We start from the raw sequence: 61,637 nt of genomic DNA, 5'->3' as shown, positions 1-61,637 counted from the left end.
GAGCACTATAGCGAACAGGATCGTCACATTCTGACACGTTTGTATATATATACATAATTTATTTAATTTTAATAAACAATTAAGTTATTTTTTTTTCAGTGTAAAAGCAGCAGGTAAGAGTTCATAAGTAGTCATATAATTTAATTTTAACATAATGAAATTATGTGAACATATATATGAGTCATCTGCTTCTTTACTCGTAATTAAACTTCTGATTGGTTCACCATTAATGTCACCGTAAAACTGTTAGTGTTTTGAACTTTTCAATTGAAATTTTCCTGTTATATCTATTTTTGCTAATAACAGTGTATTTCCAAGCATGGCTAATGAAAAGGGGCAATCCAAAATGTTATATGATCCAATGAGAATACTAAATACATTTTTTCAGTTTCTTATATATAAATGTATAAAAATATAAACTATAGACATTTTATTTCGTGTATCATAACGGATTGAACATTTGTTTGGTTTATATATAGAATATATATAAATGTATGTGTATTTATATATAGAATGCCCTAAAGGGATATGTAGAATGAAATGCCCAAACGGGTTTCAAAAAGATTCCAATGGTTGCGAAATTTGTAAGTGCAAATTTAGATGTCCTCTAGCTGGGTGTTTAATCTTTTGTGAACATGGAAAAAAGACAGACGCTAATGGATGCGAAAAATGTGAATGTAACGCAGCACCAAAACGAGGTAAATGCTTTCATCATTTCTTATATACAATGAAGTCACACTATTGAGAATTCCCAATCAGAGGCAGACATACGTTTTCTCCCCTACCAACAGCTGTAGTTATTGATGTTGTTTGACAATCAGTGGCGTTTTTCACCAAAAAATGTTAAAATTAGTAGTACTTAAGACATCAAAGTAAATTGCATGACTTCATAACTTATGACTTTTTTTAACAAAGAGCTGTAGCTTGAACTTTTCCGGAATTTCTGAGAGATGACAGAATGCGGCGTCAAGAGTGAGTTGTGAACGCCCGACGCTGTTCAGAGTTTGCAACATGAAAGGAAATAATTAAACAAAAAATGCTTGTTCCAATGTGGTTACAAAATGTGCAATACAGATCCTTTTTCGTATTACAATAACTATTGATGTAATTGACAGAATCGCAATGATACATACAATACAAAACAGACATTATTTCAATTAACATTTTTTTTTGTAAAAAATTTATTATTAAGTTATTGCAAAATTGTTATTTAATGTCGCAATAAATTATCATATTAACATGTTTAAATCATTATTAAGGAATGTAATATGTTTTTTAAGCTATTTGTAAAGAATGCAGAATGGCATGTCCACCAGGACAGGATTTTCCAAGAGACAACGATGGATGTCCAACATCTTGTGAATGCGCCTAAAATGAAGTCTGAATTAACCTTAATAAATCAATTAAACAAATCAAGTGATGTTTAGTTCATAGTATTTTTACTTGCTAAACTAAAACACATGGGATATAATACAAGTTACTCGATTATTGAAGTCTTCTTTGATGGATTGATTTTTTAATAACACATAGCCTACTGCAAGTATATAGTAATGTCATGAAAAACAAAATATATATAGAAAGGTCTGAAAAATTCCCAACGATGTTAGAACTGTCAAATTTGACAGTTCTAACATCGTTGGGAATTTTTCAGACCTTTCTATACGTTTATATATCTTCCCTGTATCAATTTGATCCGATGATCCGATATATATATTTGATCCGATATATATATATGTAACAGTCACCGCAGACGAAATGTCTCTTTTAATTTTTTCTGCCACCTCTCGGTTCAGAAATAGGGGAAACAAAGTTGTTTTCTCGCTTGGAATTATCTTTTCAGATTATTTACCCTTTTATTTAAATCATGGTACTATGTCCAGTGTCTCCCGAATACTAAAATCATCGTAGTATGGTTCAACCATCCGTAGTTTTCTCACTTTCATTTTTGTCTGTGTGTAATTTAGCTATTGTGGCGCCGCCTTTTGTTTTGACGGCGTAAACATTATGAATATTTATGAGATAATGAGTGATCTTGACTTTGTTGTAGTCAAATATAGATAAAAATAGAGAACGCTCGTATGAATGACATACTAATTTTACAGATAGATTTTCTCTTTATTATTGTATTAAAATATCAGATATTATTATTTCACGGCACTTCTAAGATATTTTAGAGTTCCGTGAACATATATTTGTGAAGTTTTTACCGATAATTTATGGCTATCGGGGATTATTTTTCCACTTAATAGGGTTTCCCCGATAGGCCTATCGGAAATCGGTAGTTGTCCCGATATCATAGTATATAACTGAACGCAGACTTAATTCCGGGTTCCTTTTCATTTGAGTGTGGAAGTTCCTGGTTAGATGTGCTGAAGTTAATATTTTCGGTTAGTTTAAACTTGCCTTTTGAAATGATTTTCCATACATTATGGAAACTATAGTTAGATATTTTGGCTATTAATTTATATTCGATTTATTTAATTACGCTTGCTTTTGCATTGTTTTCTATTCAATAGACACAGTTGTCTACTAGATATTTTCCAAATTAATTGCAAAGTTTAAAATTGTGATGTTTCTTGACTATACTTGTAGTAAAGAACATAAATAAAATATTTCTGGTGATTCTGAGACACGTAGACTCAAACCTTGTTTAGCTAATGCTATTACATTGGATTTCCATGTTGTAGAATGCTTAAATTGCTAATACCCATTCTCTTGAAATAAATTACAATTATGCCTGACCTTACTCCGTCCAGTCCTAGTAAGGGTTGTTCAACTGTGTGACCTTGGATGATATTTGTCTTTTGACAGTATTAAAGGTGCATTTAAATAAGGAATCCCAACTCCGGTATATTAGGGATAAATTAATCATATCCTAAATAAGGAAAACTTGTATTTCCTAAGATAATCTAGGAAGTACTGATTTCATCACCATTTATTCTTTATTATAATTAATTAAGAGTAACACAATATTAAATGTTTAGATAATCATTATAAGGAGGTTTTACAGTTAAGTTGGCTGGTTGAACACATGGCACTATGATACATATATTTTGACCATAGATTGTGTTGTTATCATTTGTATATTGGAGACATAGTAGAAAAAATGTATTGTCCTGTTACTAAATATTGATCTCAAATTAATAGATATATTCTGCTCCATAATTGTGTAGATTTTATATTATCCTATATAGTTGTGTGGTTGGTCTGGCTTTGTCGTTCCATGGTAGTTAATCCTAGGAATTGTCACATGGGAGAATAGCATCCCAAATCGAACACAGAAATCTATTTAATTGTCTGACAATAACATTCATTTGCTGGTAAGATGGATCCTAATACATATTTAGCTTCCGCGTGAATGTAGTACATCACAAAACACACGTATATACCGGTGAATTGACACTTACACGAAAGTCTTACTAGTAAAGAGATCCAAACCGCAAGCAAATCGCCTTTACGCTCTTTTGTAGTTAAATAGAGTATCACTCATCAAATAATACAATCATTTCCCTATTAAATTACACATTAAAAACTGAACAGATTCACTCTGTTACAAATCTGAGAAATCGTGATCGTTTCTTCTGTGAGTTCTAGCTTATTAGCTTACTATGATGTCCCTGTGTAACGTTTGTAATCAGCATTTTACATCAATCTTATGTAAGCATCTAATTAACTTGGATTCATTTTATTCTGCTTCAAACGGGAGCTTGGGAGGCTTTGGTGAAATTGAATATGATATAAACATATCACTGATTTCACGAGTTATGTCCCTTACTCTACGTCCACCTCCTTAAATTACTTTATTATACATTTCAGGGATATTAGATAAATATTCCACTTTTAAAGACTACTAATACGTCTTTATTTTTTAAAAGTTTTGTTTTATTTTTATAAGTTATCAGTTTTATATGTTATGCAAACAGTAAATATTTTATGACCTCTCAGTCATTTAGAACCAGAGTGATTTGTCACAAAGTTTAGAGCAAGAAAAATGTGGACAAAATTAAAAATTAATGCTTATAATTTATATTCCAATCAATACCAATCCAAATCAAGATTTCATTTTTAATCAAAATGCTATTTAAACGTTTATTTTTATTTTATTTTTTTTTTTGGGGGGGGGTAATTGCGGACTGAATACTTGTACCAGTAGACGTTCGTGGCAACACAGTAAAACGTTTGTACAAAATAAAATGTTGCCCAAGGATAACTTACCAATCCAAATCCTGTTTAAATTTATTGAACAGAATTGAACTATTAATACATGTACTCATTTACTTCATTTTCTTGCTTTAACGTATAATAATGATCAAATTCAGAACTGTTATACTATGAGTGTTTGGTATCTGTTGTTTATAATTCTTTATATTGTTACAGTTTGTGAATGCATTGCTTTCTTTCAAAGCTTCAAATGATGTTTGAAATGTTTTATTGTTATCAGGTACGCCTGGAATGTGATCATATATAATATTTGAGACTATACATGTCAACATTGACGATAAGTTATTTTGTTGTTTTTTTTTATTTTTTGTTTGTTTGTTTGGTTTAATTTTTTTTTAATTTTTTTTTTTTTTTTTTTTTTTTTTTTTTTTTTTTTTTTTTGTTGTTTTTTTTGTTTTGTTTTGTTTTTTTTGTTTTTTTAATGTTTGTTTTATTCCACACTTGGGTATACATTATGATAATTAAGAATATATATATATATATATATATATATATATTTTTTTTTACTCATTTTCTATTCAAAACCGCAATAACAATACTTGTCGCGTTAGCAATAAACATCACATTTTTGTATATATATATATTTTTTGTTGTTGCTGAGGAACGTATGCCATTTATTTTTTGTTTTTTGGTATTTGATATACCTTACTATAAATGTATAGATCAGAATTTATCGGTAAGGGTAAGAAGAGCAAGTTGTATTGGAATTAAGCACTTCTCTGACTAGGATTCGGGCAAAGTGTGTGTTAGGTGTGGTACATGATATAAAAAATGTAGAGATTTTACTTCATTAAACAAATATTTATACTTCATTTACTCAGGCAATAACCATCGACGTGTTTGTAAGGATATTGTCTTAATATATTGATAAGTCGAATTTAGTTGAAATGCACAATGGGAAAATGGCGTTGAATATTTCCGCACTTTTTATCTATATAAGCACTAAAAAATATCTACGTCACAGATGCTTCGGGGTAAATTTAATTAACTTTTGTTTTTAGAAGTAATGAATTTATTCGAGGCGAAAAAGACTAATTAGAGAAAAACGATGTTCCACCCATACCTTACACAGAATGATATTGAATGTTTGTATGTCCATATCTTGTATATTGCTCGGATTGATAGGATTTATAAAGACATTGTCAGATATTCAAACCAATTCACTCTGACAACATATGTTGAAATAATATCAGTAGTAAAATTATTACAACAGGCTTTCTGCGTATCATGTTTGAATGGCAAAAACACGGTTGTTAGTTAATGATATTCAGATATAAACACTAATAATAAATAGATGTGATCATGTAATTCTACACGAGGATTTAAGTTTCAGTCCGAATAAAATTCAGACACTGTCCATATTAAAGTGATTTATGATGAAGAAAAACCCATTGAACGGATGATTCTTTTTTCAATCTGCACATGCTATATTTAATGTTACAGTTGTCCTTTCCATACTCATATCTGTACTTTTGAGAAAATCATACATTTATCCCAAACTAAAATCAAGCTAATCGAACAAAATCAAGAACAATACCCTTCCAAAGTTCTTATTTCATGTACAATCTGTACAAGTTTTATATAAACACCTTAATGAAAAACTATGACTGGTTAGATGTATGTGGTCTGTAACTTATTCTGAATAAGAAATAAAAGTAAATTTGGTGGGACTTTGACATGCACGAATCCCCTCCTATCTGATTTTTTTAAAGACTCAAATCATCGTTACTGTCTTTTGACCTACTTAATTCAGCTTTATATACAACATGAACTTACCGAATATTACTTTCTCTGCACTAAAGTTTCACATAAGGTATTGATAAGTATCAAAATAAAATTATTAGACTCTATTTCAGACTCCAGTGTTTCTTTTTAGTTTTGTTTTTTTTTGTTTTTTTTTTTTTTTGTTTTGTTTTTTGTTTTTTGTTTTTTGATTTTGCGTTGTTTGTTATCGTGTGTATATTTAAAGTTAGTTAAGATAAAAATGTTAAGGTAACTGGTTGGTTTGTTCTCCCTTTTGATCATTTGTTACGAATTTAGTGTTGGTTCTTTGTTGTCTGTTTGTCGTGTTTTCCGCTATATCGAGAGTATTGTTTAATGATGTCGAAGTGTTTCTGTTTCCTGTTTTCAGTTTTGACCATGTGTTTGAAGTTTGATGTCATTTATATATTGTAGGCCAAAAGTTTACATCAATGACATGTAGAAAACCATTAAACATTAATATGATATTGATTAAAACCAATTTACTCACATTTGTGACTGCTAAAACCAATTTTTTATTCTTTCATAGAATGTTTTAACAAACCAAATAAACTTTGAATTTCGAATGCTTAAATCAAAACAGTAAAGATAGGAAATTGATAAAGCAAATAATCTTATTGATTTTACTACAAACCCTTTGGACCTACTCTAAAACTCATTCAAACCAACAATACATTTTAAGTATCAAGAGAAATATACGACTGAAGGTTATATTAGATAGATAGATATTGGTAATATAAAATGTAGTAAATTACTGTTCTTGTTAACCATTTTAAAATTTAATTACTTTTTTCCCGTGATTTCAGTAGTGTAAGAAAGGTTGGGTTCGGTAACCAAGGTTATAGCGAAAAGAATGCAATCCGGGGACAAAGACCAGACATGCAAAACAAACATACACAACAAAGAACACAAAGTAACTAAAATTATACGCATAAAGCAACAAAAGAAAATGAGCAACTCGGACTCCACTAAAAAAACTGAAAGCATGAACCATTACAATCTGTTTAAAAAAAACTTATTTTCCCCGAAAATGCAATTTGTGAAAAATCAGATAGAGGAAAAGTACAAACAATATCAACAAAAATCATTGAAAATGCATATGCCACATTATTGCCCTTAATGGGAATTTCAAAAGAAGCACCGTTGCAACCATTTCAAGGTATGGTGTTGTCCGTTCCGCGATATAAGAAAAATACATTTTTAAAAGCGCAAGAAGGTTGACGATGTACTATTAGGTGAAAAATTCTTGGTAAAAAAACGCAGTAATAGTTAATCTTATATAGCTTATTATGGCCCTTTTGGTGTGTTGTGTACGTAGCCCAAATAACTTTACAGCCGTACACTGCATTCATTGTTAACGCAAAGATTACTGGGTGGAGCCTGACCTTGACATAAAGTATGTCATTTCTTCATACTGTTTTTAAGTTCATATTAAAATACCTGCTATATCCCTATCAGCCAAATAAAATCAATTCGTGGCTTACATAAATTGCCTAAATGTTGATTTTGTTGGTGGGTAATTTCCATAATACCGGGAAAAATGGTTCAAGCCTTTCAGTTAGATGTACACGATGCTTCAAGGAGTTAACAAAATTAGCATCGTTAACAACAAGGAAAATGAAGATTCGAAATTATGTTTACAAATAAATCGAAATAGTAAGCTAAATTATGTACTGATGATTTCTATCCGGGGTGTGTGAGTGGAACTACATTATTGACAGCATAAAAGAGCTAAATAAAATAGACATGTAGTAATCAAGGCTTTTATACCAATTTCGCATTAAAGATTTTATCTATGGTAAAAATGGGTTGAATACATTCGAAACCTATACCAATTTATGTTTTGCAAAGGTAGTAACAATGTTCCATTTCATGTTTTCCTCAATATACCATCATCTTCCAAATATACCGAAGAAGATGTTTTCACAATGCTGGATTTTTTTTAATCGATAACATATTTGTCCGGTTTGGTGGACGCGTTTTTCAACAAACGGTCTGTATTCCAATGGGAACACATTGTTCTCCTGTTGCTTGTTGGCCTATTCCTTAACTCTTATGGGGCTGACTTTATAGCTGATCTGATCCAAAGGGAGATCCTTTCATCTTAATTTCCGCTATATAATAGTAGATGACATATTATCGTTAAACAGGCCTAGATTCGTGGATTTGATACATCGCATCTACCCCAAACAAACTTGAGATAAAGGTTACTACAGACACTGTGTATTTTGACCTACACTTAGAGATCGATGGTAAAGGAAAACTATTGACCGAACTATACGACAAAAGCGATGACTTTTCTTTCCGTATTGTCAACTTTCCTTGCCTCTGTGGCAACATCCCTTCAGCACTTGCGTATGGCGTTTTCATATCACAACTCATAGTTATTCCAGAGCTTGCTGTAACTACGCAGACTTTTTGTATCGTGCTTAGCCTTCTTACAATGAGTTTTCTGGAACAGGGTTATGTTGCTACAAGATTAAAGTCATCACTTGACTTGACTTATGAGAAACTCGGCGGGTGTTTCTAGAAAAACAGAGGACCTACCTGTACACCTGGTCCATGCTCCGGTCTTCTCGTTTACTTTTGTTTGCATACACATGTTATTTTGGTTGTATTTCATATGTTGTTGTGTGTTCCTATTTGCATTGCTTAGTCGTTATATCTGGATTATGTTCTTTTTAATTACTGTTCGAATACTGGTTTCATGACATTATTTTATAGTGTAACATCTGCCCGACATGAGAATTGTTTTATTTGGTTTCTTAATTTGTCATTTTTTTTACATTTGAATATTTATTTAAGCTTCAACTTTCATATTATGCTGTTGGTTATGGTATTTTAAAATCAAAACAATCATTGATCAAGTATAGTTTCATCTCACGCAGACTTTTGTTTGCTTCAAGCTTGAAAGCATTAGACAAATTGATTTGTTTCCTTCATATAAAATCAAAGCCTCAATACTTAAATTGAATGGTAAATATATGTTATTTGATTGTATGCCAAACAATAGTTTGGTCAGTTTTGGAATAATTGTACATTGATAAAAAAAAAAAAAAGTAAGTATTATTTCCTTTTTTATCATTCAGTTGTGGAACTCACGACTGTGAATGCAAAAAAGTTGATCAATTATATTTTGTATAAAAGATTTGACCTCGTATTTTATTGCAGTAGATAAAACAATATAAAATAACCATCTTTTAAAAAGTAAAAAGTTTTATACCGTGTTTGACATGTAATATGCCACATATCGAGTCGAGATATATCTCATAGGAAAAACAAATGGTATATCATCAAACGGTAAATGGCATGTTTTTTTTTCAACTGGTACATGCAAAATGAACCATGAATCACTTTGACATATTCTACTTTAATTTCATTTTTGTATTAACTCACTTCATTTAATTCACATTTAACTATTTTCAGGTACATTTTAAATGTTCCGATACGGTGCATCTGTACTGACACTCAATATAGTACTGATTTTTTGTGTGGTCGAAGGTAAGTGAAAGTAATCGGCATATATTATTATAAATTATAAGTTATTATTCTAGATTGATTATGATAAAAGAATAAAGTTTAGAAGAAAATTCCCTCGAAATACAAGTAAAAGTATAAGATGGCATGGGAAAAGTAGTGTCTAAAACAGTTTTTAGAGAAAAGAAATAGTTAAAATTACCTTACAAGAAATTTAAATAAGAAGAAAAGTATTCAAGCAAACCGCTTAGTAAATAACGCTTAAAATCTTCATTTTTATTCGCGTTTCTTATCGCTAAAACATGATTCAATTATATTCCAACAAGTGCCACCGATTATGCAGAGATCAGCTTGACATCTCTACCGAAAATTTCGATATTGGCCTTGTTGTTTGTATGAGACATACTGTCATGACCTTACTGTAACATATTGCTTATGCAGGAGGCAAAAGAATGAGAATTTAAGCATGTTGTACATCGTTGTTCGTCATTTTATGTTGTGGATGATAGATAATTCGTGAAATATTTTACTCTGAATGTAAAGAACCAATAGTAATCAATTCTGCACAGTGTTTAAATAATTTACTTTTATTTATAGTATGCTGAACTTGACACTTTATGTTGTACACGTACAGTACCTGTGCAATCTATAACTCAAACAATATCTAAAAAGTATTATTCAAACTTATGTATTGTGATTACATTAATATTGAAGATGTGCGCCCTCTGTTATTGAAAAAAATGACAAATATTTAGCTTTTTTTTTTTTTTGGCATGCTGAACTTGCCCATTTTTGTCATTTTTTGTCATTTTTTATGTTGTAGACGGCACCTACTTTGAGTGATCTATAACTCATTGTTATTCAAATTTGCATGGTGTTCAAATTCATATTAAAAATGTGCAAGCACCTCCTTTTATTGACAAATTTAAGAAATAGTAAATATAATATTTGAACTTTTGAACCTTGCCATTTTTCAAACGAGGACATGAACTGTAAAACTGCAAATTTAATTTATTGCATAAAATGTAACAAATGTGAAGAAATATATATTTGTCAAACAGGCGGCAGGGTCGTTGATCGAACGAGAGTCAATCGACAACAGGTCCGTGATCCAAATTACAGATTTTGTTCCGTCAGTGAGCATTTAGATAAATGCAGCGATGGACGATTTAAAATTGTCCCATTTTACAAACTGAGAGATAATGATAAAGATTTACGTGAAGCCAAAGAAATGATGTTTATTCGTAAATTTAAATCGAAATTGAATGGACGTTAACATTTTTATTGTCATCTTATTTCTTTCTTTTATTTTAACATTTTTGACGTTAATATTTAACTCCCCTTATACTATTATAACGTCACTATATGTATGACGTTACCATTAACTACGTTGTCGTTATGTAATGTCACCTGAAGATTGGCAGCAGCTATGAAAGCGCTGGTGATGTGAATACATAAATATATACCGTATTAAAGACCGTTTAATGTATACTTCCCTGCAATAGACTCATAGCTCTACTATTCTTCAATTATTGCGTTCTCTTTTTTATCCTTGTAACTCTAAGAGTCCCATTTTTCCTTTAGATAAACTTAGTAGAAGATTACACTAATGCAATATTAAAATTACGAGTGATGTGTTTATAATAATAAAATTTCAGTCGAACCTTGTTTCAAACATCTCAGTTAAAATTTCATCACAGGTGTATACTATTATAGTAAGGATGATAAAGAACCATGGGAATCTGCAAGACAGAAATGTCGGGATAAAGATATGATGCTTGCTAAACTCGATTCTATAGATGCCGTGTCCTCGGCAGTAACTTACATACAAAGCGTGTAAGTATATATCTGCGATAACAACTAGTATCGTTAATAGTATAATGAAAATTAATAAGTCACGTGTCGTATCAAATTCAGGAAGAAACACATTTAATATAAAACCAGAACACAGAAAATTTCCAAATTACTTTTATGTGTTTTAAAATATATATAAATATTCTTAAGGATCGATACGGAAATATATATGCATATGGACACGAAATCATCCGAAAACCATATTATTTTCAAATCTAAAGTCCAATGAAAACTTATAATTCACTGTTTTTCGAGTATTAAACCAATGACGCAATTTTTTCTGTTTAACACTAGCATAGGTTCTGGATCGGTTATATTGGTATAATTGAATTTCAGAAGTAACACGCTTTCTGATTGGACAAAAAAAATACGAAGGTTGTTTAGTATGCACAACGTGATAGAGGTTATTTTTTCATAGACCAAAAAAAATATAATAGTCATTACTGAAATTTATGTATGGAAGTTTGTTGAAATATAAAATATTGCATCTAACGCGCTTCCAATTAAAGATAACATCTTGCAAGATACATTTGAAGGAATGTTTTTGAACACGTCATACGACGATGCAAATTTGACAGTTCTAACATCGTTGGGAATTTTTCAGACCTTTCTATACGTTTTTATATCTTCCCAGTATCAATTTGATCCGATGGAGCAGTGTAGCAAATAGAGTCGTCACATTCTGAGACGTTGTATAATATTGATTTGTTGTGACATGCATCATTAATTTGATCCTCTATCCTACATATTAACATCTAAATGAACTGTCCCGTACCACCTTACAGCGTGTACTAAGTTACAGTCCTAGATTAATCCTACGAGAAGGAATGACCCGGCCAGCGAAAGCTATATTTTTATATAGCCTAGCTGGCCGAGTGGTCTAGGGCGCTGGACTTCGAGTCCCGCGGAGGGAACGACCAAAAATTTGCATCGCAAATTTGACAGTTCTAACATCGTGGGGAATTTTTCAGACCTTTATATATATATATATATATATTCTTTTTATTCCCAGAGAATTGCCTTACAGCCTTTGTAATTTATCGCAACAGTCTTCCCTTTCCTCAAAAAATCATTGAGATCATTTTCAAAAAATGATTGCAGTATACGCAAAATTATTTAATTTCAGAAGTTACAAACTTTCTGACTGGTTACAAAATTTTGCCATCATCTCATGGACCAAATTGTGTAGTATTTTGTACTATAACTGTGGCGTCATCAACTTATTTTTTGATGATATACTCCTTAATTTAATACTGAAATTAAATTAGAAGGAATGGCTGATATATTTTCATTGTTTTTTTTTATTCTGAAATAACCTAAGTGTCCGTAGTGCATACTAGAAAAAAAAACCTCCTACGCGAGTATTTACTGTGTACCACGAGTTGAGATTATTTCTTTATAGACCGAATAAATAAAACAGTCATTCCTTAAATTACTACTTAAATTTCTCCTAAAAACAGCTGATTTAACAATTGACCGATGGCTAGATTGCTAATAATGAGTTATCGGAATGTACGAAGAATAGAAGAAATTACCATTATAAAGTTTAAATGTACCGTATAGCGGGTAATTTTCGCGAAGTGCTAATCTTGGCTTGTTTGAGCGGTCGATCGGTCGGTAAAAAGACCAAAATAGCTTACCAAAACATTTACAAATACTTAGTGCAACACTTAACAACCGCCAAATTTTGAAACGCAGAAATATATCGTTTACCTTTTTGACCCAAAATTACCAAATTTTATACTTTCAAAAATACGGTTTTAGCTTGTTTTTTTTAAACACTTGAATGTTTCAGGAAATCAAACATTGACAAGGATATCTGGATAGGAATGTTTTACGACGCTGTGTCAAACGTATATAGGTGGAGAGATGAAGAAAATGCTACTTACTTCCAATGGGCAGCCAATGAGCCAAACAACAAAGCCTTACATCCTTGTATTGAATTGGATTCAAAAGGAAATTTTAAATCGCGCACGGAAAGCTGTTCTGAAAAAAACGAATTTCTTTGTACCGGTATAACATAAAATATAGACAGCTCTTGATTTGTTTGTAACAGTTGGAGTTTTGCTCAAATTGTCGGAAAAGTAACAAACTTGATGTTGACACCCATTGTAGATCCGTTCGCGATCATTTCTCTCACTTGACAGAGTGACGGGTGCTATTGCAGTAGTGTTTCAATAAAATTTTGAATCTGACAATTCAAACTTTTTCTATAACTACTATCATCAGATTCAAAATTGAAATAAAACAAAAGCTTTCTTGGTACTAATTGTTAATATATTTGTTTCTTGTAAGAAAATGATTGTTTTTTTTTTCTTTACTACTTTAATGCAATGTTCACAAATGCGCACATTTGTTATTATCTACATTTGTTTGTATATTATTTTCATTTCAAACCTGAATATCCTAACATTATAACATCCTCATATATTATTATAATCATAGATATGTATTTTAAAGAAGACTTCATAGTTATGCCATTACTTTGGGCTCATCCAATAAAGTAAAAGTAACTTTAAATCAAATTAATAAACTGTTCTTCACTTAGCGTTTAGGTTAGTCGGATTTCACTCAAACAATTATTTTCAATGTAATGATGATTATCACCAAACTATTAAATAATTGAAGCTAGCTAGCATTCGAGATTTTTCAAAAGTCATATTTTCTAGTAGTGTATTTTTTTCAAAATTTTATTATTTGTAGATGCAGCAGTTCCACAAGTGACTGCAGACAGCGTTTTTGAGACGACGATGTATTATGGAACAATCACCTTGAATTGTCCCTTCTTCTCCGTGATTGACATCATTGATGTATGGTGGAGTTTTACTAATGAAATATATAATGTAACTATTACTAGTACAACAGATACCACTAAATATAGGGGAGCAGATGTATCCAACCCTGCCATCAGGATTTACAACATTGACGAGACCAATGTCGGTTTTTACTCGTGTCATGTGACTAACTCGCAGGGGGAAGGCATCGGCCCTCCAATCGAAGTATTAATTGTGGGTGCGTTCCTTGTAATTCTTAAATACGTATTTTTTTCAATTCATTGGTTAAGACGGTTTAAGGCGAGTGTCTAAAGAAATGTTTTGCTATCTGCAAGTTTCTACTTTTCATGTCACCAAATATCACATTAAAATTGGCAATAATGTTTCATTTTACCTTTTCAGCAGACCATTGAAATTTAAAAATTATGTAATAGATTTTTGTTAAAGACATAAGGTTCTTCCAAAGTCATAACCTCAGACGTACACTTACATACAAAAGAATGTCAAACTGTTTATTACATGCTGAAACGTTGTAGAAAGTTTTCATACTTTATAATGTATTCATTTATTTTCTGAAAGAAATATGTGAAAACGTGATTTTTATGCACATACATGTTTTAATGTACACGCAAGGGAATGGTTTTATGGGAAAATACGTTCAAAGAGAAATATATGAAGTGTATTTTTGATGTCCCCAAAACAATATTTTTACTTTTTCGAGTGAAATGAAGAAAGATAATTTGATGTGTGTGTTGTATACAACTGGTTCAATGACCTTACTTCAGTAAAAATCCTGACAATTTCATTTAATGTGTAAATGTGTGCGTCTGAGATTTTGACTTTGGAAGAAACTTAGTGTGGGTAACACGGGCGATGTCTCGTTAAATTACTTAGTCTGCTTAAGAAATACATTTCTACTTATTATTCAAGATTTTCCGAGGTTGTCAATACCACAAGAAGAATATACGGCCATTTATGGAGATAATTTGACAATACAGTGTAGTTACTACGGAATGCCGGAGGTGACATTAATAAAATGGCTCATATATTACCCTGACAACACAATGGATACCTACAGCGGAGAAAATTTTACTGTTTTCGCAGGATCAACTTTAGATTTCCCAAGTCTTGTCATAAAAAAAGTAACATTTCTTAATGAAGCACAATATGTTTGTGAAGCAACAAACTCCGTAGGGAGTACCACTGGTTCCAGAATAGACCTTACGGTATATGGAGGTTAGAACTTTAAAACTATTTGACTAATTACTGCAGTGTCTGTTTTCTCCGCCACTTAAAATACTATATTACATGTATGTTCATGAGACACCATTCTCTTGCTTAAATTTCAAGACACCTAGGAATAGTTTTCTTCTTCCTGTATTCCTATTTCTGTACCTCACATATGTGCTTAAGGAGGTAGAGCTAGGGTAAGGGACACAACTCTTAGAAATAATTAGAACGTTTGTATTCATTATTTTACATCAATCTCATGTAAGCATCGAAGTGACTTGGACTGATTTCATTCTGTTTCAGGGAAAAGCTTGAAAGGTTTTGGTGAAATTGAATATGATACAAACATATCACTGATTTCATGAGTTATGTCCCTTACCCTAGGTCTACCTCCTTAAATTCCTTTTGTTTCCGCAAAGTTGATGTCTGGTGTTTTGGGCTTTTTTTATCATTTTACGGAATTTGGAAAATTTCGGTTCCTTTGAACGATATAGGTTTAAGTCTGGTACAATTCACGATGAACAGGTGTCGTACGGTCGTATTTATATTCCCATAGCCGGCAATACTAACCTTTTCAAGATTTTCAGTAATTTCTAATTTAATCTAGGACTCAAAAAACATTTTTGTTGTAGTCCTGTCATCCAGAGACCGAAAAGTCATAATGGCAATAGGCTTTGACGATCTTTTTTCAACCACAATCAAAAATTTGAAGGTACGGGAAGCTTTGCTGTTTTTTTTTTTTTTTTTTTTTTTTTTTTTTTTTTTTTTTTTTTCATAACTATATCCAAGGATAAAAAAAAATAAATTATTTTTTAAACTTTATTACTCTAAAAGTCTGGCAGAAAAAAGTCATCATTACAAACTTTGTCAGTATACAAATCTGTCTTTTGTACTTCCTTTCATCTGAATAGGATACACGATTGAAATTTCAAAAGTTTCTGGTTTTCGAACTTCTAATATACAATTACTTTTGGATTGAGTTCTTCCTATGTATTTGAATCTTATGCTTCTGATGAGCGGTTGCTCTTTAAACATGTGTACAGCATATCGAAATTTGCAATATATATGATTTATATTTTGGTATTTAATAACCACTGGGTCGATGCCTTTGATGATGGAACTAAGGTTTCCGATGGTATACAACAATCCAGTAATCAGACTTGTCTGACCCCGAATTATATCACATCAATATCAATATGATTGGTAATTTTGTATTTCAACAATACGACCAATGTGGTTGATTACTAATTTTAGTTCAGCTCCTAAATACATTTACCGGTATTATTATCATGATTTCTGTTTATGCAATGTTACCAATCCTATAACATTGCAATTTTTTGTATGCTGTTCACATGTTTCATATCGAAATATGAAACTAAATCTAACATCGATGAGTTCTATCAATATACCTGTACAATATTGTAACCCCGTGTTTAATACCAGGAATGAATTAATCCTCAGTGCCTTTTATAACTTTGTATACTGTTGAATCGTGATTCGCCGATTTTATTCTAGTCCGTTTGAATTATATAAATGTTAATTAAAAATCAATCGGTCAAAACTATTTGACTGCATACCCTTTGCTGTAGAACTTTTGGGATTTTATCTCAACACACAAAAATATTACTATCATATTTCATAATGTAATTTTAATTTTATATAATTACTTTTTTGGATGCGTTTTGAATATTCAGGAACATAACAACGTCATCTGATATCAACTCATTTGAATATCTATGTAAATTAACCATCACAAATCATTTCTAATTCTGTATTGAAACCTTTAGATATTCAAAACTTGAAGTGACCTAGCATTAGTATGTCTTACCACATGGATATGTGTTCATATTAACATCAAATATCATAAAACCTGTTCAAACATTCAAACAGACAAAACAAGTACTATCTTTAAATCGAAGACTGATGTCATCGAAGTCGCTAATCGTCAAATATTCAATATCACTGACTTGGGTTTGTTTTCAACATCATAAATTGCATGCTTGTGATATGCTCTAAAATCAAGTGACTTCCGCTAGAATCGTGGCTCCCTTAATATGATTACTATTTCGTAACCTTGATAACCCGAATGTTTCTCAATAAAAAAACAACTGGTTTCCAGGAAGTGCTGATAATGTTTTCGTTCCACAAGTTTATCTCAAATTTTTAGCTATCTTTGGATCGCTTGTGATATTTACCAGGGAACCAGATTAGTAACCAGAGTAAACAATTGGCAATAGGTCTCAGTATCGTATTAATTTTCCCATAGACTTCTATAGTGAAGTGCATATTTTCAGGATTTGGTTTAAAAATATGTAAATTGATTCAATAAAACTTTCACTTATGTAGCATTTCTAAGGACATGTGAAAAAATAATATCCCGCAAAGAAAATAGGGTGAGTCCACGAAGATCGGACAGAAAAGTAGTCTTGAATTATAAATAGCCATTTTCCCTACTTTCGCTTTCGTTTTGCACTCACCAAACCAACCTTTTCAGTGCAACATTTTTATGATATTATGTTAGATTTTCTTTTAAAAAAGTTCTTCATCTTACAGTGTTTGCTCTATTCTATAAGTCACTGTTCATATCTTTTGACAAAACATTAGTTTGTAGAGAGGCAAAAAGAAAGTGCACTATATTTTTATAACATCCATGTATCCCGCTCAGGGATATGCAATACGATACTGGTACCAATAACTATATATATACGGGCCCTGATAATGTTTATGACCTATATAGTCAATTGTAATGAGCCCCTGTGTGTGATTCGGAGACTGAGAAATATTACATTAAGTTCAATGCTAACCGATCAGTTCATCTTTTAATATAAACTTCTCGTTCTCATAGAAGCAAAAAAACAGACGTAGAACACATGTGTATTATATTTAAGAGGTACATTTATAATTGTAAGAAGCTAGAAATCACGGTGTTACGGCACCGATCAGCAGCATAAGGTGATGTAGTAATATATAGTTACGAAAATCAAATGTAAAGTACTACAATTACGAGTGCAAGAAGTCGTTAACAATATTAGCGACTTAAAAAGACAGTCGACGCTTAATACCTAATCCGAATTAACATTCATTTTGGTAAACTGTGCGATCACTGTACTGTTTTTCGTATTATAATTATTTTATAGGTTCAACAAGTTAACGTTTTCCAATTATTCAATTTATAAAAGATTGTTCAATATATAAAATGATTGAAAATATTCCGGACATCCCAAATGGAGCATTAAATTACACGGTTGTTATCATATTTGTCCAATGAAATGCGAGGTTGTAAGCTACTTCGGTTAGGTTGACATGGTTAATTATCATGGGTGTCACGTGATGTCAGAGCGACCTCAATACCGACTGCGTCGGAATAAAATATTTCATTTGCTTTTCGGAAGCACCATATATAGAAAAGCAAATGAAGGTTAAAAAAATAAAAATACATTTTCATTGTTTTTCGAAGATTTATAAAACTGAAACGGACTATACTTTTTTATTCACATAGACACATATAAGAAGGGGATAGTATAAAAAGAAACTCATTACTAGTAGTTACCAATTTTGCTTTGGATTATCTGGTTTTATCATCTTTACATGTATTTAAAAAGTGAACGAAATAATTTTATAGAAATGACGTTTCCTAAATATATTTGTAGTTATCACCGAAATTGCTCAGGAGGAATACACCGAGGTGTACGGATCTACGGTGACTATTGGATGCACAGTTCTGAACTCTGTCCCAACTTTAACCCATATTGAATGGACATGGGAATCAAATGGAACAATCACAACAATTGATAAATATAACACCAATAAGTATTCGGGGGCTAGTATCACAGAGCCCTCCCTTACCATAATGGATGTGTTGTTTACTGATAGAGGAAAGTATTACTGCAGTGGATCTAATTCGGAAACCTATGGCATCAGTAAAGGTGCATTGTTAATGGTAACTGGGGGTAGGTATACAGAATTGATATTGAATATGACAAAATAATCAGTCTTATCAGTTAAGTTTTCGCTTGATAAAGAAATGATATTTTTTGTTAGATTTTTACGGAAATTGATATCCTTTGTATGCCCTTTTTACTTTTAGTTCGGCTTTAATATTCATTGGACAAACTTGGGAGTCATTAATTTCTAAACCAAAAAAATAATGATGCTACAAAATTGTTAAAATTGGTAATGGGGCAACAGTACGCGGGTTATCAGTTGAGAAATAGTGTATATAAATTGCATCAAGGAAATCATCTTACAAGACTTTTTAAAAACATTTCAGACATACCAAAAGTCTCAACCAGGCAGACGACCGTTCGCGTCCAACAATCACAGAGTATTACCATTTTCTGTGAAACCAGTGGAGAACCCCATGTTACGTCTGTCTTTTGGACGAAGAACGGGGCGCCGCTAGTGACGAATGCGACAGTTGCTACACCGTCCCTGACGATGAGATCTGTATCACCAGACGACAATGGTCTCTACATCTGTAATGCCCAGAATGCAGTTGGAACAACAGCTAGTGTGGGTGTTAAGGTAGAGGTCTCCACAGGTAGTTTAACGTCATTTAATTAATTATCTTACTAGCATTTAAGCTTTCATATCTGTAATCCCAGTCAGGCAAAAAAAACGATAAAAATAGCACCAAAACTACCCAAATAGTACTGATTTCATAGTGAACTTCGATTGAAATGGTTCAGTTGTGTCTATCAGCATTTTCACGTTGACGGCAGTGTTTTTTTAAACAGAATCCATTTTTGTCAATGTTCCGACCGTAGAGCTATCTGATTAAATGATGATATATACATGGCTCTTGATTGCAGTAACACAGTATTAGGCAAAAATTATATGAATTGTTAAATATGTGTTGAAAAAATCATGTAAGCGTCGTTTAGCTTAAATTTAAGTGAATTATGGTCTACAGGCGTTGATATCAATTTACCTGTGACTAAAACAAAACAATGAAAACGTCTGGTTGTATATTACAATTCTGTTCGAAACTGATTTAACTCTGGATGTCTCTTCTGATTGGTTGACATTTTATCATTTATCATCTCAAAGACGTAATTTGATCATGTGATGTTGACGTCATGTAACGTTGTCTGTTGATTTACTTGTAAAAAAATTGAGTCGAAAATATTAACTCATAACAAATGATTGTAATATTATGTCGGTCTGTTTTGAATAACCACACCATTGGGGTTACATTTTCATCGACCAAAAAATTATTAAAATCGTTCTGTAAATGTTTGCTCCAGGAATTCATTTTTAAAAGTTTTGACAAATGATTATCTTCAACATTAGGTTTGGTGTGTTTTAGATGACCTGTGCACATGTTCCTGTGAGTATCGGAGTAAGTTGGATTACTGGGCCACTCAAAATGTCACGAATATGACCTTGGACGAGTTGCGTGAAGTTTTAGCTCCAATCCTTAAAGAAATACGAGCGAACTTAACAGTCGATGTGAAAGAACTAACAATGACCAAACTGAAATTTACTAGCGCCCATGATAATAGACAATCGGCTGGACAAATAGGCCTAGTTGGAATTGTCTTCCTTGTTTTGTCTTTTGGGTCATTGGTTTTCATTGACATTTTGAACTTTTATGAGTTTGCTAAGAACAGATTAAGACGCTTGATCTAATGATTTAATAATATAATCGTCTTCATATGTTGCATTGAAATGGTTGTATGAAATGAAGGTGATTGAAAATAAGTGTTTTGAATTATGACACCTGATTTATAAAAAAAACGATTAGAAACAGTCGGGGGATTGGTTTTTTTTGTTTTTTGTTTTTTGTTTTTTGTTTTGTTTTATTTTTGTTTTGCTTTGCTTTGTTTTGTGTTTTATTTTTTGTTTTTTGTTTGTTTGGTTTTTTTTTTTTTTTTGGAGGGGGTTGGGTTTTTTTTCTTGTGGTCTGTTTTGTTTCAAATATTTTGTTGTTTTTTATTTTATTTATTTGATTGGTTGGTTAGTTTTATTCATTTGGTATTTAATTTTTCGTTTTTCTATTAATCTATCAGGGAATCTAAAAATTGGGGAATGATAATTGAAGGGATATTGGTGGTCAAATCAAATAACACAATTCGCCGTTGAACAGTCACCTAAACGTCAAATGAAGAATAAGTCATAAATAACAAGAACTAATTTAGGACACAGAAATAAACAGCACGAAAAACGGTATAAAATTATACAATAAAATTATAACGTACAAGTCAGAATCCACATGAATCCACATATCTTAAAGTAGCTTAAATACATGAGAAATATACAGCTGGACTATTAAAACCAACATTTCTACCACTGTTGTTGACATGCATGAAACTTCACCCATCTTTATCGTCTTTAGAATCTTATTCCGGTCGTCTTATGTGCCATGGTATTGACAGGATGGTGGATTTCTGATGAGCAGACTATAGCTCTAGTCTGAGTGTTGTTAGTACAATGAACGGGAATACAATCTACTTTTACCTTTTGCTGACGCTTTCAATCTCACTGCATCGAGTAAGCATTGCATCAGCATGCGAAATTGGTTCGTGTCCCATAGTTCTCATCAAGCGTCTTCTCTATTGTCATGGCAAGTAGCTCCAACCTGGTCCAGACTCATAGTTGTCCAATGTGTTTCATGAAATTTGTAAATATAACCAATATCTGGTACTTCAAAACACGGATGGCTCTGTTGGACCTCAACGGCTTGTTTCGCGCCTATTAATCATTCTATCTAGGGATTTGCTTAATATTGCCAACAATCAGCCACTTTTAAAGTCGTCTATCGTAGTTTTCCAAAGATGGCACGAGACCGCAATTAATTTTCAAGTGCATTTCAATATACACATTTGAGCAGATTAAAAAAATTCCACCGGCGCAAACTGAATAAAACTTCTCTGGCCTAAAGATATGTACAAACAGGATTTTATATATAAATTGTAGAAAATTTTACCATCATTTTCTGAAATTAATACATATAATTCGGAGATGGGGTAAACATGACAAATGAACTGAGTTAAAAGTCCTAAATTTTAACCTTCTTCCACTGAACCAAATCACAACTTTTAGTCAGATTTGATTAATGAAAAAAAATCCCATGTAATTTTAACCTATTTTCTACCAATTAGAGGCAAAACTTCAGCAAATAAGTTTCCAGTAACAATATGAAAAAATGTGGAAGGTACCAACTACCAAAGTTGGAACTATATACAACGAAAACCAAGGGGAATTAATTGTGTTCTCATACCTGATGATACAGCAATGCGCATTCGTGACATCGATTTACCATAAATTTTAAGTAGGTTAATCTGCGCTAGTCAAACCAAGCTAAATCCGATGTCTTAAAATACTTTCCCATTGGTTGATCAGATCATACGTATCTAGCTTGAAGATACGAGTGTTGTTATTTAACAGGGAAGATACTTGTAAAATTTAGTAATGTTAGATTTTTTTTTATTTCCTATATTGTGTTTTATTACTAGTTACTGGAGTTATATTACTAGTCCTTTTGATGCCATTACTGATAATGATGATTTTAAAGATGGGTCGTTTCCTTATCATGTTAGTCAGCTAGTTACTCCTAAAATCTCAGGTCAACCTATCGACAATTTAACTTTGATGATATTTAGTATGTTTTAATGATGACATATTACACTACTGGTCCAGTTTCATGTTCACCTGGTATCTTTTTGAATTTAGGTTTACCGGGTTAAAGAGTAATCGAGGGAACCCAGAGACAAAGACCAGACTTGGAAAATAGACATACACAACAAAGACATATAAAGTAACTAAAATAATACATACAAAGTAAAAAAAGTAAATGAGTAACTCGGACTCCACCAAAAACTGGGAGAATGGACTAGGTGCACCGGTAGGGTAAGCGTCCACTGCTTTTCTGGAAATACCTGCCGAGATGCTCAGAAAAAAGTCAAGTCCGGGGTAGACGAAAGAGGAAAGGAAAACTATGACACGTTGAAAAAAATCAGTTTTCATGTGCATATGGAGGCACTGTAACGACCATAAAACTTCTGTAGTGATGACTTCAAATTTGGAGCAACATAATCCTGTTCCAGAATCCTATTTGTAAGAAGTCTAGCGCGATATGAAAAGTCTGTGTAGTTACGGCAAGCTCTGGCATAACGTATGAGTTGTGATATGAAACTCCATACGCCGGTGCTGAAGGGATGTTGCCACAGATGAAAGGAAAGTTGACAATTCTAAATGAAAAGTCATCACGTTTGTCGTAAAGTTTGGACAATAGTTTTCATACTGTGGTTTTACTTTCCTACTCGGCTACTTTGGTCTTGGTCTAGACTTCACTGGGCTAAGGTATATCCTTATATAGGCTTTCCTGATCAGGCGTTTCCAGGTTTCTGATCTTTTGGTAGTAACTTTGGACCTGTTGGTCCCGCCACCCACTCCTATTATGTCAGTCCATGCTGCATGTGTAGCAGTGTCAACTACTTATAGTGTTTCTGTACTTGTCCCCGTCCTATCTCTTCTGTTAGATCTCAGGCTAATAAGGTTGCTATATCTGGTCTCTCATAGATGGGTTTAAGAATATTTAGATGACTTTTGTCCGTCTATATCTTTGTTTCATTCCCCAAGTGCCTTACTGCTTAAAGAAAAATGCCAATAAAGTTATACCAAGCCGTTCGGTTATTCCATTTCTAGTTCACTCTTTGAACAGTAAACATGAGTAGAATGATGAGTAGGAACGTCTTTCATTAGCAAAGAAAATAATTTTGAAAATGAGGTTAGTGTCCAGGTTTCTCAGGATGTTTCTCTACTTTCTGTTACGGATTCAGTTTTTTTCTTTGTAAAGTTGATTTTCTTAGGCCATTGAGGCTGAGGATATGCCTTTCTCTTTGAATGACCTCATAGTTCTGTTTACTTCATTATAAGAGATGTAAAAAAATGTCTTTTCAGTTACTCCCTAAACCTAAGAGACTAACCACTTTTACCTTCTCGGTAAATAATGGCACTATCGAACGCTGAGAATATGAGTTTGATTTTATCTTCTTAGAAACCCCACTCTTTTAAACCAGGTCTCGATTTCACAAAAAGTCGTAAGTGTAAAGTTAGTCGTAAGTTATGACCGACACAATACGTTGATTTACTATGACGTCATAAATTACGATTAATTTTACACTTATGATTTTTTGTGAAAAGGACCACCGCTGGGGAAGTCGATGTCAAGTATCTTTCATAAAAGTACTGTTTTTTTTTGGCTTTAGCTTCCGGTAGAAGACATGAAATTCGTGTTTGTTCCTTTTTAACATGTTTGACTCACCTCCTCGTTTCAATAAAATATGTCTTCTGTTACACTCTTAACAGATCCAGACTTTAAAGCAAAAATCAGAGTCCTATTCGGCTTAGATTTCTGACTAGTTTGAAAATTAAAGCCTACGGTATTAGAGCTATATCTACATCTTGGTCAAGAATGATTCTTTCGAAAAAGAAGATTTGTGCAGACGGAAAATTCCTGCATTTCTCATTGCTTTAAATCATTATCTTCTTAAGCTTAGGACTTCTTTGGAACCTTTATTTTGTAAATTTACTCAGAATTCATGATGGTAACGTATTTATAGTAATAGAAGTATACAGTTTAAAGTAAATTGAGATTGATTAAAATTAAGGATATATGTTCCATCATAAATTAACGTCCCTATCACCCTCCCCTTCACCACTTGCATTGTTACTATATCGTCTTGCTTGTGTTTGGAAATAAAAAGGACGAGCAATCAAGACAGAGGCTTATGGTCAGGTCATTCAATTCAATATTTTGGAGGTAGGAGATTCCGCCTGGTCTGGCTTGCGCCGATGGACCTACCTAGTATTTAATTTACAAGATATTTTTAAAAAGTTTAAATCTTCATCTCATCCGCTCGAGGTAGTTTGTATTAACAACTGTTCTAGGGAGTCCTAACATCATTTTGGTCAATTAACCAAACACGAGTTCCTGAAATTTGGCGACTCAATAGGTTGGGATCGCCTAAAGAGCAATAGTTTTCATACGTTATACCAGAGCTTGTCGTAATTACGAGAACTTTTATATCGTACTAGACTTCTTTCAATTAGGCTTCTGGAATAGGGTTATGTTGTTACAAGTTTGAAGTCATCACTATAGAAATCGTGAACTCGTGGATCGTTATTGTGCATCCATCCGCACAATGAGAGTCGATTTGTTTACAGTACACAGGTCATAGTTCTCCTTTCCACTTACGTCTACCTTTATGAGCAACTCGGTGAATATTCATAGACAAGCAAAGGAGGCTTACCCTACCGGTGCACCTGGTACATCCTCCTAGTTTTTAGTGGAGTCCTCATGAAATCAATTACTCCAACTACACAAATTACAGGAATATAACAACTATACATTTATGTACACAGGAAACCTATTTCATAAATTACTAAACCTTCAAAAGCAATTCATCATGTCTACAAAACACCAAAATAATGTAATTCCATAAACAGAACAAAAACATAAACAATTTTTTCATCTAGAACAGTAAACAGCAGACAGTAGATTCTACACAGTCAAGCTCAATTTGATAACAGCAACTCTATCCTCTGAACATTACCTTCGTATGCGCTGTAACATGAATGTTTAATTTGTCTTACTAGGAGTTAAATATTAATAGGATAATCAGTTGGAAAGAGTGAATAACCAAAATATTATCACGAGTGCCAAAGAACGCCTAGAAATCCACAAGCGTTCATTGCACGAGTGATCATATTTTGGTTATTAACAATAACCAATTGATTATCCTATTTCTTATATGGATCATTGTCTTCCTATATTTATCGATTCTTTCAACATGAATTTTAAATACTGTGATTGGCGGATTGATATCAAATTTGTGACGTTTTGACGGGAGAAAGTCCTAGAGTGAAATTACCGAATTTATTTCACCGTGCAAATTATTGAAATTTATTTCACTGGGAACATTCATTAAAACACTGCCATCTATATAATAACAGTACTAGTGCCTATTATTGTTGATTTTTTTTTAATTATTATTATCTATATAACAATGAATTTTGTTCAGCCAGTAACGGTTTGCTGTGACTCAAAAATCAATTTTCATGAAAATAAGAGGCAAATTTCACCTTTAAATGTACCTCATCTTTTCTGTCTTTACATTCCTAAGAGTTTAAAATTCCTTCCATGCAGAACACTTAAATGGTACTTTACAACAGGTGTGATATTTGTAAAGTGTAAACTGGTTCAACAAAACAATTTTCAAGTGTAAACAATTGTAACTTCTTGTAATAATTCAAGGGAGACAATACAAAAAAAGGGACACAGAAACAAATGAATGCATACAGAAAACAAAAAAAAATGAAATTTGAATAAGAAATCTAGTCTTTACCAACTGGCAATGCCAAGTGCATTTGTAGAGTATGTGTCTTTTCTAAATACATAAAAGGAGTAAAATCATGAAAAAAAAATGTGTAATGGCGTGTTCATGACCAGTATAACATGAAAAAAGAAAATTATGCTGAGTAAAATAGATCAGTTTCAAAAGTGACAATAGCCACACATATTTGGTGGGCAAGTCCATGGTGGTGATTGTTGAACAGGAGTAGAAGGAATTTTCAACAAAGATCAAGGGAAATATTTATAGAGTGAAAAGTCATCACCTTTGTGGCAGAGCTTGGATTCGACTTTCCTTAAATGTCTACGGACAACAAAAATGCATGTATGAGACAGTGTGTGGTTATTAACGTCTTACATTTAAAAATATAGATCACATTATTACATAATTTAAACAATTTATTGCATTGCATATTTACATGAAAATCCAGCATGAGTTAGTGTAATTATAAAATGAACATATTGTAATAAGTAATTAGCTATACACATTTTCTATCTGTCAATACTCTCATAATTGTGCCTAGTCCCCCTGCAGCAAATACCTGAAATTAAAAAGAGGAATAATTTTTATTCTCAAATTAGATTGTGTTTTCACAGGCCGAATCCAGAGGGAGAAATTGGCAAAAACTTCTCCTTGTTTGTGCTCACTTCTCCCATTTGTTTTTCACGAAGTTTTTTAAAATAAATTACATAACATGTCAATAATGAATTTTTTAAACAAAATTTACTAAAAATTCTTGTCATGGATGTCTAGATTAGGCCCTGCATTATTGTTTTGTTTTTCTTTAGTTCTTTTATTCTTAATATGGCAATTGGGATATTTTTTTGTTTGTAAGTTCCCAAAACAAACTGAACAACAACAGATCTTGCCCATCCTTTATTTTAACTTTGCAAGTTTTATTAAAATCCATTGGGCAGTTTAGAAAGAGTTGTAGCCTATTAAACTCTTGCAGTCGGATAATTTCCCTTTGCAAGCATCTGGCAAAAGCATGTCTGCATACAATGTCAACTTCTGTACTGTTTCATTAAAATGTATCATGTAGAAAAGGTTACTTGTATTGTAATTGAGACCAGTCTTCAAAATTAACCACCAGCCCAACAGCCATGGCTGGTGAAAATGCTGGTGGTCCTGCAGAATTTAGCTAACATGCCAATGATTACTATATAAGTCCATTAAAATTTTTGAGCTGGACTGGAGACAAAAGACCAGAAAATGACCTGACTATTTTTTTTAAATTACACATATTCTGAGATTAAAATCTAAAAAAACTTTTTTTAAACAGCATAAAGAAATCATCAAGGTACATGTATACAAACCTTCTCGTGCCATGTCAATAAAGCAGCACTGCTACCATCTGCTGGATTCTCAAATCCTTTATAGATGTATTTCATAAGTAAATCCATTGTTACAGAGTCTAATGACTTCAAACATGAGTCTATCTCATTTGATTTGAATGATGCGAGAACTCTAACCACCAACTGTACTGCTTTACTCTGAAAAAATAAATTATTAATCAATATGTTAGCTTTCAGAAGTTCAAAATTACAATTCAAATATAACTAGTGATTTAGCTAGAGCACTTTAGTCACTGACTAATCAAATAGTCAAGTGACTAATCAATTTGGCCAAAAAAGATACAAAATTAGTCACTTTTCATATGATTTTTATCAAATTTAGCAAAAGTGACTAATGGTTTCAAAGTCCTGGCTAAACCACTGATATACATTTTTTTGTAACTGATTCAATAAATTCAGGTCAATAAATTTTAACTCCACAAATAACTGAAAAAAATAACAAAAGCTTCTTTCATGATACAACCAATAATATACAAATTTGCAAATACAAGAGGCACTTTCTACTACTTAAATGAGTCAGTCCTAATAAATCTGAGGCTCTCACATATGTTCGATTGGAAAAAAGTATTGGAAAACATTATTATGGTAAAGACAGTAGGATACATGTATTGAAACAGCAGTTAAACTAGATTTTCAATTAAAGTAAAATTTAATAGGCCTTTCTCAATCTGCCATAAAAAGAGGGTTACTAACTTTTATTTTTGGATCTTTATTTCCAACTGGTGCATTTTTCAGAGCAGATTTTAAAGCATCACTATTTTTTCCTGTACAAAGAGTTAAGGATTCTTTCTTCATAACACATACATCAAAGCACACATGAATATATTTTTTATTACATGTACATGTACAAATAAAAATTGGAGATGCAGTATAATTGCCAATGAGATAGTCATCCACCAAATGTATGTACATGCACTGTACCTTAAAATACATCAGATGATCTTATGTTTATATCAATAAACAAAATTTCCATTTGCCTTTAGTTCATTTCGTCTCGGGTTGTTTTGTTTACAAAGGTCAGTTCCTTTGCCTCAAAATGAAATATGTACATTTTCATCCTGTTGGGGCTCTTGCCTCTTCACCATATCCATTCTCGTTATATTGTATTATCAAACAAAAAAGAAACTACACATTTAGTTTTGTATGGGTGAACATCGTTATAAAATACAATATACATGAATAAAAAAATGAACTTCAGGGTTGATGAAGGATAAAAACTGATATTAAATGGCATCATACAATAATATCCAATCTGGAATATTGATTTTTTTTTGGTTAAAGTAAATAAAAAAATATGAAGAAAACAGTTACATGTACATGTGTGTGTATTTAAAAAAAAATTACTAAGGATTACAATACTCACAGAATCAAATATGAAAGTACCCAATTTGGTTTTTCACACATTCACATATGTACATGTATATTATGCGTTACTTGTGGTAAAATTCATGCGAAATCCATTCAACATACATTGTAATTTCTGAGTTAATATATCCACTTTCCAGATCACTTTTCCAATTAGATGCAAAACAAACATCAATCTAATTGTACATGATGTAGCTGAACGAAAGAAATGTAGGTGACAAAACCCAAGGCAAAGTGTTATAAGCAAAAGAACAGGAATGTAGGTGAAATGACTCGGTAGGCAAACAGGTTTCTTGGCAAATGACCTATATTCACTTTTCACTTTCTTCTGGTGGATCTTCAATTAAGGCTGAAAAAAAGCCTTAGACCTTTTACTCTTGAACATAATGGGAAATAACCTAAAAACAGTGTATTATACATCTTTGTACAAGTACCTGTATCAGGAAACTATCCCTCATAGAGAAATAAATTCATAGCTTTAAATGTATCATGAGGTTTAACAGGTGAATTTTTTAGTATGATTTTATGGATGTCAAAGAAGGGTGTAACATGCAGTTTGTAATATGGCGTTCAGAAGTAAGAGTTTGTTTTGAAGGAACAGAATTCCAATCTCTTACGTTGTAAGACTCATAAGTATAATCATAAAGGATAATGATGCGTTTAATCAGAATGTTTCTTCCAGCTATGGTTAGTTAGTTAGTAAAGTTAGTTAACACACTGATTGATTTGTAAACAAGGATATTGAGCTAAGAGTCCAGTCACTTCAGATTCATTTGGTCCTGATACTTGATCGTTGTCATCATCCTGTTCCTCGTACTTGTCTTCATCAAACTGGTCAACATCTACCTTTCTAAATGCTCTGGATTGGCCTGCTTTCGACATTTCCTCCTACCTTTCACTCGCGATAATAAGCAGTCGAAACGAGGAAGTAAACACCCCGGAAATAAAGTTCATTTCCGGTCTTAACAAAGCATGGGACGAAGAGTCTCCCAAATTGTGGCTTTTCTGAAGACTTTCCTGCACATTCGGTCTGTAAAATCTTTATTTTTTTTCGTTTGATTTTTTCTCAATTTTAATTGATATGAAAAAAAATATTACGAATAACTCTTTCCAGCCACACTGACTAAATGGGTCGAATCTTGTAAAGGACCGAAAGCGTCAATTCTCGCTATTACTCGCTTCTAATACTATTTTGGTCTCTTTTAACTTCAACTTCCTGTCATCATGGTACGAAATATTAATTGCGAGAAAATCTATGTCCATCGCCCTATTAAAATGACTTTCCTGCCATTTTTTTTGTAGGAGCACGTCATCTTATACATTAAACTTTGTATTGTAGTAAATATTTTGTCAAATGAAATCGTAATATTCATTGAAAATCGAAGTTTATTTTGCTATTTGCCACCGCTTACACATTAACATCACTATTAGCAATAAACATGAAGAAAGTATCCAGATATTATGCCAGTAGTATTATACTATAGAATATTATAAGTTTATCAAGAAACGCCTGTATTTAAAATTCTAATTCGAATATTATTTTCTACGAATAATTGTTCTAACCAGTTGTAAATGTACAAAATGTATTAACATGCTCCTCAGATTATGATGTTATGAGCATTTTTATCAGTAAAACATTTATTTCAGGCAAAAGTAAAGGCCAAGGATCTTCGTGGGAAGAAGAAGGACGATCTTGTGAAGCAGCTTGATGAACTCAAAAATGTAAGAAAAGCTTTTAACATCCGGTAGCTAGAACAACAAAAGACACCTCAATTTTTTTTTTAGCTCACCTGGCTGAAGGCCATGTGAGCATATGCCATCACTTGGCGTCCGTCGTCATCGCATGGAAAAATTTTTAAAAAGTCTTCTCTGAAACTATTGGACTGACAGGTTTTAAACTTGGCATGATTGTTCCTTAGGGTGTTCTGCACAAAAGGATCATTGGGATTTTTGATCTATGAAAAAATATGGCCACTGTTACTAAAAATAGAACATAGGGGTCAGATTGCAATTTTTTGCAAATAACTCAAAAACTATTGCCTTTAGCAAATTTCTGGCATGGGTAATATTGTTCAGCATCATGAGATGGAACTATGTTTAAATTTTCAAAATGATTGGTCAACTGATGTAGGAGTTACGGCCCCTGAAACAGTTTTTTTTTGCATATTTCACATGTGCAACTTTGAAGATCTTCTCAAAATCCATTGCACAGAATTCAGTGAAAGTTGGCATATATGTTTCTTAGGGTATCCCACACAAAATGACCGTTGAGATTGTTAATTCATGAATAAAACATGGCGGTCATTACTGTTAATTCATGAAAAAACATGGCCATCATTACTTAAAATAGAACACAGGGTTCAGATGGCAGTTTTTGCAAATAACTCAAAAACTGTTGCCTTTTCTGGCATGGATAAGATTGTTAAGCATCATGAGAAGGACCTATGCTGAAATTTTCAAAACCATTCATTGACTAATGTAGGAGTTACGACCCCTGAAACAGTTTTGTTGTTTTTTTTTTTTTTCACATGTACTACTTTGAAAATCTTCTGTAAAACCATTTCAGATCATTGAATGAAAATAAGCATAATAGTTCTTTCGTGTATTGTGCTCAAAATGACTGCTGTGATTTTTAATCCGTGAATAGATATGGCTGCCTATACTAAAAATGGAACTTAGGGGTCATAAGACAGGTTTTTGAAAAAAAAACCAGAAATTGTTGCCTATAGCAAAATTCTGGTTCAGGTCCTGAAAATGCTATGAAAAGCATTTCCTGCATTTGACAGTTTAGTTGATTATAACTTAGCCGGTCTCATTCCTCAGGTTTTTCAAGTAAGCAAATGGTTAACCAGGCGAGCAATTCGGGCTCTCTTGAGCCTCTAGTTTATAATGCATATTATTAACAAAAAAGCCCATCCTCACAATGTTCATTGCCGTGACGTGGCTTGAGGGCTCAACTTCTGTGGTTTAAGAAAAAACACATTGGGGGTTATGTGTTATGTGATAATTATTTTTCATATTAGTTCAAATAATGTAGTATAAGAACGTGTGTGTAATCCTTTAAGTTTGTCAAATTAATGTAGCATTCCACCAGAGTTCATCATGCATAATTTTCCTACCTACTCGATTCAAAAAGCTGTTTATTTACAAAATATTCAAAGAATTTTATTTCGAATGTAATATAAGGTCAAAAATATGGTGCCTATAAAAATGTATATGTGTTTACAGTAACCTGCTCAAAAAATAAATAGCTGGTAGGTCTAGAACAATGTCAGACTGCCAGAAAAAAAAAAAGATTCTGTTTGTCCAACCGCATTATTGTCTGTTTTGTCCAACAAACTTTGTGAAGACTTGTCAAACACTGGAGCCTGAAATATCATATGTCCAGGAATGCAATTCATCATTCATATGTTCTAATTCAGGACCTTTTAGGCTCCCCCAAAAATATGTGTGTATACTGTCAACAGCTGAAAAAAAATTATGGTCAGTTGGATTTTTTCTCTTTTGCTTCATTCATCTAACCTGATGGTATTAATTTTGTTTTTAGGAGTTGGCCACACTCAGAGTAGCTAAAGTTACTGGTGGAGCTGCTTCAAAGCTGTCCAAGATGTAAGTTTGTTTAAACAGGCATATCATGGTATACTGGTGTACATCTTCTCTTTCACACATTCAACTGCTGCCACCAGTTTTGTTCTTTTTTTGTGTGTTTGTTTCTTTAATGCATAACTTGTACTTCCTTTGATTTGCAGTGTCAAAGGAGTGATGTAATTGATCTTGGAAAATCAGTGAATGATGAAACTATGAGTCAGAAGTAAAAATAATGTTGAATTTGTTACTTTGGATCGATAGGACTGACATTGGTTTATCCAAATAGTTACAATTGCATGTAACTTCTAGCCAATTTTAACATTCTGTGATCAAAGATCACTAACAGTGGCAGAAAATTGACACTCTAATTCTTGGTCTTGAACTGGTTTCAGACGCTGTTGTAGACAAATGTTATGAAAAATTAGGTGCTTAGGACTGTGTCTATTGAGCAGGGGTTCAAAATTAGTGGTAGTCTGAGATCCAGGACCCTCATTTTGACATAGGACTTTTAAAATTTCATTTGCATTTTATTGAGGACTTTTGCTTTTTTTCAAGAGAACCATTGATTTCAAACAACTGAAAATTAATTATCATGTGTTAATTGTGAATTTTGAGACTTGAATCCATAGCTACTGAAAAAACATCAGGATTTATGAAAATTCATGCATCAAAAGAACTGAAATCATGCTTGAAGTTCACCAAAATTTAGAAATTATGTTCATTGTTTACTTTTTGGTCACTTACCAGTCACATTTCTGGCAAAGTGTCCACACCAAAGAAACAACTTCATATTTAGTAAAAACAATATTGCATACAATATTTCATTTATGAATTATCATGTGTGAAAATATAAGTTCATTAGGTGTGTTCATAGTTTTCTGAATGTTCGAAAAACAAAACTTGACGTTCTTGGCAGATTTTCAGGGATAAAAATTAGCAGTAGCCTTAGATTTTGAGCTGGTCTACCAAACTTCAGGGTGAAATTTAGTTGAAGTTATAGAAAATATTTAACCAAAAAAAAAAGGTCTGGGCTACTATCTCGTATTTCCTAATTTTTATCCCTGAATTTTGTTAAATGACATATATGTATACTTGTGACACCATTGTGATTTCATAACAATGAACTAGGCCCACAAAACATTTGTATATACATATTACTGATAGGATAATTAATTGGAAAGAGTGGACAGCCAAAAGATGATTACGGGTGCCGAAGAACACCTAGATTAAATGAGTGTGCGGAACTTGATCCCAGTCTATATGAAACTCGTCGGACCTTTGGTCAAATCCGATAAAGTTGCTGCCGGTTCGATAAAGATCGCTCCGATATCCAAACCAAAAGTCTGACATCGTTTTTGAGTTTTATTGTACATCCATCATTGAGTTGTTTCCCCTGAAAAAAACAAATGGCCGGTCGAGTACGAAACTGTTGAAAAATGTCCTTTTTAAGGTATACGGAGGGTGTAGTACCCAGCAAAGCAGTTAAGATTAAAAGAAAATTGACTGACAAGCAGAAACAGTATGAGGAAAAACGTGTTCGGACGTTCGACAAAAAATATATGAGCACATTTCAAAGTTATTTTAGATAAAACAATCAATGTGTAAGAATCAGAAAAAAAACAACAATTAAGTGAAAATTTATTTTGCTTAAAGACTGGAATATGTGCCTTCTCTCATACCCATGAATCATTGCATATAGACTGGAACAGTTCAGCTTAAAACTTCCTGTGGAACTTCATCTCATGATCAGACATCACAGACACTACTAGTACAAAAAATGTACATGTCAAAGGCTTAAAAATAAAACACACATATTGGAATATATCTTTTCAATTTTTTACTAATCACCACAAAAGCTTAAACAAAACCTTAAACACTATTAAAGGAGAATATTCAGTAACCATGAAGTAACCAATTTCTTATCACTTAAATGAATGAAAAAAAATTTTTGGACTAGAAAAACTTCATGTGGTCCAGTAAAACAGTAAGCTTTACAGGTCCAAATGACCAGTAAAAAAAAAAAAGTTTCGCGTAGACTGTTGTTCCGCACACGAGTCAGATCTTAATGCGTTCTTGGCATGAGTGATCATATTTTGGTTTTTCACGATAACCAATTTATTATATAGATTTCCTCCATTATTCATTGTTATTTTCAACACAAATTTAAAATTTTGTGAACGGCGGATTGATATTTGTGGTGTGACGTTTAGTTGGGAAAAAACGTGAGAGTGAAATTGCCGAATTTATTTCACAGTCAGTGTGAATTATCAAAAAAAATTACACTGGGAACAATCTGTAAATCCCTGCTATATATATCTATATAATAAGGAATTACATTTTGAACATTTGCTTGTTATTACTAGAACTGATATTTTTGGCCCACAATCATGACAGGTAGGCCCCTGTTGGGTACATTTAGACAATTTGTTGGGGGGGGGAACTATTTTGATGTGCAATCAGATTAATATCTTCTTCTAGGCAGAGTAAAAACACAATATTTCTGTTCTTTAAATTTGCTGAATAGAATTTCATAACATGGCAGTATTATTATGAAAAAGATTTAGCAGCTACTTACTCCATATCTTTGTTCATCTAAATACTTAATCACTAAATGTAAATCTAGTATACTATTTTTGTGTATAATAAGTTTCAGTCGTACACTCTTTTTGCTTTCTTTACTTCTCCTTTAAACAACTTGAAAATAATGAATGTGAATTGGATTGTAAATGATGATACCCTATGTCACAGAAATATGATGTTGATTTGACAATTTATGGATCGATAGGACTGATACAATTCAATTCAATTTCTTGATCATGATAATTATGTTTAATTATCTTAAAGCCATGTTCAACAAACATTTGAAACTTAACTGGGCTTTGGGCTTCTGTATGGGGCTTTTTTTATGACAAAAACCTTTGAAAATTCAGTAGAATCACTGCATTGTTGTGTTAGCTGGAAACAGACACTCTTATCATATGTCATGATGAAAAGAACCAACCAAAGACCTGATAGATATGTCACAATGAGCATCAATCAAATAACCTAATAGTATGCTGAGAATGTAGTACGTCTGATCACAAGGAAACATCCAGTCAGATTTCTGAGTTCAACACATCTTCAGTTCAATGAATGAATGAGATATTATTGTAAACAAATGACCAAGGTTAATGTATATACATGTATTTTCGATCTTTGGTTGTCACCATTCATCATGAGGTACGATGTCTTTTTACAGGTTGTATTCAGGTGCTGAGCTACATGAACTATACAACATAATCTATATGTATTATGATGAAGATGAAAACTTTTAATGCTTCTGAAGAAACTTTAATTAAAAACAACTTTGAATATTTTTGTCAGCTCTGATTTGATATATTATACTTATAACCTTCAAGTATGGTAAATTTTGTAATGATATATATTTATCCTAAAGCATTATACTAATTGTCATGGTCTGATATGTATTTTGGCCGAAATATCTGGCTTTCATAAGGAATTTTGCTTGTCATGATCCGATATGTCTTTGGGTCGAATTGTCCGGTACTGGTTAACATTATGGTTCTTATAATTTGCGAAACGTGGTAAATGATATTGTTTATTGTATTTAGTTTCACTTCATTCTGTTTCATTTTGTATAGTTTAATTATGTTTTTATTATGATTTTGATTCATTGTATCGAATTGGTTCGTGTCATTTCTTTCTTTTATCAATCATTTTCGTTTCATTTTGCCAGCACTCCACAGTTTAGTTTAGTTTCGCACTTTTGGCTAGAGATGAAAAATGACATTAATGGAAACCCTTGGTTGCTATAGTGATTAAAAATGAATCTATTGTTGATAAAACATTTTCTGAAAAAGGGGACTTTTCAAAGTATTTTGCAATGTTCTATATATCTTCAGTGTTGAAGGGGCTTTTTTTCAATGACAATTTGACTTCACTGTGGAAGTGAAAGTAAGTCAATTTTTTACCATGCTAAATTTAATAAGTGGATTACAAAGTGAAATAGCTCAAAATCTATCCGGGGATGTCCATATGAGGAAGGAGTTTTCGAAGGAAAAAGTTTTGACAGTTTCAGGGCATGAAATAAAAATTTAAGATATTTTGCGGGAAATTTGATATTTTTTAACCTGATTTTATTAACTTTTTTGCAGATTTTCACATATTTTTGCATGGTTTTTATGATAACCCTATTTGCTATGGGTAATTTTTTTCCAGAAAATTTTTACTGCATCCTGAAAGCCTTGGCTTGAGCTATTTCTAGATATATAGATTTACAGATGCTTGACAATTTTTTAAAGTGATAAATATCACAAAGCATCAGATTACAAGACCAAAATTAGGCAGTTCGACAATACTGTGGAGTGCTGGCTTTGGTTCATTTTCATTTCACAATTTTTATGACCTGAGAATTATGGGTAATATTAATTACGTAATTTACTTAAACATCTGAGTGCCATACTGCAGACTATAAGGCCAACCCTATCTTGGAAAAGCTGTGATTCGATTTGTATTTAATTATCAAAACTAGCAAATATTTTCTGAGGCTGGTTTGCCTCTCAATCACACATGTACAAGTATTTGCAAATGAAGCTGCCATTAAGCTATTCTTCAGCTCCTGAAAATGCAGGTACAAACCGGGTATTCATGCTTTTTCTTGCTATAAGTATACAGAACCAAGTTGATAATACAACCATAAACGCTTCCTGTGGGAATGTATAACCTTGACAAGATTTCTTGTTCATGTTTTACGTCTTATTCTTACCATTACTTACATCACAAGGTAGTTTTTGCGTTCTCTGTAACATTTTCATACTAAATTCTGGTATGTATTTTAATGATAATATATATTTTTTTCTGAATTTTTAGCCGGGTAGTAAGAAAGTCTATCGCCCGTGTGTTGACAGTAATGCACCAAACCCAAAAAGAAAATTTGAGAAAGTTCTACAAGGCCAAAAGATACAAGCCTAAGGATCTAAGACCTAAGAAGACCAGAGCTATGAGAAGGGCTCTCAATAAATATGAACTGAACATAAAAACAGCTAAACAACAGAGGAAAGAACGTCTGTACCCAGCCAGAAAGTTTGCTGTTAAAGAATAAATTATTACACTGGCATTTCTGTTCAATTATGTTTTCCCTTACCTAAAAAAGATGTATCTTTTTGTCTAGTCTGTCCATTTAATACAGAAGTTGTGTTTCAAATACCATCAAGTTGACTATATATATATATATATATATACCATCACTGAAAAAAAGGAGATATTCATTGTTCATTTTAGTCCAGTTTCATAATGACCCCAATAAATTTGTGGTCGTATAATGATGTGGCGCTGTCGTCCTTCATCATTGTCATCCCTAGACACTTTGTTTTTGTGCAATAACTTGAATATGAGTTGGTCGATCTTAATAAAATTTTATAACAAGGTTCTAAATCACAAGAGGAAGGCCTGACTGTATATACTTGCCTTTAACTCAAGTTTTTTTTTTTTTGGAGCAAATTTTTAACTGCTGGGTAGGGCTCCAACTAATGGACAAGATCTAGCTTATGAACAAAAATTTTAAGCTTGATAATTGACTTGTGCATGACACCAACATTCAACAGCCAGACCTGTGCCATATACCCCAATGTTTAAATTGTAAACATTGATTTTAAGAAGACTTGTACTTGAGTATATACTGTAGGTTTGTATTATTTTTGGGAGTTATGTCTTATGGCCCAAAGTGTTTAAGAATTAAGGGTCAAATACTGGAATTACATACAATATAATTCCAGTAAAAGCATAGGAATGTTTATGATACTGTATTACAATGGTCAGACTTGTTTGCATTTTGGATTTGAAGACATTTGAGAAATTGAGGGCCAGAAACAAGCATTTTCCTTATGTCCAGACATTAGCAACTGTTTAAAAACTGAATGAAACTCTGAAATTGTGATTGAGTTGTGAGACTTTATTTGTACGAAAAAGTGGAGATGTGCAGCAGTGTCAATGAAACTTGGGTATTTTTTTTTTATTTATAAGCTGCCTTAATTTTTTGGTAAAACTATTTTGAGTTATGGCATTGGATTACTAAAAAAAGGGGGATTTCGGTTTAAGGACCTTTAACTTGGTAGTGGTTGCAATCCATTTTCATAAAACTTTGGGAAATAGCTTATTACATGTGATTTTGTATACAACTTGGAAGAAAATTTTAGTCGTATATTGGTATCAAATGGTCATTGTTGGCATCCAATAACTATTTACTGTATGTAACTTGATTCAAACTTGAGGAATCTTTTTGAAATCTTAAAACGTTGTTCCCAAGGACATGGCAAGGGTTCTAACAGTTGCGGATCCAGAGTTATAGGTAAGGGAACCCCCGCCCAAAAAAAATCTTGACAGGATCACTAAGTGATCCAAAGTTGCTGGGGAGTTTGTGGAAATAACTCGAAACCAGTGAGTTTTGCTTAATTCTGACGGAAGATAAATTGAGCAACATGGTGAGACTGACCTACGCCGAAATTTCCATAAAGATCTGTTGACCTATGTTGGAATAGTTGCACTTGAAGGGCCAAAAATGACTACAAAAGATTTGTTTTATGTAATTCGAAAAAAATTGAATTTCTATTGGTTAAATGATTCTTATAAAAGTAGTACATAATGTTCAAGAGTCTGATTCTGAGTTATTGCTTGAGAAGGCTAACCATTTTCGACCAGGTGAACGATTTAGAGCCTCTACTTTGTTTTAAAAAAGAGAATGGTTGCAGGATCACAGTAAATTCGGACTAAGACACATTAATGAACAACACCGCCTGACTGGCCAGGCGCAGTGAAATCTGCGGTTGGTTTAAGCAGTTTTATAAGGCTTTAACCACCCCCTTTAATGCAAGGTCAAAATATTAGCTGAAACAACAAATTAACACCATATAATTCATTCAATATGATACATACAACATATATTGACAAATTGAGATACCCACTTAAAGAACGCTCGCAGATACTGAGAGCTAGCTCGGAACATATAAAAGCATAATACCACCAAATCTATCAGCAGTAGAAATTATCAGTCACTGCAATTCAAATGGACTGGATTTGGAGTAGTAACGTCAAATACTAAAAAAGCAAGATTCGATGTAGGAATGGGAAATTAACAATAGGAAAATGAAAAATCGCCTCTTTGTCGTAAACTTTAGAGTGACGATTTCCATAGTGTAATATCAAAGGCAAGAAAAGGTTTACGAGTAATGCAATACTAAAGGAATGACTTAGTTTCTTTCACTCTTTACGTAGAGGTGCAAAGAGTGGTCAAATATCTCTCTTTTTAAAACAAAATTCAAAGAGTAGACAATACTTTGGAGAAATCCTATCCTTTACCAATAAATCTATTAAGGTCGTAGATAAACCCATCGGATTTTCTTTGGAAGAATGTGCTTTATAAACTAAATTTCTTAAAAAAAACTTGATGAACAATACCGTTTTTCAGCAAGTACTATTACATATTTGTATTTAAGTTTTGTAACCGTGAAAAAAGTTCAACAAATGTTTTTAGAAGACTGTGATATCGATATCCTTGGGTAATTTATTGCGTCCATTAAAATCTGACACGTTATTACAAATACGAGCCAAACGGGCCAGTTGTGAAATCTAAATGCCATAGGAAGGATATAGAAGCATCTAGGAATGGGAAATGAACAATAGGAAAATAGAAATATCCTCTTTGTCATAAATTTAAATATGAAGATTGCCATAGTGCAACAACGAAGTCAAGGATAGGGTGTACGGGTACTATTAGTGTTGGACTTTGGGTATATATCTTAAACATAGTAACTTTACGAAGTTAGTTTATTTACGGCAAAAAAAATTATCAGGCTGTCTAGTATTATTGAATTCATGCAACAGATCATGTTTTGAAGATTCTTTAAAGAGTTTAGCCATGAATTTCGATTCATAATAGTAGAGAAACAAATCGGCTGTAAGATGAACACAATTAATCTTCATACCAACAACCTGTCCGTATACAGTATTTCAAAATCGAATAAAAATATTGTCAATTCAAAAAAAATCAAAGCGCTTTTTATCATATCTAAATACGTCAAATTGATGTATTTATCTCGTCTTCAATCACCAAAAAATGAATTACAAGAAGTATTTACAAGGAATGAATTGAAAGACAGATTTATCAAAGGACCATTTAATTAAATATGACATTTTTTGTTTAATAAATATATGTGGAAGCGTTTGTATATAAGACAGAAAATTCGTAACGGTCAATTGAATTATCTTGAAAGTTATGAAGTGATCTAATACCTCAAATGAATTTTAAACACTCAAAAAATATAGTTACACCATTATTTTCATTACAATTGCTGCAATAATTAATAACAAAAAATTTTGTTACTATGGTGTTTAAAGTAGAGGTTAATAATTAGAATTATTATATAGATATCAGTGATTTACCGAATGTTCCCAGTGTAAAACAAAAAAACTCTTACCAAGAACGCATAAAGATTTACATGTAACTCGTGCGCGGAACGTTCCGCGCACACTCGTTAAATCTAGACGTTCTTCCTCACTCGTGATCATACTTTGGTTATTCACTCTTTCCAATTAATTATCCTATTAACATTAGTAGTAGAACAATTGCTGGAAGATAAAATAAAACGTGATTTAAACGGCTTTTTGTGAAGTTTTAGTCGGAACGGTCATGTGGTCTGTGCATGTTAGAACGCACCAAAGCAGCTGATTTATGATTACCTCACTCTCTGTAGAATTTATGAAGAGGAAAGTCATTTCGTTACGAAGTATTCATATGTGTAGACATGCAAAATAAAAATGCTTCACTATTTATCAGTAAAGTTATGCACCTTGTCGTTTAAAGTGCGTTTCAAGAGTTGAAAAGTTATAAATCAATAGTCTGTTATATTTTGTTAAATAACACTATAACAATGAAGTTGAAAACGATAGCACTTTCCGTATTTCCGTTGCACTCTTAATTTCGTGCATTATAAAGCTAAGACATCGTTGCTTCTAGCAGATGATTCTACTGTTTTGTGGATATAAACCACTAAAATCCCCCAAAATCTTTAACACAGTGTAAGCCAATCATTTGAACGGTATCAGTGACGCTGACAATCAGCTGACTGTTCCTATACTTGGTTTCAATTTTCGTTTTCGTGCTAACATATATACTCAACACTGTTAATTAAACCCGGTTTGCACTCATATGTGGTATTTGTAATATATGAAGGACAAAGAGTGTTCTTAATATTTAGGAAAAAAATATTGGTAATGATTACGATAAACATTTAAACCTAATATTGTTGTTTTGTGAAAACTGGAAGGGCTGTTGATTTTCTATATAAAAAGGCAGCATGACGTTCAACCATTATTGCATTTATAGGGGCGTAACGACATACATTCAGGGACGAATCGACTCGGGGATAAATAGGTAATCGGAGCGAAACGACTCAATACCTGTTTTCACTACATACTGTTTTGTGAAATTCTGTTTTGTAGTTTGAGGTTATGATGACAAGATTATTCAGTAGTGTACATCAGGAAACTTAAGTTGAAAGGCCGTAACTCCTACAATTTTTAATTGTAAAAAATTCCTAATAAATTGTACAACTATACATACATTGAGCCCAGACTTTGTGAAACTGTCATGAAGTTCGAGAAGAGTAAAATCAAAATGCTGTTAGCATTGGAGTTTTTTTTTTATTCTACTGAAAATTGTAGCATGAAAAAAGCTTCAAAGATTGCATGATATGTGGTAAAATAGAGCTGTAATTATACTTTAGCATTTCCAACATTACATGTATTTAGAACTTTTTTCCTAATATGTATAAACTGACTGTCAATCTTAACTACTGATTTCTGAATTTAAAATGTAATCAATAGTTTAACAGCATCCAACTTCACACACATATACAAATTTTGTCTGTCCAAAGGTGAACTGTATTTGCCCTTCAAAAACTATCTAACAGAGTGTTTATCCCACACTGTAAGTACACTCAAATAAGACCAGTTTTAGCTTAGTAAAATAATTTCTTTTATGAACATAAGATTTTCAAAAAATTGACACTTTTATCATTTTGAATTTTCCTGCCAATTTTACTTGGTTGAAATCACTGCTTTCACATCCTCATTGACCTGTTTATCATAAATAATAAGGAAGTTCCAGGTATTTTGATCCTGGAAAATGACAAGCAGACAGAGAGACAAACTAATGAATGGCACATCAAAACAAACTTCCAAAACTTTGTTGAGGGAGATATATTTAAGAGCAGTTTCAAGTTTGAATGTTGTGTCTACTTGTTCCACCTGTTCAGTGGTAAATTTCTAAATGTGTATCAAGCTGTGGCCATCAAAGTGTTTTCCAGACTTGGTATGACCTAGCAAAAGATTAACTCAATTGAAGCAGGTGACCTAACATGGCAGCACCAAGAAAGCTCTTGAAACTAGGTAACTGATTTGTGACTGAGCTGAAAAAAATACATATGGTGCAAGTTTTCAAATTGTTCCTTCAAAGGGTTGCAACAAGAAATTATGAAATGATGTACACATGCTAATGACAGCAGTAAACACACTTAATGCAGGACCCATTAAAGGTAGAAATCATGTGAGATGTTTAAATATTTTAATGCAATTTGCATACACATACTTAAGAGTTCATTATAAAACAGAATTAAATCTACACCATAAGGAATTGTAAAAGGTTAAAGATGAAGTCACAGTATGAAATAATTTCTTTGTTTCGAAATTCTACAAAACTGACAAAGAAATTTCTACAGAATAGGAAAAATATCACAGAAACAAGAGGCTCCCAGGAGCCTGAATCACTCACCTGGTTGAATTTTGCCTTTCAAAGGCAATAAATTTAACGAGAATTTGTCCAACAGTTTTGACTCAAGAATTCTTTGGTAGGACTTATAAGATCTTCTTAACAATTGAAAGTTTTCTTTTAATCTATCATAGTTTTCAAGATATTGACTGAAAACTGTTAAAAAAGGAGTCATTATTCCCCTTTCAAGGGCAATAACTCTTTCAAGGAGTCATCTGACAACTTTAATCCCTGAAGACTTTTGTAGTCCTAATAATATGGATCATTTCAGCTATTGAAAGAATTTTGCTAAACCTAACGGTTTTGGAGATTATGCAAAAAACTACTGTCTGACCCCTATGTTCTATTTTTAGTAACGGCTGCAATGTTTTTGGAAGGATCAAAAATCAGTTTTATGCAGGATACCCCAAGGAACATTCATAACAAGTTTGGTTTCAATTAGTCAAGTAGTGTCAGAGGAGAAGATTTTTGAAAGAAATAACATTGAAAATGGCAAAAATTGTTGAACAAGAGGCTCCCGAGAGCCTGTATCGCTCACCCAGTTGAATTTTGCCTTTCAAGGACAATAAAACAAGAAGTTGTCCAACAATTTTGACTCAAGAAAACTTTGATAGGACTTATCATTAGGATCATTTCAGTCTAAATCTATCATAGTTTTCAAGACATTGGCTGAAAACTGTAAAAAAAAAAAAAACCTGCATTTTCCCATGTCAAGGGCAATAACTCTTATTAGAGGGCGTCTGACAAATTTTATGCCAGAAGACTTTTGTAGTCCTAAAAATAAGGATCATTTCAGCTATTGAAAGAATTTGGCTAAACCTAACAATTTTGGAGATATATGCGAAAAACTATTTTCTGACCCCTATGTATTTTTTTTTAGTAACGGCGGCCATGCTTTTCAACGTATCAAAAATCCCCACATAAGTTCTATGCATGATACCCCAAGGAACATTCATACCAAGTTTGGTTCCAACTGGTCAAGTAGTGTCAGAGGAGAAGAGTTTTGAAAAATTGTTAACGAAGATGACAACGGACGGCAAATGATGGCAATAGCTCACGTGGCCTTCGGCCAGGAGAGCTAAAAGAGCAATAACTCCAACATGGCTTAACGGACTAAAACCAATATTTGACCAAATTTTTCAGCTCATCATGCTGAACACTTTTACTTACGTCAGAATTTAGCTAAACCTAACGGTTTAGGAGATATATGTGAAAAACTACTGTCTAACTCCTATATTCTATTTTTAGTAACAGTGGCCATGTTTTTCAACGAATAAAAAATCCCCACACAGGTTCTATGCACGATACCCCAAGGAACATTTAAACCACATTTGGTTTCAATTGGTCAAGTAATTTCAGAGGAGAAGAGTTTTGTATAATTGTTAACGACGATGACGGACGCCAAATGATTGCAAAAGCTCACGTGGACTTTGGCCAGGTGAGCTAAAAATATGACACAAACAACAAGATATATGTATTATATGACGCAGGTTTCATATTACTTAACAACATTGATTTTCTAGAAAGTATTAAGTACCAGTCCACATGGCAGACACCGCCAATAGGGTTTGTAAGTCTCGTCATGTGATTCCGTGGTTTCACAAGATTGGGTCCTAGTCTACCATTCAAATGTATAGAAATTTGTCATTTTCAGAGTGTTGGGTTCAGTATATAAAAGCAAAACATATTTTCATGTAAAAATGCCAATAGAAATGACAAGTATCTATTTCCACATGATAAAAGTGTTAACAGAAGATTTTGCATTGTAATACAGTGTTTCCAGATCCAGGAAGTAAACAATAAAATGCAAACCAGTCTTTGGATTTCAATATGTTCTACATCTGAAATTCTGGTAAGAAAAATGAAACTAGAATGAGACTTGCAGACCTTAAGGTGAAGTGATTCATGAGGAAGAAAAACTCTCCAAGCAAACAATGATTTTTAAGTCTAAATATGCTATACTTTCACATAACTGAAATCATTTATGCATTCAGATCTGCACTTGTCGGAAAATCATACATTCATCTTCCACTAAAATCGACAAAATGAAACCAAATCAAGAATGGTAACTCTTGCAATGTGCCAATTTCATACACAATCTATAAAATTCTCAAAAGCGCAACAACCAAATGAAAAGTTAAGACTGGTTATGTGAAAAGTAACTGTGTATGAACAAGAAATAAAACTGAATTCAGTAGATTTTTGACAAGCATGAATCACCTTCTGTCTGATTTTTAGAAAGACAACTACTTAACATAAGTTATGAAGTATAAGAGAATGCTCATACAGCGGCAAATCAAGAGATATTTAAAAGAGTAGTTCAAGAAAAAAAGAGAGTTCCAGGCTATAAATAGCTAATTTAAGCCCTAATTTTGCACAAAATTAACAAAAGATTTCCGATAAGAGAGGGATTCAGAACTCTCCCTATGGATCTGCCACTGGTTTTTATAATACAAATTTAAAATATCCATCTGAGAATTTAGCTTGAAAGCTGGTGGATTTCTTGATTAGTTCTTTCTTTATAGCTTAGAAGACTTTCATGGAGGTATTTACTGTGAAATTAGGAGTCTGGGACTGCTTTTTTTAAAATTACATCTTTTTCATATTATTTGATCTCCCTTCCTAAAGATTAAATATACCAAGGCTAATATTAACTTGCAACCAAAAGAGGACCCTGTTGTACTTATTCAAAAATACACCAATAAACAATAGGTTCACACAAAACAGAACATACATTAACAGAATAATTACATAAATACTGACACAGAATATTTCAGCACTCTAAAAAATAATACAATAGACCATGTTCACATTCGCCATTTATGTCAAATCTGGTGGAAACTGGTTTACAGTTTTATACTAGACAAAGAAAGGAGATCAGATTCAGAGGCCACAAAAACAGTTATGTAAAAATACATCTCTGAACATTAGAATGTCTGAAATGCTTTTTTAATATATGTATCATTTAAAAAATTCTGGCTGTCAAATCAAGTTTCTGTTCCCTTGGCTCCCATTGCAATGTTTCCCGATCTTATGCCCGTTGACCGCAGTTGACCTTGATATAATTGAAGAACTTTTCTGGAACGGAAGTAAATGTGAAAGTTGTCTATGGTATTACAACTTTACTGTACTTTTTCAATATTAGCACTACTACAAATTACCAATATAGGTAAAACAATATCCTATAACACAACAAGTAAAATAATTAACTTCAGGAAATAAAAGTTAATCTTCCCTTGATTAAATGGCAATCACCTGATGAACTGGCTTAAGTAATTTACCGGACAATGGACAAAGGGATTCTATCATGCTTAGATTAGAATACCTATGAGAATATAGATAGTTTCAATATCCTTATTAATTGTCCAGCATCAAAGACATTTCACCAAGTTATGGTCACTCAATGAAGGGAAGACCAAACCTATAGCCTGAATTCAACTCTTCTATCTGCTGTAACATTCCTAATACAACAATAACAATGGCAATTGTTGAAGTATTTAAAAATAATCAAATCTGCTCATGAAGAGTTCATAAAATGTTGATATAAATGCAAGCTGGCAAGTCTCGATGATCTAATATAAAACTTTTTATATGTATCATGCAAATAAAATTACAATACAATAACAGATTCTTTGCACAGTTCATAAAAAAAAAAAAATACATATGTTTTTTAATGATGATAAAACTGAAATGCTAAAGGGTGAATGTTTTGATATCATATGTACACTGTACACATACCCACCATAACTATCCCAGAATGCCATGAAAAGATAAATGATACAATTTCGAAAATCAAGAGAAATATGTCTTGTATAAAATCAAGTTTACAAATAAAGCTAATAAACAAGAACATCATTTTTATTCACTTTTATTTCAACCTTTTACAGCCATTAAAACAGTAAACTTTAATTGCTAGAGTTGGTCTCCTGTTGATCGACTGACCTTTATTTAATATACTGCTTTAGGTAGTAAAGGAGACAATGGAGAAAGTTTCTATATAACAGAGATTAAATCTCAAGCTCAAATGTTCAATTTATCAAAGAAGTTAATCAGGATATGGTTGTCCCCTGAAGTTTACTATTTTACTTGCTGTAACACTACCATATAAGCACATAGTCTCCCTGCATTAAAATACTAAAGGTTAAGGTCATGTTTGAATTAAATTGCACCAGCCAGTCAAAATGGTTCAGCTTGATATGACCACAAATGTGAAGCCAAGTATGAGCAAATGTGTCATCCATATCTTGTCTTGACACCTCTCTTGATTGTGATGGTGATAAAATAATTTTTTTTCATAAAATCCTGAAAAAACAATTCAATTTACGCACGAGTAAGGTAAATTCAAACGACTTGAAAACTACATGAAACTCAGCAATGAACTGAACTTCTCAATTTTCCCCATAGTTCATAAACTGCTACCAAACATACCTGTCCTACTGTGATGTGAACCTGAACTTAAAATATAACTTAAAATATACCATTATGTAAGACTACCAAAACAAGAGGCTCTTAGGAGCCTGAATCGCCCATCTGGTTAAAATTTGTCTTTCAAGGGCAATAAATGTAACAAAAAAGTTGTCCTACAATTTTGACTCAAAAAGACTTTGGTAGGACTTATCATAAGGATTATTTCAGAAATTGAAATTTTCTTTCTATCTATTATAGTTTTCAAGATATTGGCTGAAAACTGTTTAAAAAAAGTCATTTTTCCAAGGCAGTAACTCTTACAAGGAGTCGCCTGACAACTTTGATCCCCAAAGACTTTTGAAGGCCTTATAATAAGGATCATTTCAGCAATTGAAAAAGTTAGGCTAAACCTAACGATTTTAGAGACAAATGCAAAAAATCTCCACATCAATTCTATGCATGATACCCCAAGGAACATTCATACCAAGTTTGGTTCCAGTTGGTCAGGCAGTGTCAGAGGAGAAGAGTTTTGAAAAATTGTTAACAACGATGACGGATACCAAGTGATGGCAATAGCTCACATGGCCTATGCCAGCTGAGCCAAAAACATGTGTCAAACAGCTGTAACACATGTAACAGTATATCATATATCATATATGGAAAAAATATTCACATTTATATTTAAAATGCATTTACTTATACATATAAAATGCATATTTAAAAAAAATTGCACCATAAAACACATTACCGGTAGTTTTGCAGTCATACTGGTTCTGTTGTTCAAGAGAAAAAAATTACATCTGACGTAATTTCACCTAAAATCAAACAGAACAACAAAGTGTTTTTGAAATTCATCAACAAAATATGAAAACAGATGAACACTTAAATAACTACGCTTTGTTGCAATATGGACAGTCAACCTAATTATGTGACTGTCAAACACTTGGTTGAAGCAGTTCATATTGGTCTGATAAACATTTCGTGATACAGCTACAGATCACCAGAGATGGGATTCATTTTGTGGCATCCTGACTACACCCACTCCACCACCAAGTCGTCGATAATTCATTCCACCACATAACTTCCAGCTATTAGTTTCTGGATCATACACTTCTATTGTCTTTAAATATGTGGTACCATCAAATCCTCCAATAGCCATCAGTTGTCCGTTAACTACAGCTAAACCCACCTGTAATTCACATGGTTATATTTAAAGTACACATCTAAACATCAAAGAAGTGATCACTGCAGCTTTTGAAAAGGACATAGTCAGGTCAAATAAGTTCATTCTAGAACATTAGAGGCAAATCTGAAGGCATGAAATGCACAAGAATAAACCTCTGTTTAGGGAAAAATGGCAGAAGGGGGCAGGATGCCTGTGCCCTCCCAGAGCAGTCCATAGGGAACACTAGTTACCAATATTAATCAAGCAAGAAATGTGTCAATATTGTCTGTTATATCAATGAGTTTAATGTATTATTGAGACATGTTTTCAGAATGGAAAGTTCAAGTATACCAAAAGCACTGCAATGGACACCACAGGGCAAAAAGCTAAAAGGATGACCTAAAACAACTTGGCGAAAGACAGTAGAACACAAACTCAAGGAACTGCAGAGGACACGGGGTGAGGCAGAGACAAAGGCAAAGAGACGAACTGATTGGTGTGACGTTGTGTTGACCTTATGCTCAATCAAGAGCGAAGAGGATAGGTAGGTAGATGAGACATACTGGTAAGTCTAACAACCTACCCCACTGAAGATGAAATGATTTCAATAAATGTTCTATACTTAAGCCAACAAAACTTTTGGTTGCATGCATTTATGTTCTAGGTATCCCTTCATGTGAAATACTATTCAATAGGGAAGTCCCAAGAAACAGGAAGTTAATATCATTCCAATGAAGGATTCCCTTGTTTATGCTGACAAGAAACATCATGGGACAGACTAGTAATGCAGGAAGACCAACAGCAAAGCCTATAATGCCCAATAAGTTCTTTTTAGGAAGGAATATATATTGTTATTCCTTTCTACACTTTAAGAAATATTTATACAAATAAAATATTAAGTAACTTCATATACATGTACATACAACAATATACATGTATGTATGAAGTGTAAATTAAATGACAGTGGCAAATCCAGAAATTCTGAAGGGGGATAAGTGATTTCTAAATTGTTCTATACAACACCAAAAAGCATAAGCTGTGCCTGGATCCACCTATGAATGATGAGAACAAAGGAAAAAACAATGGAGTTATGATTTGGATTCAGAAATCAGGATAGATCACACATTTTAATACATACCCCACTTCTTCTAGATGTCATGGCTACAACAGGCTGCCAAGTGTTAGAATGAGGATTATATCTCTCAGCACTGCTGAGTTCAGTTGTATCATCTCTACCCCCTACAGCATATATCATGTTGTTGTACACTGCGACACCCAAATGTTTCCTCCTTGTCCCCATGGGTGCAACTGGTGTCCAACGATTTGTTCTTGGGTCATACCTTTCCACTGTAATGAATTAAGATGCCACCATTAATATTTTTAATTCTTATATAACAAGGAAACAAACATTGAATAAATGCATCAGCAGGATAAATACAGAATATAAGGCAATCGGTTTTTGATACAGGTGCTATCACAGATATCTCAGGTCGAGCCCATGAGAAAGCCAGTTTCAAAAACCAATTGCCTAATATTCTGTTTATCGGTAACTCAGAGGTATCATTTGATTTTCAAGAGTACTTTCAAATAACCCATTTTGTACAGGATAAGCCAACATCATTCACTGTGAATTTACAATTTATCAAGCATGCCTGGTTTTAAACTGACATATTATTTTTTGTATCAGGGCCAGTATGCTGTGACAAGCATTATCGATCTGTGTACATCAAAGGATAATGTCACATATTACCGATAAATAGAAATCTTTTTCTCCCTTTCCAAGTTGGTGATTAAATTTCTGCAAGAGATTTCCTGCCATTTTGCATTATCCAAGTTCATTGGTTCCTGATTCTCTTTCAGCCCATTATCAAGTCAGACTACTATTACTCTCTATGGTAAAATTAAGATTTAAACATGTTCACTAAGGCTTGCATGTTAATTTCACCATCTTGAGTAGAAAAATAGTTTAAACCACTCATTGGGAATACCAATTACTTTTGTTGGTATTTACTGATGAAAAAAGAAAGTATATTGTGAAAATATGACAAAATTTTAATAACATTTTAACTAAATATTCTAATTTATACATTCTTACATACAACTGAATGAGGGTATGTCTTTCTTCATGTAGCAAAAATATATAAATGGCAAAAATACTGGGATTTTACAGCCTAAGACACTGATATGCAAGAGGTCATTTTTTTAGGAATATTTAAAATATTTGTAAATATAAATCAGTACAAAAGCATATATGTATGAGTTTTTAAACCTGAAACTAATTATGGGGTGATATATAACACCCACTTCCAACTATTTTGTCAAAGAAGCTGTAGATTTCTTATTTGAAAGCAAAATTTTTAGTTTTCATATAAAATTAGTAAAACAAGAGACTGCAATCTCTTAAAAAAAAACATAATATATCTCTGAACAACTTGATTTCTTCATAAAAGACCCTGTCATTTTATTATGATAAATGCTTTAAAACCTTTCAACATCTGTCATAACCAACTTTTAATTACATATCAAACTAAAACAAATAGACCATGTAAGCTTGCTTACTGTTAACACTTCAGTTATCCAAAACATTTATAAAATTATGACACACATTTTTAATTAATAAAAATATGTAAGTTAACCATAGATATAAATATTTATTTAAAAATACTATCTACCCCTGCATTATTTAGCAATGAACATTTATTTATTATAAAAAGCTGTTGTAACGCACATGACACAGCTACACCCACCTTTTTAAGAACCTTAAAATTCCTGAACTTGATTTGAAAATAATTAGGGCATCAATGGAACATTAAGTGAAAACAAAATCTTAAAAATGGCCTAACTCGAAAACTACAATTTGAATGATGATGAAAATTGATATCTATACTTATTCAATAGTAATAAACAACTGCGCAAAGATTCATGAAAATTCATAGATCCGTTCTCAAGTTTTCATCTGAAAAACCACAGGGGACAGACGGACAGATATGCAACTTTTCTTTTACTTATTATATGATGCAAGCCAATGGAACTAAAGACAGATGTATGTCTTTATAAAGTGAATTTGTAAGGTATTCAAAAATACCTAACAACATGTAAAGAAAAAAGGACCAAAAACAATAAAAATAACAAGTAAAAATAGTTGATTTCAGATAATCTCTCCACTCAGAAATACAAGATGTTGAACATAACGTCATGCTAGGAATACCCTCCAATTCATCATTTCTGTCAAACCTTAAAAGAGGAGGTACAGAGCAAGTCACCATGCAAAAGCAATATACCAAATACTTACATATTCATTCAAATAAAACCTTAGCAATCTGTTATGAAAATTATCATTATGTATTGCCTTAAAAATTACAACTTTCCTAATTACTGCAATATTATAAATATCTCAGCGTTCACTCCAATATCAGCTGAAAAAACTGTCATAAAAAAATGTAAAGCATGACCTGATCATAATATAGCCCTCACTTTTGATTCATGGTATAAAAATAAATAAGTTTTTTAACCTGTGTTAAGGGGAGATGTACCATCACTTCCCCCTACAGCATATAAATAGCCCATCAACACTGCCACACCAACTCCTAAACGCCTGGTACTCATTGATGCCGCTTTAGACCATTTGTTTAGCTGTGGATCATATCTATTGAAATATATTTAAAATTTTAAATCATAATGAATAAAACATGAAGTTCTGAAACATCAAGAATCACATTAGAAATACTATTTACAGGACTGTACATGATGCTGCACAAAAACATAAAAAAAAATACTAATGATGAAGGTGAATTACATTGGCATATTCAATTAGAAAATACAAAAAAAATATGTGTCAATAGGACGTAGATGTCCCCACTACGATAAAAATTCAACCAATGTGTTAATGGGAAATGTATTAGCAATGTAACCAAGGCATTGCACTACCACTTGCTACAGTTCATCATGCTGAAGTGTGCAATTCAAACAATTTGAAACTATTCTCATGAAAAGTTTCTAAGTTTCAGCAGAAAAAAATAACACAACATCAGTATTTTTGTGGTATACCAGTAAATGGATAAATTAAAAAAAAATATTTACCTTTCCACAAAATTAAGACAAGACACACCATCTTGCCCACCAACTGCATACATATAGTTGTCTAAAACAGCCACCCCAACACTGGTTCTACATGAACTTGTAGGAGCTACTTCACCACTCCATTGGTTAGTCTGTGGATCAAACCTAAAATACAAGACATGGAGATATATACAGCTTACTGCTCCTAAGAGCAAGAAAAAAAATGTCATTTAAGGGTTACATTGGATGAAAAAATAGGTTAGGTAGATAAAATCATTTATCTTTTTTTTAATTATTCTATGTGGACAAATGGGAAAATTTCTTGACTTAAATAGTACATAACTAAAACATGATAGTTAAGGTGTATTTCATAAAAAAATATAAATGCTGGAGTATGCCATAAAAATAAAGTAGGTAGGGTAACCTTCAACAAATTTCCATAAGTTTTTTTTCTGGCCTTATGGAGTCTTGTAAAAGCTTTTAATGTAGATTCTTTGAAGAGAGATCATGCAACAGACAAAGGGCTAACAAATAGGAAGTATTCTCTGAAACAGTACATGTGTCAGGCATTGAATAAATATGTGCTACATGTTTCTGTAGAAGAGTACAAATGAAAGCAACTTGAGTTTCAACCATTATTGATTACCAAGTTACTAAAAGTCCACTGAATTTCATAATACCAGTCAAGGATGGTTCATTATAACAGTTTAACTCTATGAATTTTGTTGTAACCTATATCTCTCATGTACATATCATGCCCAAAGATGTCATAATTGTATTATGTTGAAACCATGAACTATAGTTTGCTAAATTGGGGATGTTTGTCATTTGATTACAGAGGCCAGTCAAAGGCAGACATTTGGTGTAAAAATCTGAAGGCCTGTAGACTTGTCTTTGACTTTTTTATTGTTACTGTTTGGGAAGAGATGTTGCCTCTTTGACAAAATCCCCTGTTCCCACTTCTTTACCTTTTATAGTTTTGATTATTATATCCTGATCACTATCTTTCTACTCATAGTTCTGATCATAGTGCCATGTGCGGTAAATAATTGACAGCACAGAACTAATATTGCAAACTTCATACAACCCATTGAAGTCAAGCTGCAAACGAAATTTAAATTCATTTTCTATTTATTATTTTGATTATACTATCATTAGCATTACCTTTCAATGCTGTTCAGGTAAGACTGTCCATCATGGCCACCAACTGCATACAGCAGATCATTAAGTACAGCTACACCCACACCACACCTCCGCTTGCTCATTGGAGCCACCATGCGCCACTCATTTGTCTGAGGATCATATCTCTCTACACTGGAAATGGCATCACCACTACACCAACCTCCAACTGATGATATAAAATAGCATTAAAGTTACTAGTTCTTTTGACTTTCTATGGCCTGGTTGTTAAAAAAAATTCATCCACTGGACATGAGTTATTCACTGAGTAAGTGTAGTAAATTCTACACAAGTTTATCCATTGGATAAAAATTTATCTATATGTAGCATTAAATATTTTGAACAACAGAGCCCTGGTGTTCCTTGGCAATAGATTTTTAAAAAAAAATATAACACTGTCATTCTTTAAGTGAAAAAAGGTAAATAAGCATACAACAATGTTGAATAATTTTACATAAATTTGTTGAACTGAAAAAAAATCTACAATGCATATCATGAAAAGAATATATGCATAAAAGCATAGCAATGTCAGTTTATGGACAAAATATAATTTGCTATTCTAAGATAAAATTTGAAAATACTTGTATAGATTCAGCATTTTTTTTATCTTAGCTTGTCCTGGATCTTATGAAACACAAAGTGGTATAATATCAAAGTCAAAGGTAGATAATGACAGCACAGAACTAATATTGCAAACCTCGTACAACCCACTGAAGTCAAGCAGCAAATAAATTATCATGGGGTGCTGACATTCTTGTGATGGAAATTTTCACTATTATTCTCATGTACTGAAAAAGTTCCACTATACAATTGGTTGAAATAAAACTGCATACAAAATTGGTATGAACATAAGCCCCATCATTAAAAATCTACACCAAATTCAGAATAAATTTGACAAGTTGCAACTTCAATCAATGAGACAGGATTTTGAAGATTGATGGAATGGTAGTCAGTAAAGGTGACTACAATATACCACTCACACACCGAGAGGGGTACAATGCATAAACATACCAGCAAACAGGACCTCCCCACATCTGATTGGTTTCCTTGGTCTTGTTCTTGGTCCTTGCATAAGTGGTCTTTCTTGTGGTAATAAAAGGTAGTTTTTTGCTTCGTCAACAAGATCTCTACATGCCTCATCACTTTTTATCAAAATATCAGATCCAACTGTACCAACTAGAAATTTAGGGCTCATGAGGGGTAATCGTACATGTTGCGTTACCTGGAAAATATGCCATCACATATCAATCTAAAGCTTATATAAAGCTAAGTAACATAGAATTGAAAAAGATATACGTCTTACATTGTAATTTCTATTTTCAAACACTTAAAACTCAAGCACAGAAGTATTTAAAAATGATTTTGTTAAGAATGAATAACCAATGATATGCCATGACTAAAAGGAAAAAGCTTAAGGCTAACTTTTTTCATGTTAATCTAACGTCAACTGAATTCTGCTGTTATTCAGTTGCAACTAAAACTCTCTCAGACATGGGACACACTCAATTTCTTTTCGTGGCTTTTTCTTACTTGCAAAATTAGCAAAAATAATTTGATTTACAGTACATGTATAAAATGTACATATACATGTATATAGAATTTTTTAAAATTAAAATAAGAAATACACAAATGTAGCCTGAGTATCAGAAACTTTTTTCTTATATTGAGTGTCACTCTACATGTAAATGTACTCACTGTTGGAAGATGACCTCTACGTTCATGTATATTATATTTAACCCACGACATAACAGCATTAAATACTTGTTCTTCATTGCCTACATTGAGTTCATCACTTGAAATTATATCGACTAGTTGGTTAACAGGAAGTAACATAAATTCTTCACTCTCCATAACCTTTAAATAATAGAGCATAGGCAAAAATGTATTGATACCAACTTGAATAATTAAATGGAAATATATAACAATACTCGAATTACATGTACTTGAATTTGTGAAAAAGCTATAAACTAATAATTCATTTACCACTTATTTATCACAGAATCTTTTCCTGTGACAAACTTATTATGTTTCTATATTCAAGATACATGTAGTAAAACTGAAAAATTGTTAACCCGTGGTAAGCCATTTTTATCCTTCATTTATCAAAATATAGAGTAACAAAAGTCAACCCCTCACAATTTATTTTGTTTCTACAAAAGTACAATTATGTATTAAGATACTTAAATATGACTGTTGCCTGTACTCAAGAGCATTTTCACTTCTCTATAAGTCATTAAAGTAAGCATATCATGCTCACCTCTTGAAAATTGTGTTGAGTAAATTTATCAGCAATTCGTAATAAGTCTCTACATGCATGTGTATCTGCAAAAGCTCTTATCCCTAAACAATTTGAAGGATCTAACTGTCTTTTTAAGAATTCACAACAAACGTCTTGTATTTCAGCTAACTGAAGTAAACATGCTGCCGGCAATAAAGTTTGTACATTGCTTTCTTCAACAGTTATATTTGACGTGTAACAAAAGTCAATAAGGAGTTCCATGGCAGCTTCATCAATGTCCCGAATTGTCACCTCTGTTTGTCGACTTTCTGCCAACTCTCCTGTGAACATGGCATGAAAATAAGGGCTGCATGCTGATAAAATAACTCGGTGAGCAAATATTTTCCTTTGTCCCACTATCAACACAACATCACAAAGTTCTCTATGCTTTCTTAAGACATTTATAGATTCTAGTGTGTGTCTAGGATGTTTGTCTGATGTATACGCCAAACGTGCAGGTGAGGCAGCTCGGTCCATTTTGGTGTTCATTGAAAGCTTTAATTAGAATAATGATTTATATCATTCTAGTTTCCTCTGTTCAAATTATCTGGACACTAAAACAAATAATTGCATACACATTATTATAGGCCTAACAATTAAGAAGGAATCTTTTTTTTAAGTACATATACAATGCTCTGCTTTCTTATCTGGAGATATATTTGTGTAAAATGTACACTGTACAAGTACAACATTTAATGATTATAGTCCTGAAGAAGTAAAACTAAAACTTACTACAAAATACACAAAATGTAAAAAATAAATAGCTTAGCTGACATTTAGACAGTGAGAAAAGTATGGACACAACTTTCTAACTTGAAACAGTCTTTACATGAAACTTGAATTGTGATTAAATGTGTGACAAAGAACTTCAGAATTTGCAGTTTAACACAGGAAAAGCATTATTGTAAGCTATTTATACGAAGTAAAGAAAATACACACATGTGTATACTTATTTCTTACCCCTTTTTTGGTAACAAACTCTAAAGTGTAAAAGTCACAACACTTAAAAATACTTGATAAATTTCTTTTTATGGAGTAGAACATGATAATACAATGTCATAGTGACCACTCATACAGTTTTATTAAAATTGCTTCCCACAAACTACATGTACATGTATAAAAACCATTTTGGCCACTAGTTCCTTCATGGATAAGGTAAATCATCCCCAAAATCATTGTTGGAATGGAAACTTCTGATACAAGTTTTAGGGATCTGTTTAAGGACCTAGGGTCCATGTTCTCTAAACCTATAGGATAAATCTGCAAACAGCATGGCATGCTTGATAATTGCTACCCAGGTGATTCTAAGGTATATTTGGTTATCAAACCATTAAATAACTGGACTGACATTGCCAGACATTTGGAGGATTGTATTTGAGACATCAGTTGTTGGATGAAAGTCAACTTACTGAAGCTAAACCAAGATAAAACCAAGCTTATCATATTTTTGCAAAAATATCAAGCGAAAGATCTACAAAAGTGTGAACTTGTTCTCAATGGTAATATAGTGACAGCTTCCAGCTTGTGGAACAATCTTGCCAATGATTTGAGGATTTTACATACTGTAGAAAATTCTATGTCACAGTTGAAAACTTATTTTATTTAGGCAGGCCTATCATGACTTTTTATGAACTTTGACTCCTATATCAGTGAAATTATTTTATAATCAGGCTTCTCCATGGCCTCCTTTTGAATGACACTGCGCCATGTGTTACTTTCCTTGCACCATGAATTCAAACAAGCACCACATGTTCCTTTGGTGTGAACCATGTATTCAAATTTGCATCATGCATTGCAAATTAGCACCATAAATTCCAATTACTCCTGTTTATTAATTAACTATACCTGTCATAAATCTATATGATTGGCATGTGTGTTTATTCTAACAGTAATTTCAATGTTTTGATTGGTAATTTACGGGGATTTAATGTGTCAGGGAGTGAAATGTAGGTGTAAGCATATCTCAGATCCGTCAAATTTGTGATTATCACCATTGGCAAAATCAACAAGATTCAAATAAGCTGAATGATTTCTACTGTTTTTTCAAATGAAAAAAATTTGAAAAAAAAAAAAAAAATTCATTTAATAAAATATAGATAGTATCAAGAGTTTAATTCAATCTGATTAAGATTGATGTGATTGGAGAAGGAGGAAGACAATCTTAATCTATACAACAATGTCTTAACAATCTCGGCAATTAACGGACACAGAAAAGTGAGCCATGTGTTCATTTTTATCCATGGAGATCCCTGATAATCATGACTTTTTATGAACTTTTGCTTACTATATCAGTGAATTTTTTTATACATATGACATACTTTCACATTTTGTAATTTTAAGCTGAAGCATAATGGGATGATTGTACATGCATGTTTATTTTTAGTCATTTTTATTCAAATGTAATGATTTTTTTATTAATTTTCTTAATTAAAAATTATTTTATTTTAACAAGTAGTTCAACTTCTGTTGTTTTAAATTTTATATTTTGATATTTTTTTTTTATTTTATTATTTTTTAGTCTTTCACTTATTTTTGTTATTTTTATTTTCAATTTTTAGAGTAAATTTTTGTTGTTAATATTTTTCTGACATTACATGTATGTACAAAAATGTAATATATTCATGTTTGTTTTTTATAGGCTAGAAACCACTAATTCCACTTCCCATAGGCTTCTATGCTAATTTCACAATATTCAATGGCTTCTCTGGACTTTACCTTAACTTTAACCTGCAGAGGACTATATATCAGCATGATTCTACATATGTCAGATCACAATCCTCAGAATGGCATGTGGGGTTAGCACAAGATAGGGGTATATATAGAAATCATTATGGAGATTAGGCTTCACATCACAAGAAGCAAAATGCACCTATAAATTGTACAGAAATGTTTTTCCTTTCAGAAACTGTTTAATTTTTTTTAAATAAGATGAGAACTTTTTTCACAGCACTATGAGGAACAGGGGTAATTTCTGCGTAGGACTATTTTTGCGTACGTTCCAAATGCTCATTGGTTGAATTGGTGGTCTGTAACCTTTTATACTGTAACATGCTTAGAGTAATTGTAATTAGTTAATGCACAAAACAAACTGTAAATAACAATAATAATTCAAAACGTGTTTTCCCTTATTCCTTAACAATAACATTTAAAACCCAAAAATCGCCCCGTGCAGGTCTGGGTGTCAAAAGAATAGGCCTGCAGCAGCGCTAAGCTTGTCGTAAAAGGCGACTAAATAGTGCTCAGAAACCTAGCCGGGGGCTAGGTGCTCTGCCCACAGAGCAACTGGGATGTGTGCCCCAGGTGGTGGAATGGGGTACCCACGGCATGTTACATGCTGGGGTTGTCAGGCTATAATACGGAAAACCTGACCGCAAACCATAGTGGTGCACCGTGTTGGGAAAGATGCCACGTTCCTCGCACGTAAAAGAACCCTGCTGTGGTATTCGATAGGAGTAGGAACCTTTGCGCTCCGCCACAGGAGGCTAAATTGCCCGACTTTACCCATCCCCCCTTTTTCTAGTGGCAATCAAAATTTGTCGACCCTACTGTCCTTATGTCCCATCCCGTTTTTCATTTCATCATCATTTCATGTTCATTTTATCATCTGTTTCATGTTCATCGTCTGAATATAGCTGAAATATTGCTGCTCGGACGTTAAACCCCAACAATCAATCATAAAAACCCAAAAATCAACCAAAACCTTCCTCAAGCAGAATAAAAACTTATTGTACAATGTCCCGAAGATCCATATCCTTTCACTATGCTCTACGTGATTACCTTTGAGGTGTGTTCAACTACATGAACATACATGTGTATGTGGTTAAATTCTATGGAATGCTTATTTTTGCAACTTTTTGTCAATCATTTTCAAAGGGCAATAAACCTCCAGAATCAATAGGCCTTACTAACCAATTCAAACTTCCCAATAACAGTCATGTTCAGTTTCCCTATGAATTTTCAGCACAAATGACTTCTAAAGTTGCATACCATTGGCAAGGCTTTCAAAATCATTATTCAAATTGCATGATGATTGTAGAACTGTTTCACAAAATTTACTTGAATAAATTATACTGAAAATACACATTTCTACCTTTTCTGCTAATTAACATCATTGAGGCATATTACCCACATGTAAACAATATTAAAACAATCTTAAAAATTACAGATATGACTTTAAAGAATACATTCTCAGCTTTATTTTTTACGGATGGTACATTTGTAAGTTACATGTACATCGATATCGTGTCCAACAGCTGATCGTTGGATTTTCTATACAGTTAATATGTTCTTTCCAATATCTTTTATAAATGAAAGGATGGAATTAAACCAATTCTTTAGTATAGGTAAAGTAAAATTCAACTTCTATTTGACCATGGGTCACTGATGTGATCCAAAAACTTACAATATATTCAACGTTTGTTTGTTGACAATTTTTCAGCCTTATTTGGTAGGAGGAAGTGCGAAAAAAGTCGACCGAACGCGGACGGAACAATCCGGAAATTATTTGACAGAAATTCGGAATATTACAAACAATCGGACCCCAGACTATTTTTTTTATTTCAAGATTATTAAAAGAAGTTTTTTTTTATGCGATTGTTTTTTATTCCAGGATATTGTTTTATTGCCCAAATTATTTTTTTTGTTAGGAGAAGTTTTTTCACCAAAAATCAAAGTCCCCGACCCCTCCACAGAAAATACGATCAGAATGGTTCGTGTCTAAGGATCCAATATTCCGATCTTTCTTC

At 32.6% G+C, this 61,637-nt stretch overlaps 4 protein-coding genes across 5 annotated transcripts; 2 read left to right on the top strand and 2 right to left on the bottom strand.

Annotated features, from left to right (window-relative positions):
* The first annotated feature begins 14,025 nt into the window (after window positions 1-14,025).
* On the top strand, window positions 14,026-20,951 carry LOC148611973 (protein sax-3-like). Its single transcript, XM_088595435.1, has 5 exons — window positions 14,026-14,325; window positions 15,018-15,323; window positions 18,968-19,267; window positions 19,588-19,857; window positions 20,626-20,951. The coding sequence occupies exons 1-5, from the start codon at window positions 14,064-14,066 to the stop codon at window positions 20,946-20,948; spliced, it is 1,461 nt and encodes a 486-aa protein (XP_088451561.1). The 5' UTR covers window positions 14,026-14,063; the 3' UTR covers window positions 20,949-20,951.
* Window positions 20,952-27,051: 6,100 nt separating this feature from the next.
* Window positions 27,052-30,349, bottom strand: LOC148611972 (actin-related protein 2/3 complex subunit 5-like). Its single transcript, XM_088593031.1, has 4 exons — window positions 30,137-30,349; window positions 28,723-28,795; window positions 27,991-28,167; window positions 27,052-27,215 (listed from the first exon to the last, which is right to left on the bottom strand). Exons 1-4 carry the CDS (start codon window positions 30,274-30,276, stop codon window positions 27,153-27,155), a joined length of 453 nt encoding a protein of 150 aa, XP_088449157.1. The 5' UTR covers window positions 30,277-30,349; the 3' UTR covers window positions 27,052-27,152.
* Window positions 30,350-30,511: 162 nt separating this feature from the next.
* Window positions 30,512-38,098, top strand: LOC148611971 (large ribosomal subunit protein uL29-like). Its single transcript, XM_088593032.1, has 4 exons — window positions 30,512-30,621; window positions 31,042-31,116; window positions 32,942-33,003; window positions 37,852-38,098. The coding sequence occupies exons 1-4, from the start codon at window positions 30,619-30,621 to the stop codon at window positions 38,081-38,083; spliced, it is 372 nt and encodes a 123-aa protein (XP_088449158.1). The 5' UTR covers window positions 30,512-30,618; the 3' UTR covers window positions 38,084-38,098.
* Window positions 38,099-45,742: 7,644 nt separating this feature from the next.
* Window positions 45,743-61,362, bottom strand: LOC148611970 (kelch-like protein 20). 2 transcript variants are annotated; one of them, XM_088593030.1, is made up of 9 exons: window positions 61,295-61,362; window positions 56,872-57,446; window positions 56,310-56,468; window positions 55,626-55,836; window positions 54,600-54,783; window positions 53,457-53,600; window positions 52,889-53,022; window positions 50,515-50,723; window positions 45,743-49,400 (listed from the first exon to the last, which is right to left on the bottom strand). In XM_088593030.1, exons 2-9 carry the CDS (start codon window positions 57,379-57,381, stop codon window positions 49,209-49,211), a joined length of 1,743 nt encoding a protein of 580 aa, XP_088449156.1. In that variant the 5' UTR covers window positions 57,382-57,446; window positions 61,295-61,362; the 3' UTR covers window positions 45,743-49,208. The 2 variants fall into 2 exon arrangements, with proteins under 2 accessions (XP_088449156.1, XP_088449155.1); XM_088593029.1 differs by having other exon boundaries at window positions 46,472-49,400; window positions 56,872-57,387; window positions 61,295-61,343.
* Between the last annotated feature and the right edge of the window lie 275 nt (window positions 61,363-61,637).

Source organism: Perna viridis, chromosome 7 (genome assembly GCF_037379345.1).
Source record: "Perna viridis isolate PV_CMFRI_1.1 ecotype Kerala chromosome 7, ASM3737934v1, whole genome shotgun sequence".
In the NCBI taxonomy this organism is placed as follows: domain Eukaryota; kingdom Metazoa; phylum Mollusca; class Bivalvia; order Mytilida; family Mytilidae; genus Perna; species Perna viridis.
This window is presented reverse-complemented; position numbering and strand designations above follow the sequence as displayed.

Bases quoted from the DNA above. Each gene is read 5' to 3' on its own strand.
- LOC148611971 (XM_088593032.1), top strand. The intron at 31,117-32,941 runs GTAAGAAAAGCT...TTTTGTTTTTAG, and splicing joins AGCTTGATGAACTCAAAAAT to GAGTTGGCCACACTCAGAGT. The intron at 33,004-37,851 runs GTAAGTTTGTTT...CTGAATTTTTAG, and splicing joins GCTTCAAAGCTGTCCAAGAT to CCGGGTAGTAAGAAAGTCTA.
- LOC148611972 (XM_088593031.1), bottom strand. From the start codon at position 30,276: ATGTCGAAAGCAGGCCAATCCAGAGCATTTAGAAAGGTAGATGTTGAC. The intron at 28,796-30,136 runs ATATCCTTGTTT...AACTCTTTGTAC, and splicing joins GTGACTGGACTCTTAGCTCA to AGGAAAAAATAGTGATGCTT. The intron at 28,168-28,722 runs GTTAGTAACCCT...TTATTTTTTCAG, and splicing joins ATAAAGATCCAAAAATAAAA to AGTAAAGCAGTACAGTTGGT.
- LOC148611973 (XM_088595435.1), top strand. From the start codon at position 14,064: ATGTATTATGGAACAATCACCTTGAATTGTCCCTTCTTCTCCGTGATT. The intron at 19,268-19,587 runs GTAGGTATACAG...AAAACATTTCAG, and splicing joins ATTGTTAATGGTAACTGGGG to ACATACCAAAAGTCTCAACC. The intron at 19,858-20,625 runs GTAGTTTAACGT...GGTGTGTTTTAG, and splicing joins TAAGGTAGAGGTCTCCACAG to ATGACCTGTGCACATGTTCC.
- LOC148611970 (XM_088593030.1), bottom strand. From the start codon at position 57,381: ATGAACACCAAAATGGACCGAGCTGCCTCACCTGCACGTTTGGCGTAT. The intron at 54,784-55,625 runs GTATGTTTATGC...TTATATCATCAG, and splicing joins TGGGGAGGTCCTGTTTGCTG to TTGGAGGTTGGTGTAGTGGT. The intron at 53,601-54,599 runs GTAATGCTAATG...CTTGTATTTTAG, and splicing joins TACCTGAACAGCATTGAAAG to GTTTGATCCACAGACTAACC.